The sequence below is a fragment of the Phallusia mammillata genome, chromosome 1 (assembly GCF_965637545.1).
Source record: "Phallusia mammillata chromosome 1, kaPhaMamm4.hap1.1, whole genome shotgun sequence".
NCBI lineage: Eukaryota > Metazoa > Chordata > Ascidiacea > Phlebobranchia > Ascidiidae > Phallusia > Phallusia mammillata.
In genome coordinates this window covers 26,849,866-26,901,050 of record NC_137252.1, presented here as the reverse complement: position 1 = coordinate 26,901,050, position 51,185 = coordinate 26,849,866, and the positions used below count along the sequence as shown (strand labels likewise).

At 37.5% G+C, this 51,185-nt stretch overlaps 3 protein-coding genes and 1 long non-coding RNA gene across 5 annotated transcripts; all 4 read right to left on the bottom strand.

Moving 5' to 3' along the window:
• Positions 1 to 9,855: 9,855 nt before the first annotated feature.
• On the bottom strand, positions 9,856 to 11,581 carry LOC145209028 (uncharacterized). Of its 2 annotated transcripts, none has more exons than XM_080079278.1 (2): positions 10,000 to 11,581; positions 9,856 to 9,937 (listed from the first exon to the last, which is right to left on the bottom strand). In XM_080079278.1, the coding sequence occupies exon 1, from the start codon at positions 11,579 to 11,581 to the stop codon at positions 11,015 to 11,017; it is 567 nt and encodes a 188-aa protein (XP_079935404.1). In that variant the 3' UTR covers positions 9,856 to 9,937; positions 10,000 to 11,014. The 2 variants fall into 2 exon arrangements, with proteins under 2 accessions (XP_079935404.1, XP_079935405.1); XM_080079279.1 differs by having other exon boundaries at positions 9,856 to 10,068; positions 10,131 to 11,581.
• A 364-nt stretch (positions 11,582 to 11,945) lies between these two features.
• On the bottom strand, positions 11,946 to 12,506 carry LOC145210153 (uncharacterized). The gene has a single exon (XM_080079970.1). The coding sequence runs from the start codon at positions 12,504 to 12,506 to the stop codon at positions 11,946 to 11,948; it is 561 nt and encodes a 186-aa protein (XP_079936096.1).
• Positions 12,507 to 17,910: 5,404 nt separating this feature from the next.
• Positions 17,911 to 18,497, bottom strand: LOC145235841 (uncharacterized). Its single transcript, XR_013861932.1, has 2 exons — positions 18,055 to 18,497; positions 17,911 to 17,992 (listed from the first exon to the last, which is right to left on the bottom strand). It is a non-coding gene; the product is annotated as an uncharacterized LOC145235841 (long non-coding RNA).
• Positions 18,498 to 23,381: 4,884 nt separating this feature from the next.
• LOC145210137 (uncharacterized) lies at positions 23,382 to 40,147 on the bottom strand. The gene is made up of 23 exons (XM_080079969.1): positions 39,975 to 40,147; positions 39,759 to 39,876; positions 39,426 to 39,550; positions 38,930 to 39,056; positions 38,718 to 38,866; positions 38,318 to 38,490; positions 38,119 to 38,261; positions 37,843 to 38,058; positions 32,132 to 32,292; positions 31,638 to 31,854; positions 31,409 to 31,463; positions 26,570 to 26,630; positions 26,286 to 26,379; positions 25,852 to 25,918; positions 25,686 to 25,746; positions 25,492 to 25,609; positions 25,085 to 25,209; positions 24,783 to 24,909; positions 24,571 to 24,719; positions 24,158 to 24,330; positions 23,958 to 24,100; positions 23,683 to 23,898; positions 23,382 to 23,498 (listed from the first exon to the last, which is right to left on the bottom strand). The coding sequence occupies exons 1-23, from the start codon at positions 40,145 to 40,147 to the stop codon at positions 23,382 to 23,384; spliced, it is 3,108 nt and encodes a 1,035-aa protein (XP_079936095.1).
• Between the last annotated feature and the right edge of the window lie 11,038 nt (positions 40,148 to 51,185).

The window sequence follows — 51,185 nt, the reverse complement described above, 5'->3', positions numbered from 1 at the left end:
ACCGGCAACATAATCACTTGAGAATATTACACGAGCAGATCTGTAAAAACGGTTTAATACAAGTGACATACAACAGCCAAAATACCAATTCAAAGTTTTTTACGGTTTCATGCGACGCTGGCCCACACCAGCCTGTTAATAGTCAGAAAGCGGATTTTGCCCAAGTAACTTTGTAAATAATCTTATGGTCATTAAAGGTCTATATAAGCATACGGGAAAGCGGGATTTAAACACTAACTAGGAATAAAATATTAACTTGAAGTAGCAAAAGTAATGAGATGTTCGAAAACGTATGTCCTGTCAACAGTGCAAACAATTAACGGGTAGAATGGCGTTGCGCTTAAACCGAAGTTCGCTTTAGAAGTTCTTTCATAATGTTGCCAATAGGACACTCATAGAGTAAAGGTTATTTTGCAGATTGCTAAATTATTAGGTTTAAAATTAGTAATGAGAAAGTTTTGTAAACTGTTACAGTGAGACGCCACAGTTAAAGCCAGGAAGGTGACAAAGTTTCGGGATGGGGTTGATCTCTGTAATTTGTTGTTGAAGGGATAATGAAGGGACTACAAGAGTGCTACGATTACATCACATTGCAAATTACTGGATGAACGTCATTGTATTAGTTTTGTGTGATTGTAATTGTTCACTGTGTGTGATTGTGCACAGTACTTTCAGAATCGATAAAACTTGTTGCGACACAAACTATTTTGTAACGTTGAGAGTTTTCGTAAAAAAATAACAAATTGCCAGAAAAAAGACACGATTTGAACGGTAAATACGAAAACATGATTCCCCCAGAACCGTAATTAATTGTTACATATTTACACACTAAACATTTGTGGGTAAACGGCAGCTCTTATGTTGTTTGCTCTGTTCACATTGTCAAAAAGTGAATGGAAGTCCAACCTTGGGAATAGTCGGGCGCTTCGACTTAATGAACCTTTTTGTGTTTTTAGTTGCTTAGAAATTCCACTTCTTGAAAAAGTTTTGTCAACCAATCGTGTGCTATTTAACAAGATGGATAATAAAATCGGAGGTGCTTTTCGACCTAACTTACCCACGGTAAGAAATTGATAGAGTAAAAGATTACGGTAAATCTAATCAGCTGTAACCAAAATCAGTTCAGTGACCTAGAATTTGGCCTGAGATTCATGAGAAAGGCGAGTTGGTTTACCTAGTCTTACCAGTGAAATGTCTATAACCGAACTCCATCAAGCACAATTATACCAGGATGACTCCTAAATTGGTAAATGCCACGTTTTCCTCGCCAACGGTATATCGCTTAAGAGTCGTAAGTCGGGCTGGGCTTTCGGGTTCGCGTTAGGTTTCATCCCTAACTCGGAGCCGACTTCACACTCTGTGTCAGCATTCAAATATTTGCTTAATTAGCTAAGAACCTAATTGCTGGAGCTGAACTAATGCCCCACAGCAATAAAACACTTTGTTGAAGGCCGTTATATTTTTTTTTGTTTTTCCGGGGGCTTCTACATGTAGGCAAACTTTCAGGCTTAAACGGAATTTCCAAAAACGATTCGGATGCGGGCCGTATTTCGGGCTTGTGCTTTCGGGTTTGGGCGGGGTTCGGGCGGGGATCGGGCGGGGTTCGGGCGGGGTTCGTCCCGGGTTCGGGCTCCAATTTCAGGCCCGTTTCAACTTAGTGTCGCTCAAACCGAAAGTGAGACAACTTAAAATGGAGCAAGGCAAGCAAATGGTCACATGATCTTGCTCCCCAATCACACCGTCACGAACGTCGGTGCAAAACAGTAAATCGATGAGCAAGTTAACGTGGCTGTACTTAAAACGGGTAGTGGCGAATAAGCTAAAACGGAAATAACAAACATATTGAATGTAGGGAAAGTGTGCGACTAATAACAAATCGAATATTAGCCAGTCTAGAGTATCATAAATACAAAGATTAAAAAATTAATATATATGTATACGTGCAAAACAAACCTTTGTTGACATGAAATGTAATACATAAGCAAACACATAGACAAAAAAATGCTGTTCAGAAAAAGTTGAAACGTGGTGAAAACGCTCACGCGCTCATTACACATCTACTAAAATAAACACAAAATAAAATCAACCATATTTTAAAAGAGCTACGATTGGTTGTACCGACGTAGTTTGTTTTAAAAAGTGAGTAACAACCGAGTATGCATGTCACTATTAACAGCACAACCCATTTCAGGTGGCTAAATCAAGGCATTTATTTCATCTGCAGGAGCCACATGCAATCGACGATATGACTGAAGAAGTTCTTGAGCGTCGTTTAATAAACTTGGTCGACAGTGGTCGAATCTCTTCTGCAAATCACACTTTCATTATTGGTGGTCAACTATGTTTTGAACTTCGACCTAATCCTGGTCAACAACCAGCCAACGCTCAAGTGGTTTTTGGTGCTGGACTATCGCCAACCTGAAATGAGTTGCTCGAATCTGCGTTACCTGCCGGGTTTGGGGAGATATATCATAACATGCGCCGCAAAAAGTTTCAAAATTACAATCCCCAAAATATTACCTTGCAGTTACAAGCATTTATGCTTCTACAATTCGAAATCGCTCGAAGGGTTAATGGGGAGGACCGAAATATTTTTCCCTCAAGAAATCAAATAATGAAGGGGATTAGCATAGCGTTGAACCTTGATCGCAAAAACTACTACAGAGATATGGTTGAAATGTTTTCAGGAATAAATCGTTTTAGTTGGTTACAAAAATTGATGAATGCTTTGCGGAGACAAGGCTAGATCTACCTATATATATACAGGTTATTGAATGTATATATATATTTTTGCCTCTAATTGAGTTTAAACTGATTTTAAAATTGATAATAACGTTGTTGTAAGTTGAAGTTGTAACTGAAAATGAAATGAGTTTCTTTCTTGAAATTTCTTTTTCCGTCTTTTCTGCACTTTCTCGTTTGCTCCATTTATGTAGATGTATTTTACATTTGGGTTTTGTTAACCAAACTTTTTATATTTCCCTTGTTTTCTTAAAACGCATTTGCCAAAACATTTTTTCACGATTGTGTATTTTATGCAGTGGCGGCTCGTGTCTAAAACTTGTGGGGGTGCTGCTCTAAATTTTAGCCTTTATTGAACATATATAAGTTGGCAATATATAGAAAACCTACATTTATAGTTTTCTAGCCATTGTTTTGTGTAGAAAAACAAGTAATACAAATCTTAATTAGAAACTCCATTTTAACGTAATTTTTGTTACGCAATAATGTACATGAGTGTAAATAGCAGACGATATCATTTGTGTATTTTGTTTACTTGCACAGCGACGGCTAAACTGTTTAGCCTAAACACCATAACATGCAGTAATAATGTGGAACAAAAACACACGTGACACAGACTCGAAACTAAGCGGTTGTAAATACGGTAAAACACAACAAAAATATAGAAAAAAGTAATAATTCGAAAAAGGTATTTCAGTTCGACAACATTTAAAAAAATGGTCATGTTTCATTTAAGTAACCTTATGGTCACAGTCAGCGTTTTCAACATATTATATGACACTTTACAGATTATTATTGTCTCACAAAAAACTAGCCATACAGCTGTTTATTGGTATCATAACTGACAAATTTAACGTTATAGTTTGGGCATGATAATTGATAGCTTCTTCCTTGATTCCAAATGACAACTGAGAAACTGTTTTTCTATTTAGTAGTACTAGCACTGCAAGTGCAAGTTTTTTGGAAATAATGGTGTTCCTAACAAAGGTTTGCATCCAAACTGTTTTGCCTTTGAAGGACTCATGGAAACAGCAAAAAGGATTTTTCATCCTAGTAATTTCACTTGTCAAAACATCATCTAGATTATTTTCAAAGTAATCATGAACATCAGATCTACAGAAACATTTTCATTTCAGTAATTAGTATTTCTTTGTCAACAATAGGTTGTGATTGGTGGTTTCTTTGTCAACAATAGGATGTAACTACTATCTTGTCTGTAGAATGTTCTCTCTTAAGAAACACTTCCTGTGAAGCAATTTAGCAGCTACTGTTTAGACAAACAGTACATGTCCATTATATCAATACTCATCTTTTTCATCATGTCCACGTCAGGGAGTTTCAAAGTTTCCACAGAACAAAATGCAGTCTATTATTTTGGACAAAATTTCGCGATTTTCTTCCTTTTTTTTGTTGTGTTCAATAATTGAAAGTCTATATATGCCTCACTAAGTTTTTCCTTAATATTTACAGTTCCCAAATGTGAAAGTGAAACATCATTGTCCACATGCTCCTTTCACATCTCATGTTTTTATGCTTTCTCACCTATTTTGGCTACATTTGTAAAACCATCTTTTGTCAAGCATTTTTCATCACCTCCAAACAGCAAACATGGAAAACAGAACAGTGCATTTTTAACTTCACAACCACAAAGCCATTTTTTCTTTTGATACCATTCAGAATTAAAACTGCGTATATATTTCTTGTTGTGGCTCATTCCTGGCTGACAATGTTAAATATCAGGCGTTGGACGCCCTTTTTTCTTTATACTTACCTTTTCAGCACTTGATGACTGCGAAATCTTAAGTTGCTGAAGCTCACTTACAGTCACCGAATTAGAATCTTGAAAAGCCATGATTAACCTTTCAATCAAAAACTGTAAAAATGATTAAAAAAAAATAACTGTCGTACTGTACTCATTGTCGAACCTGATGGTACACGTGTTTGCTTTGGCACACAACAAACGCGGAACAGACAACTACTTCCGGGTGCCCAGGTCACACGCTACGTGATTGGTGGAGCTGCGCGAGCCGCAGCACCCTGGCTCCTATTTCGCCCAGCATGTGGCTTTTCAAAGTGCGCATGCGCAGAACCACAAAACGTCATGAAACGTCACGAAACGTCAGAAAACTGGAGCTGCAGTTCCAGCATAGATATACATTAGTGTTTCCAAACAAAAATTTTTTTAATGAAAAAAAAGGTGATTAGGGCGGAAATTATGCTTATTATATATTGCTAAGAAATGAAAAAATAAAAAAATGAAAGTTATTTGTTATATTATGGTAGGTGTAGTAAGTAAAAATATCTAGGGGGTGCTGCAGCTCCGCAGCACCCTAGCACGAGCCGCCCCTGATTTTATTTAAATTTTATGAAAAAAAAATCATTCATCGATGTTTTGTTTTTGTTTTAATTTTTTTCTGATTTTCTTCCAACGAAAAATGTAGCCCATTGGATAAAATTACATACACTTATGCCTTAACTTCCAAAACGAAATCGCATAAAAAAGCCTTGGATATACCAGTAATGCATTGCTTGAACCTACCAGCAATGCAACTTGAATTATTTCCCGTAATGGTTTTGTAAGACCATTTATTCCAGCATAGCATTATCAAACATCCTACATATGCGTATAGCCTAATTAGGTGGCACACAACCTCAAATAATTATAAAAAGACGCTTTGTAAATAGGGTTATGATTCAACAATACACAGTAAAGTCTTACATTGTTCTGACGTTTATTTTTTCGAACTTTATTGAGAATTACGTATCTAAGACCAAACGTCAAAAATGACGCATTGTCTGCATCAGTTTTCAAATAGTGACAAACTGCTTGTGACAAACTGATTTACAACGTTACAACCTAATTCTTGATATGGCACTATGCACTTAACGCTAAAAAAGACAAACAAAAACAACTTGCAGGCCACAAGAAGCACCAACCCGGTCATTGGGAATTTATTTTGCCCTTCACATTTCGCAAATATGTTGTTTCGAACAAATAACAACTCAATTTATTAGATGGGGCCTGTATTTGAAACAAGGTTTATAACGCACACGTGTAAATCAATTTTTGTGTGTCCTAAATGAAAATATATACAAATAAGCGATCCTAATAAGCGCAAAATTTTTGAAAGCTTGAATTATGCCATTGTTTGGTCATGTAAAGTTTTTCCATTTAAACAACGATCCGGTCTATTACAATTCAGTAATTCAAATGTTGTGTCTTCCTACCTTCGTTTAAAATCTTATTTGATGATTAGTAAAGTTACAAAAGCGAAATGTTTTAACTCTCTAATGCCTGGATTTAGCAACCCCACTTAACAATGTCCGTAACTGTCCTATATATTCCGTTAAGTCAATAAGTGGCGACAAAGAGCAAAAGTCACATATTAGGCTAGGTACTGCAGTAAAGAATGTGTACCAAAATACAAAATATCATTGAACAATAAACAAAATCGTTTTTTTAGAAACATTTTCATAATCTTACCTAAATTGTTTAAAAAAAACATGTTTTAAACAACACTGGGCGGGACTTTTGCTGCAGGATTAGACAAGGTAAGATATAATTTCAATCAGTGCTGCGTCCTATATAAGGATATTTAACCTAATATAGATGCAAGACAAACAGTGCTGGCGGAAGGCCAACCTGTTCTGCTTACATCCTGTTACATACGAGTTTGCAAAATATACTAGATTACAAGTAATGTTTTTTTGATCTATTTCAGTTGTTCATAAATGTGAAACGTAGTACAAGTGTGCAATACACACATTGACTGTGATGGAAATTGTCTTGCTTTAGAGGTAAGTTAATTTCTTTGTAAAAAAGTGTCTGAAATGGTTACAATAATTAGATTGTGTACATAAAGTGCCTATATATTGTCTTGTCAGTGCCTATATGTACTATAACTTTGTACTTTTTGCAATCTCTTCAGCAGTTTCGTAGTTCGATCGTGGGGGAAACACACGAATAGCGGTAGTGTGAACCATTTAAAATCAAAGCTTACACTACGTTGCTTTAGATTGGAATTTAGTTATTGTAGCTTTCTGGGTGTGTTTTGTTTATATTATCGTATACATTAAAACTAAATTTAATTAGAAATATGTTTTTTTTTTAAATTATAAGTGCGCTTAACAGAGCATAACAGGGTAAACGCAAATTATTATTATTCATTAGGAGATAAATAAGGTAGGGATTAGCGTATAGGGTTGGATTTGGCAGCAAAAACTACCAGCACAGAGATACGACTAGCATGCTTTCAGGAACAAACCGTGCAAGAGTCGCCTATTTAGTTAGTTACTGCTATACAGAATGCGTACCACAGTACAAAATAACATAGATCAATAAACAAACTTGCTTTTTAGAAATATTTTCCCTATCTTACCAGGAGTGTAATAAAACAACATGTTTCAAATAATGCAGGGAGGAGCTTTCACTCCTGTATCAAAAACGGTAAGATATAATTTTAATCAATGCTGCAATGTTCAATATTAAGGCAACTTAATAAGAATATTTCACAGTTATGTGCCTGGTTTTTAACACCTGCCGCGAAAGTTTGTAGCACATTTTAGAACATAATTGCATGTATTTCGAACAGCTAAACAATGACTATTCCGCTTTTGTCCACAGGTACCAACATCAATTGACGATATGACAGGAGAAGATTTGGAGACAGAGTTTATACAATTGACTGACAGCGGCCAAATCGCCAATTCAAGCTTCTCGTTTACTGTTTTGGATGTAAAGAAATTTGGATTTCGACATAACCCTGGCCCACAACTGCCCGCAAATGCTGTTTTCACCATGGATGGGGCGCCATCCTGGAACGTGTTGCTCGACTCTGCGTTAGATAAAGGGTTCGCAGCTAAAAATGATTACATGCGCCGAACATTGTTTCGAAATATAGTCAACGACCAAAAAGTCACCGTTGCAGAGTTGCAAGCATTTATTCTTCTGCAATTTGGGATTACACGCAAGTTTAAAGGGAAAGGTCAAAACGTTTTCCCATCAAGAGAGGCAATAAGAAAGGGAGTTAGCATAGCGTTAAAGCTTGATCGCAAAAAATATTACAGAGAAATGGTTGGAATGTTTGTAGGTGCAAACCGTTCTGCTTGCTTAAAAAGCTTGATGAATGCTTCGCAGAAACAAGGCTAGAGCTATTAAGGTTATTACCTAATCGTAATTAACTGTAAACTTATATGTATAGTTTAATCCAAAATTGCTTTACGTAATGGAATGTTTCTTTAAATGTATATTTTTGCCTCTAATTGAAAATTTTAGACTGATTTTAAAATTGATAATAACGTTGTTGTAAGTTCAACTGTAACTCAAAACAAAATGAGTTTCTTTCTTGAAACTTCTGCTTGCGTCTATTTTGCACTTTCTCGTTTGCTTTATTTATGTAGATATATTTAACATTTTTTGTTTTGTTAACCAAAAATTTTTTTGATGTTTCCCTGGTTGTCTTCAAACGCAATTACTAAAACATTTTATCACGATTGTGTATGTTATATTAAATTTATAAGAAAAAAAAAACAATCCTCGATGTTTTGGATCTACCAATAATCGTTAAAACCCAAATGAATTGCCGTAATGGTTTTGTATAGGATCATTTATTTCATGGCATTATAAACGCTTTCAGTTAGGCTGCACACAATCCCAAGAGTTTTATTAATTTGTGCTGATTTTATGAAATTTAAAATGTTTGGCCGTTGTTTACTAGCAACGAAACGTTGGAACTTAAATGATCCTTGTGGCATCTGGGCCAACGCCCTAAATAATGCTTTTCCAACAACGGTTTATTACTAAGTACAGTAACGGTATTTTGTGCCCCTGGTAACTCGAAGTGTACGAAGTTGTTTGTGTTTACGAAGACCGCGTTGGTCCCTCGTAAGCGCAGTCGTTGGACAGTTATTAAGCCGCGAAGTCGTTAAGTTGGACGGAAATTATGCTGGACGCCCAACTGAACAATAATTTCTGATGGCGTTATTGCCCGATCGTTAAATGTCGGTAAAGAATATTGGAAATAACTGACATTATGTTTAGATATATATACTATACATACGTAGTTAAATTGGCCGAGCATCTATTCTATTCCATTATCTACGTTCTACATTCTGTTTGCAATTATGTTGTACTGTATTGTACTGCATTAAAATATCCAATCTTAGACACGCAAAGTTGTAAGGCCTCAATCTTACATGGTTCAGTTTTCAAATGTGAGTAACAAACTGATTCTTGGCTTGCTACTATGCACATAACGCTGAAAAAAAAGACATAAATAGAACAACTTGTTGTCCACAAAAAGCACCAAGCTGGTCATTAATAGGATTTTGTTTTGGATTTTATAAACACGTTTCACAAAAAGGTTGTTGTTTCGTACCATGAAACACTTCATCAATTTTGTTGAACCTATATCTGAAACAGGGTTTATAACACACACGTTGCACTTTACATTCAACAAATAAACAACACAACACACTGAAAACATTCATTGGTAAAAGTGACAAAACTTTTTTACAAAATGCGGTTCATGGAACATACTTTTCTCATCCAATTAGGCCGATTTTATATTTCAAGGTGGGTAAAAAAGTTAGATAAGAATTGATTTAGAACTACAAATTAATTGGCATATGTACAATGGCAAAAATGCTTTTAAAATGTACGAAATGCTGAGAATTATTGAATTTTTTATATCCGCACGTATGTAATACTTTAAACGTTTTTCGGGGTAATAAGCGGTTTGCTTTGCTCCCCAGTTTTTGGTGCTGTGCTGTGCCTCAGGCTCTCCACGATAACCACGTCTCCTAAAGACCGCAGTCTTCTTGGGGTTGGTTCCGGTTGAACACGAGTGGGGACCGTGGTTCCTGAAAACAGTTTTTCTTATGATTTAATTATCGTTCTCGTATTGACCGCTTTAAGATATGTGTTCAAATTTAATAAATTCAAGTCCGTGTATAGTGTTCTTAATAAATTGCATTATCTGAGTCCGCAGCATCCATTCAAAGATCACAAACTGTAACGTCCCGTGAACGCGCCCCGGTTATAGCGCGGAACGTCACACGAGGAGAGAATTGAAACGCGATTCCTAATAGCCTCCAACAACCAGTCCACACAGATAGATGTTTTGCTGATCTTATTAGGCGAATTCTTTGAATGTAGGACGATGAAAACGAATAGGAAACGTATAGGAAACGGTTTCTGCATAAAGCATGACATTAACACACTGCGCTTTAAATGCAGAAATAGAGCACAAATCTTACCAACTGTTGTGGTAACCGGAGAGAGTAAATAGCACGGGTATTCAACTCGCATCAATTACTGGTACACACCTAAACATACAATAACATATATCACCACACTGCGCCTTTATGACGTCACACACAGTTCTTACCAAGCTATGTTGGGCGACAGTACAGAATAAGTCACGCTTCACGTGAAGATACAACAGAAATACTGCGTAAACAAAATGCAACTTAAGCACCTTGTCTAAACCCAATTACACGTACAGTACAACTATTACAAAGCGAAGCACATCGGTCACGCGACCCAGAAGCCATTTGCTCCTGGGCTGATTATCATCCGCTACAAGCACAACGTCACCGACTGCGAAATTAGAATGTCCATTTGCCCACTTCGATCTGGGCATTAGCGTCGGCAGGTACTCGCGCGACCATCGTCGCCAAAATTGATCGGCCAAGTATTGTACTTGGCGCCAACGGTTACGATGGTAACAGTCCTTCCCCGTAAACAGTCCAGGGGGCATATTCGGCGCTGCACGTTGCAGTAGTAGGTGATTTGGTGTAAGGGGCTCCTCATCTTTCGAATCGAACGTCACCGGAACCAAGGGACGAGAGTTCAGGATGGCCTCGACCTCCACCATCAGCGTCATCAGTTTCTCATCGGACAATGTCTGCTCCGAAAGCAGAGCGTTGAGAATTTTGCGCACAGAGCGTATCATTCGCTCCCAAACCCCACCCATGTGGCTGGCAGTGGGAGGATTGAAGCTCCACGCAATATCACGTTGTTGCAGATATTTGTAGATCTGCCTTTGATTCCACCTGTTCAGCTCTTCGCGCAGGATGCGCTCAGCTCCAACGAAGTTTGTGCCGTTGTCGCTGTAGATCTGGTCTGGCCGTCCTCGACGACCGATAAAACGTCGGAGAGCTCCAATAAAGGAGTCCGTAGACAGTGAATGCGCAATCTCAATGTGCGCGGCCCTGGTGGAAAAACAGGTAAAGATGCACCCGTACCTCTTTACCTCACTTCGTCCTTGCTTCACAAGGAAGGTCCAAAGTAGTCGACACCGACCACCGAGAACGGCGGCTTATTGGCCTGCAGTCTCGCAACAGGAAGGTCTGCCATCATCTGTTTGCCCAGGGAGCCATTTCTTCGGCGACAGGAAACACACTGTCCAAGAACACGCCGAACTGCTACCCCTCCTTTGATGATCCAGTAGCGTTGCCTGAGAGACGACCAAGTGTGACCCATTCCAGCATGGCCAACCTCGTCATGCTGCTGCATAATCACCAGGTCTGTAAATCGATGGTCGTATGGAAGAATCATCGGATGCTTCACGTCAACCTCGACACATGCACGCTCGAGCCTTCCACCAACTCTCATAACTCCATCGACAAGAATTGGGTTGAGCTTTCCAAGAACCCTCTTTTTCTTTGGTAAACGAACAGGTTCGCCTTTGGCCTTTGACATCGCAGCCATAACGTCTGGGAAACTTCGTCTCTGCACATACTTTACAATCTCAAGCTCGGCAGCCTTGAGTTCAACAACGGTCAGTTGCCCAGTAGGTGCTTGATACCTGGCAGGAAACCTCCTTGACATCAACATTGATTTGAATTTGAGCAACCAGCTTACAGCCCTTTTCAGCCGATTGAGTGATGAGTATCTGGCAATGAGTCGATCCGTAGCGGATTCGCTGGCGACCAGACAAACGGTTTGAGTTTCTTTCTTTAACAAAAGAAATTCGATTGGCAATGACGACAAGTCTGGGCAGGAAGGCCATGTATCTTCTTGCTCCCAAAGAAACTGGGGTCCAGTAAGCCATCGGCTGGACCTGAGGAATTTATTCACACTGAATCCGCGAGACGCCTCGTCCGCTGGATTTACCTTGGTGCTGACGTGTCTCCATTGACTAGGCCGGGAAACATCCTCGATTTTTGCCAAGCGATTTGCAACAAACACTGGAAAGCGCTTATTGCAGTTGCGAATACTTCGAAGAACCGCAGTCGAATCCGTCCATAACACGGATTGGCATTCGTTGCATAGTCTTGGCCACCACGATCACAGGCGCTGCAAAGCCAAGAGGATCGTATAAGGAACTTACCACCGACAGGATTGACCTTCTGGTGTAGGCTGTAGGCTGCTTTACATCGACATTGAAACCGAACTCGTCCGACGAAACGTTCCATCGAACACCAAGTACCCTCTCGCAGGAGGAACCATCCACGTCCAGCTCCTTCACCAATTTAGCCCGTTCCTCTTCATCAATAGACGCGAGAACTCGCTCGCTGTTGCTAAGCCACTTGGTTAGCCGAAATCCCTTTTTCTTGAGAAGTGCACAAATACCTTTGACCAACTGAACTGCTTCTGCTTCAGTCGACACGGATTTTAAACAGTCGTCAACGTAGAAATTCTTTTCTACCGTCTCGACGACTTCCTTTGGAAATTCGCTTCGCAAATCATCAGCGGCTTGTTTAAGACAAAAACTCGCGCAGGAAGGGGAAGAAGTCGCTCCAAACAAATGAACAAGCATCCTGTGCGCGGTGGGCTTCTTCGACACATCGCCATCAGGCCACCATAAGAACCGAAGTGCATCGCAATCTGTCGGCCTAACACGTATCTAATGAAACATGGCCTCGACGTCGGCCACAAGAGCTACCTTTTCCATCCGAAATCTTGAAAGAACTCCTACTAAGGAATTGGTCAGATCCGGACCCTGGAGTAAAGCATCATTCAACGACTGGTCGCGGTATTTGGCAGCACAGTCAAAAACTACCCGCATCTTTCCGGGCTTGTGTGGATTTGTAACAGGGTGATGAGGCAGGTACCATTCTACCTCTGCAACGTGGTCCGTATCTGAGACTTCTTCAGCATAGCCTTTAGCTATGTAACCCTGTACCGTCTTTGTATACGCATCACGTAGCACGGCGTCGCGTCTCATGCGACGTTCCAAAGAACCCAAACGATTTAGCGCCATGTCCCGGTTGTACCGAAGCGGTTGTGCGTTCGGGCGCCATGGCAACGGCAACTCGTAATGACCTTGCTTGAATTGCACACTGGTTTTCATTTTATCTAAGACGTACCGGTCTTCACGCGACATAGGCATCGCGTCGGCGTTAGTATCTTGAAAGTCGGTCTTCCACATTCGCTCTAACTTCTCGTGCAGCGAATCATTGGCAACTTGAGTAAAGTTGACGGAAAACAAATCAGTTGACTTGTTAGAGACAGATCCTGCCAATGCCCATCCAAGTGGAACTTTAAATGCAACAGGTTGCTTCGGTTTTCCCTTTCGTACCTCTTGCACGAGAAAGGCCTCTGGAACGTCCAGCCCGATGAGCAGCAAAGCTTCACTGGAATCTACCTGTGGGAATGACAGGTCTCTGATATGTGGCAGCGCATCCAATTCCGCGTTTCTCGGAAACTTGTTGGCGGTAATAGGCAGACAATCAACAGCGAACACCTCGGGGAGTTCCACGGTTGATGAGCCATCGAGCGAAGCAACAGATAAATTTACTCTTTTGCCCTCGCGCCTGCGACTGTCTCCGTTGACCGTTTTAAGCGTCACATTGTTCGGTTCACCTCGCAGACCAAGCTTGTCTGTCAGTTTCTTGTCGCACAAAGTAATGCCCGATCCAGTATCTAAAAGAGCGAACGTATCAACAGCCCTACCGTTAGCACGGACTTTGACCGCAACCATCATCAAGTAGACGCTCTGTCTACCAGAAGAAGCATGACAGTTGTTTGCAGTCGCCGACACAACCGAACAAACAGTCCGCTCCAGTGCAGGTCCTTTGACAGGAGTCTCGTCCTCTCTCTTCTCTGGCGGATGCAACAAGGTGTGACGGATGCAACAGTCCCTCACGGTACACGCTCTGGGGCTGTTGCACTTAGTAGCAAAGTGCCCAAATCTGAAACAATTATCACAGAGTCTGCGGCGCCGGGTGACGCGCAGACGATCGCGGAAAGGTAGGGATTTAAATTCATCGCACTTAGCTAGCACGTGGTTTCCCGAACAGCACTGACACAGCGGGGCGGGGGGAAAATGGGAAGGTCCAGTACGAGCCTTAGGCCTAGATTCTTGTTCGCTTACAACGACATGACTGGAAGCCTTTACTTGACTACTTTTACCTTTCGCCTTCTTGGCTTCATTGCGACGCTCGTCGAGCATGCGGCTGAACAGCGAATTTGCAATCTGGTCCCCGGTTTCCACGAAATTAACAAGATGCTCGAACAGAGGTTCACGGCCAGTCTCTCTAATAAGTTTTGTGACACGCCGTTTCCACGCCTCCTGCACCTTGAACGGTAGACGGTTTACGACAGCAATCAACGTAGGGTAATTGTTCATCTCGGAATGCTCGTCAATGTCTGAAAGTGTAAGTAAACAATCGCTCAGCGACTGCGCAAACTCGCTCAAACTAGCTGCATCGTTCGGTCGCAATTCTGGACCGTTGACAACACACCTTACACATGCATGAGCGATTATGTGCGACTTGCCAAAGTGGTGGTACAGTAACTGTCTCGCTTGTTGGTACCCGTTTACCTTTAGTCTAAAGCAGTGTTCAATCAGTTTACGGGCTTTGCCATCACAATGCTGCGCCAAATATGACAATTTGGCACCGTCGTCATCGACCTTGTCGTCGATACGAGAATCGAAATTGCGAACAAACTTCCAATAGTCCATTGGATTGCCGTCAAAAACGAGAACTTTAGGCTTTGGTCTGTTTATGTGCTTCACAAGTGATGCAATCTCATTGTCATGCACGCCAGTTGGCTTGACTGAATCATATGTACATGGATTATTTACAATTGGGTTTGTTGCGGTGAAAGAACCTCTTTCGTCCAACGAAGATTTAATTTTAGGCGCATATTGGGATGGGGAATTCGAGGGAGCAACATAGTCAACCACATACCGCTGGTCAGGAGGGCTTCGCTGCGACGTGAACAATACGCGACGTTGATCCCCGAGCGGCTCCTCCAGGGGAGGCGTGGTCGATTCACCAGAACCTTCCTTCACCGTCACGTACTCCGTGTTTCCTGACATCTCGTCCCAAACGTTCTCTTCAACCTCTGCGGCTTGGAGCTGGTGCTGCAGTTCCAGCATTTCCATTTTGTCCCTTTGACGCTGTTCTTCTTCAGCACGACGGATTTCTTCTTCGGCGCGACGTCTGTCTTCTTCTGCGCGTCGCATGTTTTCTTCTGCGCGTATAGTATATCGGTTTGCCGTTTTATTACTTCGTGCTGTCTGGCTAGCTCCTGCTTCTGCGCTATCTGTTGAATAGCAAGACGCGCAAGCTGCGTAGTTACTTTAACTCTAGTTCTACTGTTAGTAGAAGAACTAGATCGCCTACTTCGTCCGCAGAAGGAATCGTTGTCCCTTGGACTCTTATCACCACTTCCACCCGGACTAGCTATGCTAACAGGTAAAGCAATGCTAGATGGAGAATTTACCTCACGAATCCAGTAAGAAACTCGGTCATCAAATTCGGCCTTGTTTTTCCTCACGCTAGCTAGTTCGTCGGCAAGATCGGGATGCGCCTCGTAGACAGCAATAGCATCCACAAAAAGGTGTTCAAGCGCAACCAAGATCGTCGCGAGCACCTGTTTGTTGCGGTGGTCCTTCATCAGACACTCGGCGGCTAGATATTGTTCACCGAGACGTTGACGACAATCAGCGACCGCATCAGGAGTCGTGACGTTTGATTGACTCATCTTGGACCGCTTAAATATTTAACAAACGGTTAACCTCGTCTTCAACACACAGTTGAAACTTGATTTCAACTGTATTGTTCTGTTCAACGAACAGTTGAAACTTATTTCAAGAAGCAGTTGAAACTTGATTTCAACTGCAATTGTCTTCAACACACAGTTGAAACTTAATTTCAACTGTATTGTTCTGTTCAACGAACAGTTGAAACTTTCATGTAACGTACCGTCAACGCGCCCCGGTTATAGCGCGGAACTTCCACTGATCTCTATAAACACTGGATTGCGCTACTCCGTTGAACGGTTGGGTGATTTTTGAAGCAAATTGAAGCGTAATGGCGGCTGAAAAGGAAGCCCCAAAAATGCATTGCGGGCAATGGGGAAAGAGTGGAAAAATGACGATAATTTTTATTTTAGGCATTTGCGTAGCGATTTTTTAAGATATGATTTGTAGATTAATAGGACGCATGTATTCCAGTGTGTAATAACCAATAAATATGCGTAGATTGATTGTGGTGTGTATTAATGTATGTGTACTGGGAATACATTATTCAGTTAATGTTGAAATAAATCATTAGTAAGTGGTAATAAATGTTTTATTGTGCAATATAAGTAGTTTACATGCATTTATTAATATTTAGGACACAAATCCAACAAGGATGGCTATTTTCTTCACACAAGACGATGTGATACTTTATTTAGCATCACCTTGTGCTGATCCAAACTGCTGTTTTTGATTGTCAGCAAAATCTTGGAGCTAAAATATGGCTATTTAAAAGTTTTTTTTGTAGTAGGTTCAACATTATTTTGCTTCTTTGTTACAAACCATAAATCTAGTAAGCTCACAATTAGCTCATTTAATCTACCCTTTTCAGTTTGCAACCAACATGTGTTGAATAAATTTTTTCTAATGTTGTGAATTCTCAAACAACAAACTCTTAACAAAATTCTAATATCTCAAAGGGATACATGTGCATATAAATGCATTTAAGACATCATAGCAGTTAGGGTGGACAAGTTAAACTACCCAAATGAATTGCCTATTTATGAACTATTTGTACTATTGTTTTTATTCTTTTTAAAAAGCAATTTTCTGCAAAAACACACCTGTACACCAGTTATCACTTAAATTCTTGCTAAACAGGACTGAACGCAACAAATACACCTGCCAAGTTCATACAGATATCCTGCATTTTTTGTCAGATGATCACCATTATAACATATGGTGCATTCACAAAATAACAAAAAACAACCTCAAAGATGTTTAAGTTTAAAATGTGCAGCATATCATGTTACAGGCAGAGTCAGAAATGATTACAAAACATACACAGTGGAAGTAAAACAGTATACACACAACAAATATTTAATCTGATTTCAATCCCTCTGTAGTGTATTTGTTGTCGAAAAAGGCTGGATTGTAATCTTGCAGTGTCATAAAGCTTGAGGGTTTGGGAGGAGACTGAAACATTCCAGTGGAATTTTACCAGAGACAATAAAGGTTGCTTATTGGAGAAATATAAACCCTATTATGTCTGAAATGTTTGGAAACAAATTTATCATAAATGTAAAATGGAATTGCAAAATTTCATAATATCACCATGGCAAGATAATAAAGAAAAAAGTCAAATAGCTGAAATATTATTTTAGTTTTTTGTGATTTTAATTAAAACGTTATTCCACATGTTGATCTGAATTTCCTGAAGTTTGATAACAGTCAAAAACAGCAGTTTGGATTAGCACAAGGTAATGTCACACAAAGAATTACATCATCTTGTGTGAAGGAGTAGCCATTTTGTTGGATTCATGTCTAAAATACTTAAAAAGCACGCAAACCACTTATATTGCATAAAAAAACATTTATTTTCACTCAGTAATGATTTATTTCAACACTAACTTAATAACGTATATCCAGTACACCTACACTAATACACATCACAGTCAATCTACGCATATTTATAGGTTATTACACACTGGAATACATGCGTCCTATTAATCTACAAATCATATCTGCAAAAATCGCTATACAAATGCCTAAAACAAAAATTATCGTCATTTTCCCACTCTCTCCCCATTGCCCGCAATGCATTTTTGGGGCTTCCTTTTCAGCCGCCATTACGCTTCAACCGTGACGGCCAGTAGCGCAATCCAGGGTTTATAGAGATCAGTGGGAACGTCACACGAGGAGAGAATTGAAACGCGATTCCTAATAGCCTCCAACAACCAGTCCACACAGATAGATGTTTTGCTGATCTTATTAGGCGAATTCTTTGAATGTAGGACGATGAAAACGAATAGGAAACGTATAGGAAACGGTTTCTGCATAAAGCATGACATTAACACACTGCGCTTTACATGCAGAAATATAGCACAAATCTTACCAACTGTTGTGGTAACCGGAGAGAGTAAATAGCACGGGTATTCAACTCGCATCAATTACTGGTACACACCTAAACATACAATAACATATATCACCACACTGCGCCTTTATGACGTCACACACAGTTCTTACCAAGCTATGTTGGGCGACAGTACAGAATAAGTCACGCTTCACGTGAAGATACAACAGAAATACTGCGTAAACAAAATGCAACTTAAGCACCTTGTCTAAACCCAATTACACGTACAGTACAACTATTACAAAGCGAATGACATATTAAGTCATTGCGGTTAAGTTCGCATTCATTACAATAATTCACATTTTGGAGTCATTAAACACATATGTACAAAGTGACTCACCAATAATCGTCAACACGACAATAAATAGCCTTTTCTAATTCAACCGACGCAGCACCGTGCTCCACGGAAGTCAGCAACAAAAAGAACTGAAACACGTTGCGTTATCACACAAAACTGGCAGCCGATTATCACGTCACACAACGCCATAGATTACAACACAAGTTGTACTGAGGGAATGCGGGAATCAATAGAAATCTGCAATTACTGGCAAATAAGATGTAACACAAACATATAACTCTTACCAGCAGGTTTAATCCTCAAAGTGATATTATTTCCTTAATATAACTTACCAGCTGAAGTATTCCTCAACGTAGGGTAATTGTGCACACGACACGCCCACATCGATATTCTTAGAAATATAAGCAATACGATAATGCCAGAGGAGATTCCTCCGACAAATATTCCGCTGCAAGAGAAAAAAGTAGTTGTTTTATAGCCTATAGGGTCTATATGGTTTAACAGAGTTTTTTTTATTTGAACAAAAGTCCTGCTAAAGGAATGGCATTGCGAGTAAAAGTTGTGTCATGAAAACTCTAATAGCTGGATCGAACCGAGATCAACTCCTTTTTCGAGTTCAAGGCTATAGACCTGTTTACTTTAGTATCGAATTGAAACCTAACAAACCGGTTAGTTTTGTTTTGACTTGGTGTGCTATATTTTTTACGTAATTAAACAAAATTATTACAAAAACAGAAAATGAGCCGCAGGTGAGCCCCGAACAATTAGCTTTAACTATAGTTAACATCACCAGGGATTTTACTCACGTGTCAAAGGCTTTTATGTTTTGGTACGAATCATACGAATCATCATCGCAACACGAATTATATTTGACACGTGTTTCCACATCGTCTAAGTCGCTTGGTATTGTGGGAAATAGTGTGATGGTTTTCCCATTCAGGATCCATTGTGGTAGTGGTAGTTGTCGTTTCAAAGAAATCTGTGACAAGAATTTTGTAAAATTATATGACACATGTTTGTTAAACTTTGGTGACTGACTGCAGTTTTGCTTACCGTCGTTGACATTGTCCTCCAAATCGTCATAACTGTCCCAAAGGGGATATTCTGGTACAGTTTTTTGTAACCGATACACGATATCAGGATCTGTACCAAGAGATGGACAAAGGCATGTCACTGTCAAAAGTAAACAAAAAAAACGTCCACAACTTTGCTTTAAGGAAGAAGCATATTGTTTTTAAGTTATTTTATTTGGTAATGATCTGTATATTGGAACACTATATACAGACTGTTCATTTCAAGTATAATGATAAAAATCGCAAATAGACGTAGATCTCCAGATTATATTGGCTTGAAAGTTGTACAGGTTTTTTTCCTAGAGTCTTGGTTTACCATCGTTTTTACTATCCTCCAAATTTTCATAATTGTCCCAATTGTAAAATTCATCCGGTGCAGGCTTTCAGTGGTTTGCGACGGATACAGCATACTAGGGTTTGTATGAAGAAATGTTCTGAAACTCATTCTCGTGCTGACTAAAAGTAGGTAACCAATTTAAAAAAAAAATAGGTAACCAAACTGTTTTACGGCGAAAACTTTTGGTATTAGGGTAATTTTAATATTTTTTAGCTGGACATAAAAATTTACAGGTTATATCGAGTTGTATTGGTGAACATGACTATTGCGATTCTGTGACAAATTCTTTTTGTTTACCCTTTTTGTATCTGTCGAGATTGTTCCCGAAGTGATAATTTGGTGCGGGTTGCTCGGTTGTTTCTAACAGAGTTAGTGCATTCTGGTCTGTACCAAGAAATATTGTTAAAGTACATTATGGCGTTCGATTACCAAAAGTAATAACATGGTGGATACGATGTAGTGTTTGAATTTTTTAAAAATTATAGGCTCAAAAGATTGTTTTTTTTTATATTTTTTGAGGTGACCAGTCAAATAAAACGCGTAAAACACGATAGTGAGATAAGTTACCGCCAATCTTATAACTTTTAAATTTAAATTGAAACTTTCGTGGTCTGAAATATTGCAAGACATTTTTGTAGAAACCCTCTGTATCTGATTATTTGTTTACTAATTTTATGACTAGGGCGTGCATTTTCGACATTATCACCGAATTTATAACTTTTGATAAGTTCATGAAGTTAGTATTCTTGAGTGATGGCTGCCAATAAAAGTAGTTAAAACAGTGGGGTAAGTGAAAAATATTTTTTACCCTTGTTTGGGTTAAATGGCCTAGGATTCAGAATTCGGGAAAGAAGGTTTCGGGTTTTGTTTTTCTGCTTCACTGCTGAAGCTTGAAACTTTGATTCTGTTTCAACAAGTGTAATGTAACACCAGTGGTTAAACTTGAACGGATCGCGTTTATCCACATACACAAGCACACGAATAGAAAGGCCAGAAATGGACTAAATCGTTATCCTAAAATGAAACGGAATGATTTATTGGTAGACTTTGACCTAATTAGAGAAACGATCAACCAAACTACATACTTTGTAATTTATATTTTTTTACAATTTTTCAAACCTACTTTGCAGGTGATGATGAGTCGATTGGGTTTACTCATCATTTACTTGTGACCGTTAGTGTATGTTACTGTACATAGTTTTTTTTTCCGATTTATTGACCCAAAGCGAATGTTTTTTCAAAACTTGCAGAATGTCATATCACACGAATAATTTAGTTTCGTTACAACACTTACCTCCACCACTAAGACCTTTGAAATGCTTGCCATGCTGAAACTTCTTCTTTCCATTAAGGTGGCCTGGACAAAAAATGAAACATTTCAAATTGAAACTACAGTAAATGCATATTTTGCATTTAAATTTTGCAAACAACATTAGGCTACATCACTTTAAACGGGCTGCTGTAGCGTAAAGTTACAAAACAAAGAGCTAACATGAAACTAATATTGTGAACAAGTGCCCAAATATTTAGCCAGCATAAATAAGAATAAACCAAATTTTAGTTTTGAAAACGTGATCAATATGTTCACCATCACATAATATAGATAACTTACCTTGAACATACTGCAAAACTAGAACATACAAAATCAAAACGAAAACACGCTTCATTTTTAGACACAACAACTTAACCTTGGCCTAGCCTGAAAAACGTTGAAACGCGAAATCCTAGCCAAATCTTTAAACACATATAACTTATAAATCCTAGAGTACACATCTTTACGACGCAAATGTAGCCAGTTTAATGTTTTCTGGCGCAGAGAAAAATCTAATAGCTTGTTACAGCCTGTAAAAGACTGAGGGAACCCCACTTGCGGTTTAGAAAAAAAACGTCAGTTTCTGTAGGTCACGGTTGATGATTTCCAATCTATGTGCCCTTGAGGAGACAAAAGGCTCGTTTGTTTTGGTGTCGGCAAACAGGAACCAAAATTACCCCAAAGCCTGTTTCAAAGGTGTGCTGTAGGATCCTATCTTTGTCCAAAACGCTTGAAACTAAATTGGCATTTTTAAACCAGAAGCGTACCTTTTGCCTCATATAATAGCTATACTGTATAACATTGGGTTCCGTATATTTACTGTTCAGAGGGCACACGCCACAACCTAGAACCCAGCAAAAACGTTGCGTGTTTCGCATTTTCACCCCTATTTTTAAAGTTTTGCTAATACCAGGCCTAACGTTGCTTTGCTTTTTAGATATAGGGTTTGGTAGCAGTCTGCAAAATGTCAGGCAATCTTGGAAACCCAGAAACCCCCACAGGCATTTAATTGTAAGATTGGTAAATCTGGAACAATTTGTTTGTTTGTTAATTAATTAGTTCCAAATGAAATAATAAAAATACGGTATTGTGATGTAGTTTGGTCAGTTTATTCGTGTCACTGTCATTCTACATTCTTGGTGTGGTCGACTCTTATTTCATCATCGTTACATCGACCGATTCGGACGACTGCCTTTTGGGCCTAACTGTATTTAGCGACGAAGACATGAGCTTGGCCACAGAAACTGCAGTTTCATTTGTTATGACTTTGAGTTAACTGGATATGTGTCTGGAAATTCGTTGAAATGTTTCGTGATGTTTCTTCGCCCAAAGTCGCAAACGTTTGTGTAGTGACCCTGATCGAGCGAGGTTTATGTTAATGCTTAACAGTCTCTAGCGTTTAACCGGACCTCCACAAATTGAACAGATACTATCATTCTTAACCTTCCAAGAATCTCCACACAAGTGTCTTGCACTTTGGTTGGTTTATTTCTACTATTTCACGACAAAAGAACGCTAATATCAGAAAAGAAAGAATGACAACAAAAGAAGGAATGGAATGAACCAGTGCGATATTTTATATACTCCGAAAAAAGGCGATATAAACAGTACACATGTGCTCTTGCGATTGGTTCTTGCACAATTATAAAACAAATCAGCGTTTGGAATTACAACACAGGACAAAACATGCGGCTGAATAACGTAAACACCAGATCACGAATTCGTATTTACATCTTACTAACTGCGACAGGAAATATTACAAGGTTCATGACACAGGCAAATTAGTGGAATTAACTTGCTACAAAGTTTAAATTTTCCCGTAAGCTGTGAGTTAGTAAGTCAAAACGAGATTATTTGGTAAACAACGATTGCAGAATTTTCACAATATAATATTGCAATCGCTTAGAATTAACAATAACAGGTTTACAACTGAGGGTCACAGGTGAATATGGAAACCATTTGTGAATATGGTTAATTTTCTTTCAACACTTTCAGCACTACCAAGTTAAATATGTTTCTTTGTTTTAAAATTGCAATATTAAATGTTGAAACTGAATTTAAAACTTTAGTATTTTAATATTTTAAAATTTAAGTTTATATCTAACGTCTTTGTAACAATTTTATTCTTTCATGAGTTTGATGTTCAGTCTTGCAATCCTGGCTTGACCGTACGACATATAAAACAAAACAAAAAACATAATATAGCTAATATTTGTACGCGTACACAATACAAAAGATCACATTACATTAGAACGCTATATACAAATATTTACAACGTTTCAATACATTTTATTCTGGCCAATGCAGCTGATATTTGCAGAGTTGGTAACTCGTGGTCTCCGCTGTTTTACGTGCGAAAATGATCAGAATAAAATCTTTGTTTTCAGGAAGATGAACATCAAAAATCTGTAAACCCATTTTACTATATTTGAATGCGTTGAAAAGTATAAATTGCCAAATTAAGTGTTGCTGCCAGGCATATCAACTAAATGATGCTCTTCCGAACAGCATAATTGCTGAAGAGCATCATTAGTTTGTGTACATTGCTGTCCACTATCGAACGATTAGTAACTATTCATATGAGGCATACCGCTTTGGATTCGCCTTGCGTGGCAACACCGCTGATAGTGCTTCCAGCCTGACACTGGTCTCTCGGTTTAAGCTCAAAACTGAATTGTAAATCCTTCAAGGGCATGTCAAGTTTAATCTGAACGTTTCCATTCTTGTCAGTTGTAATTAACCCAGTGTAGTGAGAGGCATGTGACAGTTTGAATTCGTAAAAAGGTGCCCAGTTCTTAACAGCTGCCTAGAAATGGTTAAAATTGATGAGAATCACATTTTCGCGCTCGTTTGGAAACAGATTACCTCAAATTGCTTCAAAGTCAGTGGCCGATGCTGGAGTTGCCATTCAGGAGCTACAGGAAAATGGCTTGTAATCAATTTATCAGGGTCAGTAAGAAAGTAGTGTTCATTGTACTCGTACACCATTTTGTCATCCGCCGATTGCCCTTTAAACAAGTACAACCCGGTAGAATGCCGTTACACATCAATAAAATGTGCCTCACCTGCAATATGCCTTGCTCCCCAATTGGTATCAATTAACCTCCATTCGCCATGGATGTACACTGCGTTCCATGATCCCACAAACCGGGATGGATTTTTTTGAAACGAGTGATCAGGAAAGTATCCGACGCCTTTCAAATAACCACGAATCGTTTTGCAATGAATACCGGCTGCTCTGTATATGCGAAAAACAGGCGTGACAAACATAGTAAATCATGCTCTGCAATCAAGGTAAGAAGAAACTCAATAAACTTATGACTGTTTACATTTGAGGAAATATATTACTTTACGTGCCAACTTCTCTGTATAAATACTAGCTGTATAAAGAAGATATATTTAAATGTAGTTAGGGGAACATATCAGGTGTACAGCCACTACATAGAAATCAACACACTAAAATATAGATTTGTTTTACTTGCAAAGTCGTTGAAACAGAGTTGGATAGTTCGACCGGTTTTCCTTGATTGCTTTCAAATGACCATAGGGCGAATCCTCCAACACATTATCAGGAAATTTAATCGCATTTAAATCTTGAGAGCTTACCCAGTGAAACAGAATTCGCACCTAAACCGAGGAAAGTTTTCCTTACGTACACTTTTTGCCTTACAAGCTAACTGTTTTTCCTACCCTCTCCAGTTCCGTCAATTCACGAACCAACAAATTTTTCATCAACACCGCAAACGTTACATTTTCGGATACTTCGTTTGTAGCAATATCTTCCAAGTCTCCAAAAAGCTCTGTGTTCTCCGTTTTACTAATACAAAAAAGAAACTTCATGATTAAAAAAAGCATAGAATCACAAAGAACAGCAAAAAAACTTCAAAACAAAAGTCAAACACTAATTATTTAATAAAATTATTGTCGTCTTGGCTTAAAATTCTTGTTGTTTTAAACCTTAAAAATCTCACGTCACAATCTAACATTCTAACCTGTATAAAACTTCTTTGGTGGTATTCGGTGGCACAGGGGCAGGTTCTTTGTCCAGAACCGGTATTAACTCTTTGATTTGATATTCTCTGTTGACATTGCTCTGGTGCGATTGGCCTCCGAAATTCTATGTTGTACAACGAGTAAAGCAAAAAAGGAAATACCACGTTAAACCGTGTATTGCCTGTTGGCAATTATGTCTATGGCAATGTATGTGTAGCTTTCGTCCATTATACAACAATGCGGATCCCTGGTTTATACGATTTTTTTGTCACGGGGTTCGAACCAAGAGCGCTGCCGGGCAGGAAACCCTATCAAGGCTTCTTGTGTCTGTCTATGGGTCAGGCGAGCTGGCCATAGTTATGGCTGTGGTTTAAGCAAACGCAAACGTGTTTTTGAAAAATCCTACCATGCCACCTGACGGTTTAGAGGTTTTTGGCAACCCAGCAGCTTGTCGTCTTTTTCTTAGACGTTCTTGCAGATATTGTTTTCGCCTATCCTGGTTTCTGCGTTTAATGTTCTCTTCCCTGTAGTACAAGTAGTTTGTGCTAAAATATTTAAAAGTTTTGTTCGACCTAGCTCGGAATATAAAATTAATTCCACCTCTGAGATTCAAGAAATATAGCACGGATCTTATTTTCCATGTCTTCTTTGATTTTTTTGACTGCAAAACAAAAACGCTACACCTAATGACACAGTTAAATTATCCTTCTGGACAACTCAATTACAACTAGCAAAACCACATCTAAACTGCAGTAAAAACATTTACCGTTTATTGTATAATCGACAGCAACTTTTGGTGGTCTTGAACTTCTTCCAGCAAGCTTGCCGTTTCTCTAATCAGATGGTCGTGAATTAGTAAAAGCGCTAAAAAGTCAACTGCTAATTTAGATCTTTTTGAATGATTTTAACAAAACCAAATTGTAAAGTAGGGTATAGCTTGTGCTAGTCCAATATTTTTTTGCAGTCAAAACTGTTGCGTGAATTTAAATGAATCTGTATTTACGATATTGCAATGAGATTTGAAGCGTACCTTTACGATCCTAAACAGTGGCAAAATACAATATAAAAAATTTAGTCAACCTGAGTTTATCGGATATAAGTTACTTTAAAGTACGAATCGATGAGGTCGAAATAAAAACGTAACGATCATCTTGTGGTATTAATTTGTGACAACGCCACCCAAAATTAGGGGTTAAATACCGGCCGAAACATGCTGTTATTGTTTGCCATTCGTTTTGGAAGCTGAATGGAATGCGGTTTGCCTTTTATGCTTTCTCTTGTTAATGCTTCTTTCCTGCAAATTGCATAAAATACATTATATTTACTTGCATTCAATCGTAACATTTTTTTACATGCACTCATTTGCAACTAAACAAAGTTAAACTGTAATAGATACACGTCATTCCTAAAATTAGCTTCCGCCTCACTACTGCCCTCGAACAAAACGGAACAAACCGACTATTGCGAAATGTGAACAAACCGACCTTTCTGTTCCGCCAGTTTGCAACATTTTAAGTTCTGCTTGTCTTTTCTTGACCAAATCTCCTACAAAAGTTTGAAAAATTGTAAACAGATATGAAACGATTAGTTTGAGACGTCCATTAAAAACATGTATTTACCTTTTTGGAGGGTAGAAGGCACGTTCCTTTTTTGTTTATCTGTCATCTCGATTCAATCTAGTTTGGTAAATGAAATGTAAGGGGGTTGTGTTTTAAACTTCGCTGCTCGTAGCACAGGCAACTTTAGAAACTTCAGTAAATACAAAAGCTTTATGGCAAGGAAAATTAGCCTGGTAAATCGAGATTAGCCTCCTTTATAAATTTCAAAATATACATAAAAATATCATAAAAACAGTAAAGTCATTACCCAAGTAGGGGCTTTAGAAAGGTGACAGCAGGTTTATCATATATAAACACTGGTTATTTTCTTTCCTTTGCAAAAAATGTACTTCTATTGCAAGTAACGAATAGTTTTGTATCCATTCGATTTTTGCCGTTGAATAGCCTGAAATGACTCGAAGTAGCCTGAAATGACTCGAAGTAGCATTTTAATTGAAAAAGGAAACTCGAAATAGTTTCCCTTTTCAATTAAAATGACACTAAAACACTAACAGTGTTCTGTTTAAACATCAAACTGTACGCTATATTATATGTTTGGTTACTCCATTAATTTAAGAAATTAATAAAACACGAAATCAATTATTGAGTACGTCTATTTCTCGTGCAAAATAGCACACACTGCTTTGCTTGAATCACAAATTACTTCTAGCGTTCTAAGCGCCTTTTACCGCTACTTATGTTTTGCTTACCTGAACCTACCTTATGTTTGTCCTCGGAGTTATTTTCACATCTCAACAATACACTACAAACAATGTGTGACGTAAGAGAGTTCCGCTTTTTCACGCTTTGCTGATTGGAAATGAGAAAGTTGTGCGCACCAAGAAAACAAAACAATGACCAATAATAGCGTAAATTACATTGGTTGCCAAACATCTCCGCTCAAACACTATTTTTGCCAAAATTAGTAACTTATGTATTATAAACCTTATAAAAAAATTTGGTCTAAATCACACTGTATAAAACCATACACAACCACAACAAAAAGCGTAAAACAAGGGTTTGAAATGTGTCACCGTTTAACAACTTGCGTGCTCACTCATCTTTTTGTTCGATTTGAAAACAATCATTACGCTTTTAAACATCATGGTGTTTGTTATCACTTAATAGTTATACACTATTGGCAACATTTTGTTTACGTGTTGGGGAATAGTAGATTCCGAGACGATGGCTATTTAAAATGCGATCCCAACGCCTGTAAACAATTTGGTCACATGATATAATAACCGGACTTCCAAATTACCTGCACCTGCACTTGCACCTGTAGTTTTACAATTTGTAATATTTCAGTTAAAAGCGTGACGTCAAACAAAAATTAATTAGCGCCATTTAAAATCATACAGCCAGGCTTGTGAATTATTTGTCCTCGACCGGGCTCTCACAAGAGCACTGTTTCGAGACTAATTGAGAATGAGACTTTATAATCAGTGTATGTGGACCACCAAATATCTTACGACAGTTGATTAAATTAATATTTAAACTGTACAAACAGGGAACAATGTTGTAAAAAATGCGTACATTCGACAAGAAAATTCAGCATATAGATATCGTTTTCGAAAACTGCCCTTGTTGTTTATAATTAAACAAATGCATTTACAATAGTCAATAAAAAAACGTTGTTTTCAGTGCAAAATAACTTTATTGATTTCTGATATACACAAAAGTTCTGGTCGTTACAAAACTGTTTGTTAACATAGAGATCGCTGTTCCTTCATTGTGTTCAAAATCAACTAAACTTAACATAGGTTAGTGATGCTCTGTAACGGCTTCTTCGGACCCTTTCGCCGTCAACATTTTACCATTTGGATTATCGCTCTTAAAGTTGACGTTGGTAATAAGCAGGGTTGGGTAACGAGTCCCATTATGCGAGTTTCAAGTCAAGTCAAGTCAAGTCAAGTCAAGTCAAGTCAAGTCAAGTCAAGTCAAGTCAAGTCAAGTCAAGTCAAGTCAAGTCAAGTCAAGTCAAGTCAAGTCAAGTCAAGTCAAGTCAAGTCAAGTCAAGTCAAGTCAAGTCAAGTCAAGTCAAGTCAAGTCAAGTCAAGTCAAGTCAAGTCAAGTCAAGTCAAGTCAAGTCAAGTCAAGTCAAGTCAAGTCAAGTCAAGTCAAGTCAAGTCAAGTCAAGTCAAGTCAAGTCAAGTCAAGTCAAGTCAAGTCAAGTCAAGTCAAGTCAAGTCAAGTCAAGTCAAGTCAAGTCAAGTCAAGTCAAGTCAAGTCAAGTCAAGTCAGTAGGGTTTCGAGTCCCAAGTCAAGTCGAAAGGGGTTCGAGTCTCAAGTCAAGTTAAGTCAAATGAGGTTCGAGTCTCAAGTCAAGTCAAGTCTTTAGCGGTTCGAGTCAAGGCAAGTCCCAAACGTTTTTGCCAGGAAAGGTTAAAGGTTTGGATAGTTATTCTTCTTGAATAGTTTATCGCGACTTTTTGTACCTTAGTACGGACACCACTTCATTACGGTGAACAAAACCCATCAACGTCCCTTTCTTAGAGTAGGCCCAACTTGAATGAAACACGTTAATTGACACTCATTATACAGCGTGAAAAAAATCATATTTTTACTACATGAGCTAGAGCGTTTGTACATTAATATAAGTGTTTAAAAGCGAATACTTGGCCTTGACGTAGCAGCGACTTCGTTACGACAAAATTAAGCGAAATTACCTTAAAAAAGGAAGAAGATAGACCACACAATGAATTTAAGAGCAAATTTAGGTTTTCACTTTTTAAAAGCAATGTAGATTTGCCTTTTTATGTTTTTCGAAGTTGAAGTATAAGTTTACTGTTTATGTCTTTATAAACAATGTCTTCGGCAGGATACTTGTAACCGCACATTTCTTTTCGAACAATTTTATCCAAAATATTCAAGAAAGGCGTTTTCCTTACTTTTTTTAACAAGGTAAGCAATTAAGGTAATAAAACTATTATCAAAAAGCATATTTCAAAAGTAATATACAAAAAACAAACACAAAAAAGCATTAAAACTACCGTCTGGTGAGTTACCAAAGGATGTAAACACTGCCGAAAGTATTAACTTGTTACACCTTTTTCCTGACAAACATTGGTGTACAAAATTAGATCAAGCACACCGAAAGATTTTTTGTATGTACAAAAACCCAAATTATGCACTGTAAAGTATACTTAGAGGTAACATGTAATCATTTTAATTTACAAATTTGATATTTTAGGTTAGTTAGCAATCTAAAGGTATGTCAGATCCGTACCAGGACAACTCAAGACCACCAAACGTTTCTGTCGAAAATGCTATTGACGGTAATTTTTATTTGCGATTTCCAAATGTATTAACGTGACTTTGCTTTGGTGGGCAACGTTTTTATATTTGCAGTCAAAGGACTTATCAAAGACATGGAGAAGAAGCTTGTAGTCCTAGAATTGAAAAGGTAGTTTGTAGTTACCGAGTTGAGCTTAGAATAGGATTAAAACGTTTTTACTCTTTACATTTTACTGTTTGTGCTTTGCATGGATGAAAACATCAAACGCAACAACCAGGAAAGACGAAATCAATATCTACTGGAACGAGTAAAAAAACGACGACAAGCCAACCAATCGCACCAGAGCAACGTCAGTAATAAAAATAAAATAGAGGAGTTGACACCAATTTTGGACAACGAACCTCCCCCTGTACCAATGAAAACAAGAAAAGAAGTTTTATACAGGTCAACGTTTTCTTTATCGTGCATAAAGTGCTTGAATTATATGGGCCGCTAGCTAAAGAAAAAAGTAGTCGAAAAAAAGTGATGCACTTGTTCAGTGAGCTGCAAAAAGTTGGGGGTGTATTTGTTATGTTTTTGTTGTGAAAAATACAGACCCGGGGGGAATGAGCTAAATATACCTATGTCGCAACTGAAAACAAAAACAATTGAAACAAAATAATATTAAAAATAACGTATTTGGTTTGATTAGTATTTTACACCACACTTTGCATCTGTAAGTGTAAGAAGGATATTGGCAAAAACATTGTGTGTATAATTCATGAGTTTTTTTTTAAAGATTTGGAAGATATTACCATAAACGAAGAATCCAAAAATGTAACGTTTGCGGTATTAATGGACAGTTTGTTGGTTCGTGAATTAACTGAACTCGAGAGGGTAAGAAGAACTGTTGCACAAAATTTAATTAAATTAACAAAATTGTAAGATTCTACAGGTGCGAATTCTTTTTTACTGGATAAGCTCAAGATTTAAATGCGATTACCTTTCCTGATAACGTGTCTGAGGATTTGCACTATGGCCATTTAAAGGCGATCCACGAAAATGAATCTTCGTAAGCAACTCTGTTTCAACGACTATGCAGGTAAAACAACCTGACACTTAGTATGATTTGATTAAACTTGTTGCACGTTTGCCGCTTGGTATCGGGGAAGTGCCATACAGAACTAAATGCTTGTCACAGAAATCGATCACTTTGTCTCACTAAAATCTCAAGTTAAAAACATTTCTTTGTTTAAAAATTGTTGATTCTTCCTTCCCTGGCTTGACCGTGCGATAAAGCAAAACAAAAACTCCGGGAATTGTCCAAAACTAGTTCTGTAGTTTTGTACTCGTATACCATATTGTAGCCAATGTTACTACGCTTACACAATACTACAAAACACATTAAAAATTTATGTGCAATTATTTACAACGTTTTGATACATTTCATTTTGGCCAATGCAGCTGATATTTGCAGAGTGGGTTACTCGCGGTCTCTGCTGTTTTACGTGCGAAAAGGATCAGAATAAAATCTTTGTTTTCAGGAAGATGAACGTCAAATATCTGTAAAACACATTTTACAGTTTGATTTAAATGCGTTGAAAAGTATATTTGCCAAATTAACTGTTGCTGCCAGGCATATCAACTAAATGATGCTATTCTGTAATAATTGCCGGAAGAGCATCGTTAGTTTGTGTAAATTGCTGTCCACGATCGAACTATTTATGTGAGGCTTACCGCTTTAGAGTTGGCTTGCGTGGCAACACCGCTGATAGTGCTTCCAGCCTGACACTGGTCCCTCGGTTCAAGCTCAAAACTGAATTGTAGATCCTTCAAGGGCACGTCAAGTTTAATCTGAACATTTCCATTCCTGTCAGTTGCAATTAACCCAGTGTAGTGAGAGACATGTGACAGTTTGTAGTTATAAAAAAGGTCTCCAATTTTGAACAGCTTTCTAAAAAAAAAAAAAAATTAAAATCGATTGGAAACACATTTTCGCGCTGTTTTTTAAACAAATTACCTCAAATTGCTCCAAAGTTATTGGTTGATGCAGGAGTTGCCATTCAGAAGCTTCAGGCATATGGCTTGTAATCAATTTATCAGAGTCAGTAAGAAAGTAGTGTTCATCGAACTTCTACACCATTTTATTATCCGCCGATTGCCCTTTAAACAAGTATAATCGGATAGAATGCCGTTACCAATTAAAAGAAAATGACTTACCTGCAATATACCTTGCTCCCCAATCGGTATCAATTAACCTCCATTCGCCATGGATGTACACTGCATTCCACGATCCGACAAACCGGGACGGATTTTTTTGAAACGAGTGATCAGGAAGTATCCGACGCATTTCAAGTAACCACGGATCGTTTTGCAATGAATACCGGCTGCCCTGAATATGCGCAAAATATGCTTGACAGACATAGTAGATCATGTTCCACGATCAAGGTAAGAAGAAACTCAATAAAGTGATGACTGTTTAAAGTTAAAGAAATATTTTGCTTTACAAGCCAACTTCTATGTGTAAATACTAACTATATAACCAGTGGCGGCTCGTGCCTAAAACTTGTGGGGGTGCTGCTTAAAATTTTAGCCTTTATTGAACATATATAAGTTGGCAATATATAGAAAATCTACATTTATAGTTTTGTAGCCATTGTTTTGTGTAGAAAAACAAGTAATACAAATCTTAATTAGAAACTCCATTGTGACGTAATTTTTGTTACGCAGTAATGTACACGGGTGTAAATAGCAGACGATATCATTTGTGTATTTTGTTTACTTATGGCTAAACACCATAACATGCAGTAATAATGTGGAACAAAAACACACGTGACACAGTCACAGACTCGAAACTAAGCGGTTGTAAATACGGTAAAACACAACAAGAATATAGAAAAAAAGTAATGATTAGAAAAAGGTCGAAGTATTTCAGTTCGACAACATTTAAAAAATGGTCATGTTTCATTTAAGTAACCTTATGGTCACATTCAGCGTTTACAACATATTATATGACACTTCACAGATTATAATTGTCACACAAAAAACTAGCCATACAGCTGTTTATTGGTATCGCAACTGACAAGTTTAACAACCACTTTACATTTGTGTCAGAACTTGTTTATTTTAACATCTTTTTTGAATTTTTGTGTACAGACTATTATTTGTCTTTCAGATTTTTAACTGCTATAATTGCTGCTTTATTTGCCGGCAAATAGCCTATAATTGCTTTTTTAGGTGCAAAACTCCTTCAAGCTTTAAAATTTACAACACTCTCCGTTAAATTTAAACATATTATTAAACGTTGTGCTTCCTTTTTACAACCAAAATGAATCATAAAGTTATAGTTTGGGCATGATAATTGATAGCTTCTTCCTTGATTCCAAATGGCAACTGAGAAACTGTTTTTTTATTTAGTAGTACTAGCACTGCAAGTGCAAGTCTTTTGGAAATAATGGTGTTCCTAACAAAGGTTTGCATCCAAACTGTTTTGCCTTTGAAGGACTCATGGAAACAGCAAAAAGGATTTTTCATCCTAGTAATTTCACTTGTCAAAACATCATATAGATTATTTTCAAAGTAATCATGAACATCAGATCTACAGAAACATTTTCAGTTCAGTAACTAGTATTTCTTTGTCAACAATAGGATGTGCTTGGTGGTCACTACTATCTTGTCTGTAGAATATTCATTCTTAAGAAACACTTCCTGTGAAGCAATTTAGCAGCTACTGTTTAGACAAACAGTACATGTTCATTATATCAATACTCATCTTTTTCATCATGTCCACGTAAGGGAGTTTCAAAGTATCACAGAACAAAATGCAGTCTATTATTTTGGACAAGTTTCACAATTTTTTTTCACTTTTTTGTTGTGTTCAATAATTGAAAGTCTATACACGCCTTACTAAGTTTTTCCTTAATATTTACAGTTCCCAAAAGTGAAAGTGAAACATCATTGTCCACATGCTTCTTTGACTTCTCATGTTTTTCTGCTTTCTCACCTATTTTGGCTACATTTGTAAAACCATCTTTTGTCTAGCATTTTTCATCACCTTTCAAACAGCAAACATGGAAAGCAGAACAGTGCATTTTTAACTTCACAACCACGAAGCCATTTTTTCTTTTGATACCATTCAGAATTAAAACTGCGTACATATTTCTTGTTGTGGCTCATTACTGGCTGACAAATTTGAATATCAGGCGTTGGACGCCCTTTTTTCTTTATACTTACATCTACTCGAATAATAGGCAGTTTACACACCGTTCGAAAAGCAATTTCTTCAGGCAAAACAGTTATGAATGCAGCACATCTACCAAATCACGTGACTGTTGAATGCGGGTAATTAACTGTATTAAGGAATGTCACGAGGCGTAAGCACCATAGTTTTTACAAAAAATAAAGCTATATCAAATGACTAACTTAACACGAAAAAAGCTGATAGGCTTACAAATAAATCGAACAATAATCAATAAATGAAATTGTTGACACCTCAGCTAGAAATCCAAGATATTGTAAGTTCTTAAAATCTCATGTCACATTCTAACCTGTATAAAATTTCTTTGTTTGTGTTCGGTGGCACAGGGGCAGGTTCTCAGGCCAGTACCGGTTTTAACTCTTTGACTTGATTGTCTCTGTTCAAGCTGCTTTGGTGAGATTGGCCTCCAAAATTCTTTGTTTGTACAAAAGGTTAAGCAAAAATGGAAGTACCACTAGCTTAATAACTTGTATACTTTCCTTGCAGGTATAAGTGCTTTATGCTTGCTAGCATTTAGTTCTATCTATGATATGTCTATTTCGCCTTTTTGCCATTATTCCACATTGAGCTGGATTTCTGGTTCAAACGATCGCAAACCCGTGTTTGGCGAGAAATCTTACCATGTCATCTGGCGGTTTAAACGTTTTTGGCAACCCAGCAGCTTGTCGTCTTTTTCTCAGACGTTCTTGCAGATATTTTTTTTGCCTTTCCTGGTTTCTTCGATTAATGTTTTCATCCCTGCAATGTAAATTGCAAAACGTTTTGGGATAAAGTAGTTTTGCATTGTTTAACAATTCAGCAAGCAAAATTATCTCTGAGAATTTGATGAGTCTTACCTCTAATTTATATGCACTTTTACCGATTTCTCAATTGAAACCAAAAATAATTTCCAAAAGTGGTTTGTAATAGCAATACACCATTGTTCAAATTTGCATTCGCGTTAAATGTTTTCTCGGATTAGAGGATTCGTCACTAATAAGTCTTTAATATATTTTCGAAAAACTTTAAAATTAAATTTAAAGTTTTTCTTGCTTTATAGTCGTTAGTTTAAACTGTAACGCATGATATCCACTGCAGTGATATTTTATTTGTTGAAATTACTTGGCGAGAGCAACCGCTGTTTTACTGTTTACGAGTTTGGGTTTAATGGCCATGCCGCTAGAAATCGGTGGTAAATATTTCTCGTGAATAAAATCCGCCAAGTCGTAGACATTAAAATCGGTTATAACAGTTTTACAACTTGAGGTCAAGTCGCAGCAGGCCAATGTAATGTTAATGCTCTGCCCTTTGTACAACATTAGGAGGATTTCTTCGCAAAAATATTTGCATTTTTTTACAGCATTATGTGCATATTGTGGTTATTTTCGACCATTACGGCCGATATTTGCAGAGTTATTTACCCATGGTCTGCACCGTTTTACATACTATAAAAATAAAACGATTGCTTTCAGGAAGAAACCTCAAAAACGTCAAAAAAACAAATTTTACTATTGGTTAAAGAATTTTCATTAAAATAAGCGTTTAATTTAATGCACATCACAGTCAAAAAATTATCTTCTGCCATTCATGATATTTCCCCCTGACATGGAAACCAGGGAAAATGTAGGGTGGGAAGTTGATGCTGAGCCAAAGATATCAAGAACTTATATCTGCCTCACTTGCCATGAAACTTGACGCCGGACCTCAGATAATCATAGATAAGAATCTTTTTTGGTTTATCTACGGACGATTTCCGGCTTTTCTCTGATTATTCTGTGGGCCTTCTTTCATTGACTGACCATTTTCACCATTTTAGCTATGGTATGGTATCCTATATTTTATTGCGTTTCGTTTATCCCACTGACTCTCCAGCACAATCAACACATCAAATATGATCTTGTGGCCTTATATTTTTAGCGCATAACGTTTACACCATTGCTAGTCCTCAAACTTCGACAAACACAAGTTCGACGTACAAAATAGACAGCCCAGCAAACACTTGTTGAACAGCATCTTCCAATTCACTTCTTGATCTTTTGTTTCCTTACATTACACCTACAGACACAAACAATGAGTTGCATTTCAAAAGTGTATATGAATTAACACATAACACTGAGCAGTAGATCCTGGCTTGCATGCATTAAACTTACCATAACAATAATTGTATTTTATTGTCTGGATCGGACTTTTCCTTGCACAAAACTATGTACCACAATCTGCTTTGACTTTGTGTAACTGAATCTTAATACTAATACTCAAAAATCTTCCCTTTTTGTAAATAGCTCCAAAAAGTTTAATGTTTATACTTAATGAATAATAAATGTTACACACAGGTGTAGGGCTGGTGCTCCTTTACCTCATTTTTGGGTCTTATCTGCTTGTCACAAAAACCACTCACGGCGTACTCTTTCGCCAAAGACTAATTTACAAACAGTTTTACGAATTTTCTAGCAGCCACTGCAGTGGCACATATAACACAATGTGTTATAAGCGTCCCGTCCTCGACACAAGTTGCAATAACTGCAAAGTTTGGCTCCTAGCATTACGACTTTTTTTAAGGGGTTCGAACCCAGGACACTCCCGGGGACGAATCCCGATCAGTTTCTTTTATGTCTGTATATGGGTCAGGCGCGCCAGGCCATTCGACCAAGTTCTTTTTTATTTCCCAAATAGAACGCGACGTAGTTGGACATCATCACAATCCACATGGTCATTTGTTGTTTAAAATTGGTTTATCGCTGATTGGTCAAGCTTTGCATTACTGATTCCTACGTTTTTGTAACTTTCTTACCACTGCACAATACAGGTATATCTTTCACGTAGGTCTGTGTTATACAACCATGGCAGAACGTAGATGTCGAAAGGACATGCGGAAACTTTTTTTGCGTCATAGTTGCGTTGCCTATAGCAACACAAATAGTGCTTAATTGCGACCTCATGCTTATCTCTCGCCTTAAGTTTACAACTATATTTTTCTTTGTTTAAAAATTATAATGTTAAATGTTTAAATTGAATATAAAAAATTATTCATTTTAGTTTTCGCAGATATATCAAGTCAAGTCAAAATTTTATTTGCACGGTCACTTAATCCAATTGTCTTTGATGAACAGGTTCGTAAAAACAGCCGAACACACCATTGGTTACCGAGCCAAAAAAAACATTGGTTATCGATATATGTCTAACGTTTTCATAACAATTTTTACTTCATGTGTTTGATTCTTTCATTCCAGGCTCGACTTATACGACTTACAAAACAAAACAAAAACCCTTTCTCTAAAACGGATTTTTGTATACGCAGACCAAAATGCAATGTAGACAATGCTTCTGCGCTTACACAACACATCACATCATATCATATCAGAACATTATGTGCAATTATTTACGTTTCAAAAAAACATTTTATTTTGGCCAATGCAGCTGATATTCGCAGAGTTGGTTCCTCGCGGTCTCCCCTGTTTTGTGTGCAAAAAAGATCAGAATAAAATCTTTGTTTTCAGGAAGATGAACATCAAAAATCTGTAAAACGCATTTTGCTTTTTGATTTAAATGCGTTGAAAAGTATATTTGCCAAATTAACTGTTACTGCCAGGCACATCAACTAAATGACGCTCTTCTGAACAGCTTAATTGCTAGAAGCACATCATTAGTGTGTGTAAATTGCTGTCCACTATCGAACTATTGGTAACTATAATCATATGTCCATACCGCTTTAGAATTGGCTTGCGTGGCAACACCGCTCATAGTGCTTCCAGCCTGACACTGGTCTCTGGGTTCAAGCTTAAAACTGAATTGTAAATCCTTCAAGGGCACATCAAGTTTAATCTGAACATTTCCATTCCTGTCAGTTGCAATTAACCCAGTGTAGTGAGAGGCATGTGACAGTTTGAAGTGGTAAAAATGTGGCCAATTTTGAACCGCTTCCTGAAAAAAAAAATCGGTTGATAGCATATTTTCGCGCTTTTACAATATAACAAAGATTACCTCAAATTGATTCAGGGTTATTGGCCGATGCAGCAGTTGCCATTCAGAAGCTTCAGGAAAATGGTTTGTAATCAATTTATCAGGGTCAGTAAGAAAGTAGTGTTCATTGTACTTGTACACTATTTTTTTAGCGGCCGATTGCCCTTAAACAAAGCACAATCGAGTACAATGTCATCGCCCATTAAAAAAATTGACTTACCTGTAATATGCCTTGCTCCCCAATGGGTATCAATTAACCTCCATTCGCCATTGATGTACACTGCATTCCACGATCCCACAAACCGGGATGGATTTTTTTGAAACGAGTAATCAGGAAAGTATTCGGAGGCTTTTTTGTAACCACGAATTGTTTTGCAATGAATACCAGCTGCCCTATATAAGGGCAAAATAGGCGTGAGAGACAAAGTTAATTATGTTCCACGATCAAGGTAAGAAGAAACTCAATAAACCGATGACTGTTTACTTTCAAAAAATATATATATTGCTTTTCATGCCAACTTACTAGCTATATAAAAAAGATATCTTTAAATGCAGTGATAAATATCAAGTGTGCAGTCATTACATACAAATCAACAGATTAAAATATAGAGTTGTTTTACTTGCAAAGTCGTTGAAACAGGGTTGAATAGTTTGACCGGTTTTCCTTGATTGCTTTCAAATGACCATAGGGCGAATCCTCCGACGCACTATCAGGAAATTTAATCGCGTTTAAATCTTGTGAGCTTATCCAGTGAAACAGAATTCGCACCTAAACAGGGAGAAATTTTCGTTACGTACACGTTTTGCCGAAGAACTAAACTATTTTTCCTACCCTTTCCAGTTCGTTCAATTCACGAACCAACAAATTTTTCATCAACACCGCAAATGTTACATTTTCGGATGCTTCGTTTATGGCAATATCTTCCAAATCACTAAAAAACTCTGTGTTCTCCCTTTTACTAAAGCAAAAAATAAACGTGATTCGCAAGAATAAAACAGAATGAATAACAGTTAAACAAGGTAAGCATGTATTACTTGAATAATAGGGAGTTTACACACCGCCTGAAAAGCAATCGCTACATCAATAATGCGATACATTTACCAAATCATGTGACTGTGGAATGCCAGTAAATTGCTATATTAAGGAATGTACACAATGCATAGGCACTATAGTGTTTACACAAAAGTATGGAATAGCTATCTTAACACGAAAAAAAGCTAACAACCTTACAAATAAATCGAACACTAATCAATAAATGAAATTGTTGACACCTCAGCTAGAAATCCAAGATATTGTAAGTCGTTAAAATCTCGTGTCATATTTTAACCTGTATAAAACTTCTTTGGTGGTATTCGGTGGCACAGGGGCAGGTTCCTTGTCCAGAACCGGTTTTAACTCTTTGATTTGATTTTCTCTGTTGAAGCTGCTCTGGTGCGATTGGCTTCCAAAATTCTGTGTGTGTACAATTAAGGTTAAGCAAAAATGGACGGACCACTAGCTAAATAACCCGCATGCTTTCCTTAGTGGTATAAGTGTTTTATGCCTGCTAGGATTTAGTTATATCTATGATATGTCTATTTCGCCTTTTTGCCATTATTCCACATTGAGCTGGATTTCTGGTTTAAACGATCGCAAAGATATGTTTGTTGAGATTTCTTACCACGCCATCTGGCGGTTTAAAGCTTTTTGGCAACCCAGCAGCTTGTCGTCTTTTCCTCAGACGTTCTTGCAGATATTGTTTTTGCCTTTCCTGGTTTCTGCGATTAATATTTTCCTCCCTGCAGTGTAAATGGCCAAACGTTAAGGGGTAAAACAGCTTTACCTTGTTTAACAACTCAGCAAGCAAAATTATCTCTGAGCATTTGATGAGTCCTACCTCTGATTTTCAAGAAAAATAGCACGGATCTTCTGTTCCAAACTTTCTGCAATTTTTTTCACTGCAAAATTACAAACGTTAATAGAGTTGCAATATTCTCCTGATTGTTGTGGCAGTGTGCAAAAACAAGTCAAATGCATTGACGATGCAGCATTGCAAATATGAACACACATGTTAAAGGCAAAAGCAAATTTACCGTCAACAGTGTAATCAGCAAAAACTTTCGGTGGCTTTGAATTTCTTCCAACGGGATTATCGTTTCTCTGCTTTAGAATGGTTGTGATTAGATAATAGGCTCGAAAATTAATTTTTTTGGAGTACGTGTAAGTACAACCCTTTCAAAATTTTCAACCTTTTCTTAAATTTTTCATACGGACGAACATAGATGAAAAATACAATTCATGGTTGGGTTTATTTCACGTCACGTGGTAACAATAAATTAGGAGTTAAATACCACTTGAAACATTCTCTTCTTGTTTGCCATCTTCTTTGACGATTGAACAGACACCGGTTTGACTTTTTCAATTTCGTCTTGATTTTCAATTCGGAGTATCTTTTTGTAAATGGTACAGGCTACGTTAAATTTAGATGCACTTTTACCGATTTCTCAATTGAAACCAAAAATAATTTCCAAAAGTGGTTTGTAATAGCAATACATCATTGTTCAAATTTGCATTCGCGTTAAATGTTTTCTCGGATTACAGGATTCGTGACTAATAAGTCTTAAATATATTTTCGAATAACTTTACAATTAAATTTAAAATTTCTGGCACAATGCAAGAACACCAACTATACAAGAGCACCAAACTAAAGTAGTGATATTCATTTTGATGCTACTCAAGCCTACTCAAAACTTCCACTAGAATGACACAGCGAAACATGGCCATTTTATTCGACGACTTAATTTTTTTTAACTCGAAGTTGTTTGCACTGCTAAACATTAAGCTTAAATGTTATTAAACGTTTAAAAGTTTTCGCTCGTGCTAAAGTGAAAGTAATTGTGCGCATTCAATACGGGGTGACTGGGCAACCAAGACATCATAAAGTGCTGTATGTTTCATGGAGCTGGTGCGTGTTAATTTCAAATAACATAATAATAAATATAAAATGTCAAGGCCGTTTTGAATGTGCAAAATGTTAATTGCTAACACGTAAATATAGCAATCTTTCTTAAATGACCCACCACAAGTCGGGAGCAAGAATACACTTTTTAACAAAATCATTACAACATTTAAATGTGTTTCTAAACTAAAAATAAACTACAAACGTGAGTTCAAGGGAAAGGTGATTTTTGTTGGCTTTTTCTTGCTTTATAGTCGTTAGTTTAAACTGTAACGCATGATATCCACTGCAGTGATATTTTATTTGTTGAAATTACTTGGCGAGAGCAACCGCTGTTTTACTGTTTACGAGTTTGGGTTTAATGGCCATGTCACTGGAAATCGGTGGTAAATATTTCTCGTGAATAAAATCCGCCAAGTCGTAGACATTAAAATCGGTTATAACAGTTTTACAACTTGAGGTCAAGTCGCAGCAGGCCAATGTAATGTTAATGCTCTGCCCTTTGTACAACATTAGGAGGATTTCTTCACAAAATTATTTGCATTTATTTACAGCATTAAGTGCATTTTGTGGTTATGTTCGATCATTACGGCCTTTATTGCAGAGTTATTTACCCATGGTCTGCACCGTTTTACATACCTATTAAAAGGATCAAAATAAAACGATTGCTTTCAGGAAGAAACCTCAAAAACGCCCAAAAAACAAATTTTACTATTGGTTAAAGAATTTTCATTAAAATAAGCGTTTAATTTAATGCACATCCCAGTCAAAAAATTATCTTCTGCCATTCATGATATTTCCCCCTGACATGGAAACCAGGGAAAATGTAGGATGGGAAGTTGATGCTGAGCCAAAGATATCAAGAACTTATATCTGCCTCACTTGCCATGAAACTTGACTCCGGACCTCAGATAATCATAGATAAGATTCTTCTATGGTTTATCTACGGACGATTCCCGGCTTTTCTCTGATTATTTTGTGGGCCTTTTTTGATTAACTGACAATTTTCACCATTTTAGCTATGGTATGGTATCCTCTTATTTTATTTTTCGTTTATACCCGTAGTTGTAGGGCTGGTGCTCCTCTACCTCATTTTTTGTATTTATAGTTCTAAAAAAGCGTAACATCAAAACTTCCAACGACCAATACAAGCACGAAATACGTAAATCAGTTGAAAAACACAACATAGCACTTTTGTTTCTGTGATTGCGTTTGTTTAAACGCGATCTAATACAACTTTTAGGTCCATGTCCTTAAGTTAATTTAGTGGGATAAAAACGTAAAAACGCAACCTGTGCGTTCTTACAGGAAAAAGTACAAAGTAAATGCACAAAAGATCAGTCAGAACAAGGATGCCTGATTTTTTAGAACCTGATTGTACTATGCTCATGCAGTTATCATCACTGAATTGACGCACACAAACCAATGAAATCGAAACCGAATATGCCCAGATAACGACTGGCTTTGCTACGATGTAATACTTTCAAAAATGACTTTAGTTCAATCAAATTAAAGATGAAAATATATATTTTAAGCAATCTTGTTTTTACGATCTTATCAGCGAAAGTTCAGAAACACAAATTATCTTCTTAGGTGTTTAAGCAACTATGTACATTTCCTGCTTTTTTGCGCCCTTCTTTTTTCATAAAATCAAATACCTCTAACAGCATACGAAAGTAGATTTTCCGATAGGTGGTATTTTGGAATTTCGAGTCTATGTACGAATTGCGCAATATGCACGAATTGGGCACAAGTGTTTTTCGAAACATGAAAAATTGGTAAAATATCTGTATAGTTGTTTAAAGCTTAACATACTTATTGACAGTTTACCACTTGTTAGAACTAAAACTACACGTTTTCAAAATCAAGTCAAAACATAACAAAGAAAACTAAAAACAAAATAATTTAGGAATTTAAGTGGATCATATGATTTTTGTTCTTAAAAAAACAACAAAGTGTAACACTGCATATTTTAAGAGAGAAAGTTCCCTAATTTCGTGAAGAGGCACTACTTTGACTAACGTAACCACTTGTTCCGCTTTTGTCTTCGTCAGTCTCGACACTGCACTGTGTGTACGCTGCAGATGGCAAACCGGAATGAATCGCCAATAAAACTTGTGTTTATCTAGTTACTTCTGAGTACTTATTTCTGGTTTTTACCTCCGTGCCACAAGCAACGTAGGAACGTGAGAATGCATTGTTTGAACCACATGAAGGCGCGATTATTTCTCCCACAAGGTGCCATGGCTCGCTCCTCAAGAAATTTTGACCGGCTGTTTTAGTATTAAATCTTGCAATTTTAGACAAAACTGTGAATAGCAATGTGCGCTATTTTGTTTAATGTGTGTAACGCATTGATGCTCGTCGCACATCCCAATAAACAATGCATGCCAATCTAAGCCACTTGGCGTCCAAATGCGCGTATGACGTTAAAATGGATTTTATAATAGCTTTGTTACGTCACACCCATACAAGTGAAGATAATTCACAATATGATTAAGAGGCAACCAATATATTTTATATTGTTGGCCCCCCCTAAAAACAATCCTAGATACGCTACTATACATAACAGCAGTTGTACAAAGTTTAGCTTGGTTTCGGTCAATAAATTAAATTAATGAAATTTTAATTTGCTTGCCTGGGATTTAAAAACTAAATCCCGTATTTTTTCCTTGGAAAACTTAGAGAATGATGGTAGAGTGGCAAAAAATCTGCTAATCTCACGTATAGGCGTTCGGGTCTCATCTTCTTTTCGACAGCCTTCTCAAAATCCATTCGAGATGTGTACAAAACCTATTCAACACAAACTACCCAATGTTATATTTTGTTTTTTTGTGGTCAAATGGTTGTAAAATAGGATATTGATTAAAGAACAATAGCTGCCAAACTGGTCCATTTTTGCAACGTTTTGGGCTTGACTCCTTATTTTTTTCAACAGCACAACCAAATTTATAACGTTGTGCTTCAGCAGAAAATTAACTCAGCCCAAAGTATGTAATTATTACAACCTACTTTTCCAGGTTCGGTGCACACACAAGTCCACACATGCAGGGACTTGTAAAACATTTCCTCGTCACCCAAAACATCGCCTTTTTTGACAGGTGGTTTATGATAGCAGTGAAGTAGGTTGCATTTGTGCCTCTTGTAAAAATACAGCTTACTATTTCGATAATATAGAGTTTGCTGCAGGGTGCACCTATTTCATAGAGCCGCCAACCTGCAAGTCTTTTTTGCTCAATATTTTGAACACGTATTTTTCGAAAAATACCTTTTAACATGAGCTGGCTTTTCATAAGTTTGACCAAGGGCTTCATTCCTTCTGGAAATCTTTGCAAGTACGAATTTGAGGAAACAATTTCGTATAAATGGATTTCTGAGTCGTCCCACTCATATCGATTTATAGATCTAGCCGAAAAAATTTGTAATACGAAATAAGGGGTCGATCGTTCCAAAGAGAAAGTGTCGGCCTTATTTTTTTCAAACACAAAATTAATGGTATTATCATCAGCTCGACGTTCCTGTTTCTAATTTGGCACAAAGTGTTTTGTTAAAGTTATTTACTGATCATAGCTCTATTAACACAATATGCAACCTATTTCAAACTATATTGAATATAACCTGCTCGAATCTTGACAGTCGTTATTGTTGTATTATTATTTCTATGCTGTGTACTATTTTTATGGCTGCTTCACATATATAAGAACTCGCATGACCTCTAAAGATCATTACAATATAGACTGCAACAAAATGAGTGCTTACGTATGTCAGAATACTATACATGGTGTCAGAAGTAAACTTAAATGGAACAAGTTTTAAAGCCACCTGGTCCGATGCAATGGACAGGAAACGTGGCTGAGAATTGGAAGAACTTCAGGCAGCAATTTGAACTCTATTTGACCGCCATTGGATATGAAAAGAAAACATCAAAAGAAAAATCATCTTTACTTCTTTGTACACTTGGACCAGAAGGTATAAATCTTTACAACTCGTTTCAATTAGAAGCTTGCGATCAACTGAATTTTTCAACAATAACAGAAAGGTTTGAAACTTATTGCTGTCCGAGAAAAAATGTAACATATAAGCGATATAAATTTCACTTTTGTCGCCAGAAGCCCGAACAAAATATTGATCAGATTGTCACAGAGTTAAAACTACTGGCGAAAAGTTTGGGCAACTTAATGACTCTCTTATAAGGGACAGAATTGTGTGTGGTATCGCCAATAACCAGGTACGTGAAGCTCTTTTGCGGGAGAAGGAATTTACGCTAATGGAAGCAATCAACGCTTGTCGTTCCAAAGAAGTTACGCAACAGCAAGCGGTATGTATCAACAATGAGCCTCCGGAAATGTCGGTTAATCGAGTTTAAGCGGATGTTAATCAAGTTTTGCCAAAGCGCCCGAACTGCAAGTTGTGTGGCTGGCGTCACACAATGTGGCTGCTGATTTATTCTTCTGGAATGGACATAATTATTTGGTTTTTGTAGATTACTTTTCAAATTTCCCAGAAGTGTTTAAACTTGCAAGTACTTCATCTGCAACTGTTATAAGTTGTATGAAACAGGCATTCTCACGTCATGGGATTCAATTTAGTGTGGTTACGGACAATGGCCCACAGTTTAGCAATGCGGAATTCGAAGAGTTTTCGAACTCTTGGAAGTTTTCACACAAAACGCCCAGTCCATATTTCGCGCAATCAAACGGCCTTGTTGAAAAGACTGTACAAATAGTAAACAACTTGTTAAAAAAGTCAATAGGAAGTGGAGAGGATTTCCACCTAGCTCTAGTTGTTTACCGAAGTGCTCCGTTAGATTGCGGTTATTCACCAGCAGAATTGCTTATGGGAGGATATATCCGCAACAACCTTCCCATTCAACTAAAAAACTGAGGGTTAAACGCTCAGCGTTAAGACATTTTGAAAAAGAAAAGAAACGTATGGTAACATATTTTAATAACAGACACAATGTACATAATCTTCCCTGTCTGAAATCTGGGGTCTGTGTTAGAATTTTTAACAATGCTAACAAGACGTGGTCCATTTGCGGCCAAGTACTCCGACTTGTTGCACCCAGATCTTATTTGGTAAAGTCCAAAGATGGTGCATTGTATAGAAGAAACCGAGCGCATTTAAGACTTGCTACAACTGTTAAACCGTGTGATGATTTTTGTGTACCTTCTGGTAGTTTACCTTTAACCAATTGCGATGAACCTGTTCAAAATATTGTTCCATTAGCGCCTCATGCTGCAGTATCACCAGAAGGTGAATCATCAATCAATGCCGTTCTTTCCCGTAGGTCGAACAGAAATATTGTTCCGCCGAAAAGGCTTATTGAGTCAATGTAAAACCCTCTAGTTTATATCGTTGAACTGTCTTTTATTTTCGTTAGGGAAGATGTTGTATTATTATTTCTATGCTGTGTATTATTTCTATGGTTGCTTCACATATAAAAGAACTCGCATGACCTCTAAAGATCATTACACTATAGACTGCAACAGAATGAGTGCTTACGTATGTCAGAATACTACAGTTATATGGTACACTTACATCAGATTTTTTGTTCTTTGCTAGCTTAAGGATTTACCGCTCCTTTGTGCCTGGATTTCAGCGTCCTTTAGTCGTAATTCTGTATTCAACCTTTTTAGCGTGTTTTTACTTGTTCTCGTATCCTCTACGAATTGAGCAACCAAAGCTTTAAGGGACTCCATTTGAAAAATTAGTTTTTCGCACTTGTTGCGTAACTGCATGGGAATTACAACGTTTAAAAAACTCCATTGACTTTTAACTACACAAAAAACAAACAAACCTGGTTCAGAAACCTTACCTCGACATTTTCATTATTTAATCGAACTATTTCTTGGTTTGATTCATCAATTATTCTTGGAACTGCTCTGAAATTTTACGTAAGTGTTTAGGTTTATATCAATGACATAATTCCTTCCTTTTGTATTTTTTAGTAAATCTTAAAATCCTCTGCACGTTTTTTAAATGTTTGCATGACAGCAACCACGTTGTCGCTGTTTTTTTATCACATACTTTACTTTTCCGTGAGTCATACACGCTCTATATTATTAATTGCACAATATGTGCAACACTTGGCCAACCGCATTGGGCTATACCCCATACCAAAGGTTGCCTTCGCCTTAAAACCAAAAATAAGGACAAACGAAAAATTAAATTTTCATACGAAACGATTTGAACGTTTTTAAACAAATCTTTGCATTTATACGAGCCATGACATATCTCATGCAATATTTTAGACAGAAACAATCCGTTGCAGCAACTCCTTGTTTGTACAAAATATTTCTTGCATCTCACAACAGCTCGGGTCTAGGTTTACTTGTACTTGTAGCAGTGAAATTTGGATAGTAATTGTTCAAAATAAGACAAAAGAAGGACTAAATTTAAAAACAAGGACATTTTTTTTAGAAATAAGGACAATTAACTTTTCTAAGACATAGCCCTTCAAAATAAGGACAAATCTTGGAAATAAGGACGGTATGACAACCCTGGCTATAACCGTTTTTGTAACGAAAGCAGCTGTTGTAGTTTAGAAAAACATTACCTTTCTTATGGTGATGAAATTTGATGAAAGTCTAATGATGTTGAGTGCAAACGTGGCTCATTTGCATTGCATTCAACACCGATGCTGTCACGATCAGATTCGTCCGTTACGTGGGAAGTCGTTGGTGAAGTATCCCATTCAAATGAGTCATGGTTTTTACCCACTGGTTAATAAAATCTTTTGTACTTGTACGCCAACACACATTTTAAATTTCTTTACATACCGATTTGGTTGTGTGCGATCTCGACACTGTTTACGATCAGCACCTAGAACGTAAGCCGTTTTATCAGGTTTGTGATAGCACTAGTTGCGAAGACCAAGGTAACGAAGAAAGTGACTTTCAGTTTTTTATTATTGTTATTATAACAGATTAGAGAAAGGGTAAAGTGGCCTGGTCGGAGAGTAGCCGTAAAATTCATATTTTGTTAGCATAGTTTGTCTACCGATCTTTAATTTTTTGTAATGCCCTTACATTTCGATTGCACAATGTAATCTTGTTTATTCGCAACTATAAGGGTTATAAATTTATAAATTGGGTCTAACCATTAAACGCCATCCTTTTATAATTCTTGTTATAAACTGCACAGTCGTTAAATGCAACATGTTTAAGTTATATTAAACATTTGGTCATTAGATGCGACAAAAATACGATAAAAGGGGCGTCGGTGAAACCCTCTTACATTCAAAAAATAAATTTCGATGATGCATCTATGTTTACGTACAGAGCGAAAACGGGTCTTTACCCCAAAACCGCTTCTAAAAGCGGCTACATGGAACTCTGTTTTTTGATTCTTTGAAGGCAGAAAATATGGTCGCCTTAATTGTAATTTACTGAAAATCACAAATATTCGTTTAATTTCATGAGTAGATTTCAACAGTTGTTTTGATAAAAAGTTACGTCATCTATAGAACTAGTAAGCCCGTTTTCTATCTTTAGGTCAAACTTAACTCGACCTACCGTTTCGCAGTTAATAGTTTTGCTTGATTTCTCCATAGCGTGCGTGGTCAAATCCAATTCAAACTTACGTTCATTTTCTTAGGCGACGTATAAAGCTTTATCGTTTTACCGCTGCTTTTTGCTAAACAAGACTGTGTTTCACTACTTGTCAAGTAACCTTCAAACAGTGCTCTGTCGACTTTGTTAAGTAATGTCTGCATAAAACAAAACGGTCGTTTGCTTAACGTCAGCAACTTTGTTTTAAGCTCAACGTTTCGGTGGCTACCGTTTACACTAACCGCCTTAAAAAAACACTGAGGCTGAATTTTTAATTATTAATTGGTACTCGGACGGTTGCTAGTTTGGAGTTTGCATTATAAATTTCGTCAAACTTACTCCGGATGAAAAAATAACCTAATGAGAATACAGTGCAAAGTTGCAAGCAAACCCGAAATCTGATCTTGATGTCGGTCCAAACTTAAAAGAGTTTGATTCCGTTAATATTCAAAACAACCACACATTTCTGTTTTTTCTAATTCTTACCATTAGCACTGTATTCAAAGGTATCTTATTCCTGGTTATTTGTTCATGCGAAATTTGTCTTGTTTTACAATACTTAATTCGGTAACTAGTTCACCCAACGGCATAGTCACAACTACCTACCGCAAGCCTACCCATAGTGGACTCTACAGCAAGTGGGATAGTTTTGTACCACACCACCATAAACGCAATCTCGTTAATTGCCTCCTCAAACGAGCATATAACATCTCAAGTTCCTACAAAATTATGGACCAAGAGTTTGGAACAATAAAATCCATGCTTGCCTCCAATGGATACCCTGTCACATTCATTGACGGATGTATCAAAGGATTTCTCAACAGATGCCATCACACCACAATTCGATCGTCACCCAAACGATCGGAAACCACGCATTTTGTGACCTTGCGTCTGCCATTTCTAGGCTCTACTTCATACAACATAGCGCGAGAACTAAAGGGTTTTGTTGAACACACGATACCTGAGGTAGAGCTACGTGTAATCCACTAACCGACAAAAATTGGCAGTTTCTTTTCCATAAAGGACCGCCCTTGCAACAACATTCGCTGCAGTGTTGTTTACAGGCTTACGTGTTCGTGTGGGTCCTCCTATATTGGTGAGACACAAAGAAATTTAGTCACACGAATAAACGAACATCAAACCAACGAAAAGTCGGAAGTGTGCAGGCATCTCCAAACTAACCCCATGCACAGGGTCAACTTTGCCGATCCTGAAATATTGGACGCAACATCGGATCGGATTCGCTTATTAATTTTAGAGTCGCTTCAAATTCAACAACAAACACCGGAACTGAACGTAGACACAACTTCTATGCCCCTGCGGCTTTTTAACACCTGATTATCACTGTTTTTAGCGCTATCTCCTCGTTTGTCTGCAACCTTTTATCGGTGTGACGTAATTGATTGTACCTTTTCTCGTAACTTTTCTGTGTACATAAACGCGTTTGTTTCTGCTTGGATTTTATATTCACTGATGAAGACAATGGTTTTTTGTCGAAACGTCTGTTTAATAAAATGAATACGTTTTATTCTACTTCGCTGGCAATTTGTTTTCCAGTAAAGCTACTATTTAAGTCCGTGTCTTGTGTACCTATGAACAGTAAATATTTTTACATTTTTTTCTTGTTTTGTGCACCACATGTTTTTGTGTGCTCATTAATCTAATCATGTTTTTTCTCCAAATTTGTGTTTTTCGATTGTATAATGTAATTTTAAGATCTTAGAACATTAAGTCTTGTAGCAAGGCAAAAATAGAGCTTAATGCGTGATTAAGCCAACATTCTTAGTTTTCAAAACACTTCAATCTCCCTTACACAAACAGTGGGTGAAGCTGTGAAACTTTCCTTTCATTTAACCGCTGGTAGGGAAATATCCAATAATTGACCTATTGTTTGAACTATGGGACAGAAGCCGACATAGGCTAAGCGATGAACAAATATTTGTCCGCAAAGTCGTTCAATAAAATAAATCTTGCGCTTAGCCTAAGTTTCGTGTCATAGGTAATGAAGCCTTTAATTTTAATTCAAGAGGATTTTTTGACCTAAAACCTTTGATAAACACTTAAATAACAAGTTTTAGCTCTAAAGGCCCAAACATTTTGTCACAAACAGTTACCAAAAATTTGCATCACCCTCTTTGGCATTTTATCTCTCTCTTAAACTGATTTATAATTACGTATGTGATGTTGATCTTGCGGAATTTACGACGTTTTAATAGTACCGAAAATCTGCACGAAGAACAGTAAATTTTGTGTCATAAATAATTCAAGTCTTTACAACAATGAATTGCGATGGGAAAAATACATTGGTCACGACCAAAGACGTTTTGCCTGACAAGCAGGGCGGGACGTTGTTGGCCCAAAACAAACGAAATGCTGCATGATTGCTGATATTGATAGTTACCGTTTTAGAGTTGACAAATAGCTATGTCGCTTTTCCTGTGATGTTGTACTTTCCAGTGTTTGAGATGGCGCAACCAGCCATTGTCCACTGTCGCGAACGGACTCTGACCACCGCTGATCAGGCGCTCGAAATTAATCAATTTCAAACTTGCAAAATGAGAAAGTAAACATTGATGAACGTTGCTGTACAATATAT

Coding starts and splice junctions, on each gene's coding strand:
- LOC145210137 (XM_080079969.1), bottom strand. CDS start 40,147: ATGTGTGTTCATATTTGCAATGCTGCATCGTCAATGCATTTGACTTGT. Junction 31,464..31,637: donor CGCAAGCCAACTCTAAAGCG/GTAAGCCTCACA, acceptor TGTGTTTTACAG/ATATTTGACGTTCATCTTCC. Junction 26,380..26,569: donor CAAACTGGCGGAACAGAAAG/GTCGGTTTGTTC, acceptor TGCAATTTGCAG/GAAAGAAGCATTAACAAGAG.
- LOC145209028 (XM_080079278.1), bottom strand. CDS start 11,581: ATGTTGATGTCAAGGAGGTTTCCTGCCAGGTATCAAGCACCTACTGGG.
- LOC145210153 (XM_080079970.1), bottom strand. CDS start 12,506: ATGCTTGTTCATTTGTTTGGAGCGACTTCTTCCCCTTCCTGCGCGAGT.